This window comes from Peromyscus californicus, unplaced genomic scaffold, assembly GCF_007827085.1.
Source record: "Peromyscus californicus insignis strain IS unplaced genomic scaffold, ASM782708v3 Scaffold_19__1_contigs__length_69161282, whole genome shotgun sequence".
Classification (NCBI taxonomy): Eukaryota; Metazoa; Chordata; class Mammalia; order Rodentia; family Cricetidae; genus Peromyscus; species Peromyscus californicus.
In genome coordinates this window covers 47,479,247-47,551,335 of record NW_026294491.1, presented here as the reverse complement: position 1 = coordinate 47,551,335, position 72,089 = coordinate 47,479,247, and the positions used below count along the sequence as shown (strand labels likewise).

The following is a 72,089-nucleotide window of genomic DNA, read 5'->3' as shown; positions in this document are numbered from 1 at the left end:
ATATCCCTAGGAAAGGGAAATAGAATTAAGTAGTTATGGAATTTATGGGGATGCAATTGAAACAGGAGGATAAAGTAGATTAGAAGGAAAGAGGGGTGTGAGGAAGGCATAAGGGGAAAGACAGCTAGAAACAAGGGCCATATGAAGGGCTGTATGGAAATCTAGTACAGTAGAAGATTTCTACTATGTATACAAATAGGAAGCTTATCCAAATTGCCAAATAATGGGAGAAAGCCCCATCTGGATATCTCTTACCACCAATTGAAGTTTCTAGTAACAGGATGGCATTATTTCTAATTGACTTGTTGGCCTAAGGGGACCCATGGGATCTCCCCTCTAACAACCAAGGCAGTTGACAAATCTATATGTTTCTCTTGACAAACTGACCACAAGACACCATTGCTGAGGACAACACTTTCACAACTCATTAAACAGAAATCCAGCTGCTGCCTATATAAAGCTTACACTCCTATGTGCTAGCCTCTTTGGTACAGGTGTGTGCATACTACCAAAGGTGAAAAATAAACACCAACCAAACCATAAAACCTTGAATCTACAGTGGTCTCCTGCCTGTAAGATATGATAGTGCAATAGTGTCACAAGTATTGTAGGAGGAACCAATACCTGAATTGACTGGAGGCTCATTCTACTAGATTGAAGTCATAATGGACACCTCTTGGGTGACTAAGAACATGAGATCAGATAGTCAGGGACCTAAGGGGAAACTATATACAACTGTTCTACTAAGGGAAGATAGCAATAAAATGACTGCTAATGACATTCTTCTATACTCATAGATGAGGGACTTTTGCTCAGCCGTTATCAGAGACACTTCCTTCTGCAGCAGAGGGGAACAAATATAGAGACCCGCAGCCAGACATTATGCAGAGAGTAAGAGATCTTGGATCACTCAGTCTTAAATAGGCTGGCTTCATCAAATTCATCCCCTCATGGTTCAGGGAACCCCTTGGACATGGAGACAGAAATAATCTCAAAGAGGGTGGAGGACATCAAGAAACCAAGACATAAACTGGATCATTTCACACGTGAACTCAGAGTCAAGACAACCTGCACAGGACCTGCATGCGTTTGCATCATTTGGGGGCCTAGAGCTGAAAGGAGAAGTGAACACATGCCACCATCCTAACCCAAAATCAATCTCCAATTGGGACCACTTGCAAATGAAAATTTAGTTTCCTCCAAGGGAGTCTCACTGGGGAAATAAAATATTCTTAAAGGTAGGCTGCATGGCCACCAATAGATGTTGTCCAGCAGAAAATGAACTCAAGGGCATATTTGGGGGTCCATCTTCTCATAATGTAGTGTCAGGACTTTTTAAACTACCTTATTATCCACATATATGTATGCATATATTATGTGTGTATATATATATGCAAATATATTTATATGCATACATATATACACACATATATATTTCTCTCCTTTTATCCTATAGGTCTTTTACATATATATTATGGCATCCAGTTTAATGCTTTTATGGGATACTCAAGTGTGCGAATAGGTGAGTCTGTTTCTTGTGCCTTCTCTTAGACTCTTTTCCTTCTGTTTGTTTGTTTTTTCCAATTCTGTTATTTTAATTATTGTGTTATCTTGTTATATTTTACTTTATTATTATCCCATAGAAGCCTGTTTGTTTTCTAATGAGAGACAGAAAAGGGGTGGATCAGGATATGAAAGGAAGTAGGCAGGATCTGGGCAGAATAGAGGGAGGGGAAACAGTAATCAGGATGTATTATGTGAAAAAGAATTATTTTCAATAATAAGAAGAAGAGAGAATAGTTCTCCACCCAATATCTTACAATTATATGGATAAAATAATATGATTTCTTTGTCTTTGAATAAATACAAACCATTAATGTACCATTGTTTTAGAAATTATGACAGTAAGTGTTAACTTTTAATTAAAGTTTAATAAAATGTATTGTTGGGGCAAAATTTTTGTGCTTGTTTTTTCTTGCACACATACAATCTCAAGGTGCTTTGTTTATCATTATTTTTTAAGTTAATAAACAAAGAGTAGATTTCTTTACGTTCCTTTGTAAATGTTTATCACTGTTCTTTGCTCATATTTGCCCTCACTTATCTTTCTTTGTCCCTTTGACTCCTCCCTCTGGTCCACTTCCTTTTTCCAAAGAGTCTTTTGTTTTCATCAACTAGGTGCATATTTATGTATTTATGTATAGAAAAAAACATATGTATTCTCCTACCTTCACCAGTGCAGGGTTTTAATGCATAAATGATGGACAAATAACTTGAGACCAGCAAAGACTGAGTAATATAATTATATAATAATTATGAAATAATGTGCTAAAGGACAATATAATAGCGCAGTGAATTTATGGACATCTCTATGAAATCTTCACCTCTTACTTCTGTGTTGAATTACCAAGTCTCATTGTTCTCCAGTATCCAAAGATGCCTTTCTTTAACTTTATACCATTTGTTAAGCACTTATATTTGAGTATAATTTACTAAATATATTTAAATTAATTCTTATGCTTGATACCCATGATCATCTTTAATGTAAGCTAATCATGTCTTGTTATTTTTGTGCTGAGGTTAAAGTATAATAACATGCATTTATACATCTGAATATAATTTATTTACCTGTAAATTATTTAATTCTTCATTTTTTGGTTCTAAGTTTTCTTATCTAGTGTGATATTCCCTGGTCTCTGCCAAAGATTTGATGTCTTTGATTGATTGCTCCTCACCCCCAGCTACATGTTCATGGCCCGATTCTCCATGGATTTTCACATCTTGTTTTATTTCCTGAAGTACCTTTTTTTACCTGGAAAAATCTTACTCACCTAAAATTGATTTATATTGTTTCCTTCCAGCAGAATTTGTCACTCATTTATTCTGATGAGATTTGAAAACATGATTTATTTCCATGTATCAAAATTACTTACAAAATGTTTTGTGAACGCTGTTGTAATGAAAAATAAGATGGTTAGTACAATCAGTAAAAAAAAATGGTCCTGTGTCTTATATTGTAGTATTTGGTTAATCTCTCATTCTCCCTGAATGTATCAAGAGAGTGGGAGGTTGTCTGCTTTAGTCTTTTTCATTGTTGCTGTTTATTTGTTTGTTTAGTTTTTGATACAAGGTTTCTCTGTGTAGTCCTTTCTGTCCTGGAATTCATTTTGTAGACCAGACTGGCCTCCAGCTCACAGAAATCCATCTGCCTCTGCCTCCTGAGTGTTGGGATTAAAGGCCTGTGCTGCCACAGCCTGGACACTTTAGTTTTTATTGTCAATGTGGCATAACTAAGAGTAAGCTGAGAAGCCAGAGTCACAATTGAGTGATTGCCCAAATCAGATTAGCCTATATAACCTCTGTGTTGAATTGTCATGAGTGTTGATTGAGGGGGAAGGGCCCATCCCACTGGTACTATCTCTAGGAAGATAGTTTTGTCTTGTATAAAGCAGACTAGGGCCTGGGAGGAGAAGAGGGGTGGTGATATTTTAATTGTGCTGAAATGTGATTTTATTTGTATGTTAATAAATAAAATTTGACTGGAGTTCAGAGGTCACATAGCAAGGTCACATATCGAGCCATAAGCAGAGTCAGGCAGTGGTAGCCCATGCCCTTAATCCGATCACATGGCAGGCAGAGTCCCTGTGTGGTCAATGACACAGTCAAACATAGTAACACAAAGCCTTTAATCTCAGTACCAACCATAGAGATCTGGAGGTCTGTATAGACAGGCAGTGATGATGAAGTGATGTGACTGGGCTTAGAGCCAATGAGAAGGCAGAACAGAAAAGCAATAAAAGTGCAGGTCAGGCAGGAAGAAGCTCGCTCATGTGGGAAACTACAGCTTGGTGGTAAGCTAAAGGGTAGTCAGTGGCTAATTCTCGGATCTCTTCCCCATTACCCCTGTATTTGGCTCTGTGTTCCTTATTTACTAAGACTGTTTAGAATTTCTTCTACAAAAAGGGAGGGGAAACTTCAGTCAGGACATAAAACAAAACAAAACAAACAACAAATACGTAAATAGAAAAAAAAAGAAAGAAAGAAAAAGAAAATTGACCAAGCAACCCAATAAGCATGTCCACCCATGGTTTCTTCTTCAAGTTTCCTTCCTTGAGTTTCTGCCCTTACTTTCCTCAGTGACAGACTGATACCTGGAAGTGTGAGCTGAGATAAACCCTTTTCTCCTCAAGTTTCTTTGCTCATGGTATGTGTCACTGCAACTGAAAGCAAAGGAAGACACGGAGTGAGGGACCAGATTCCTTTTTCTTCTTTACATTTCTGGTGTTGAGGAGGGAGGATGGAACTCATCAGATAATGTATATTTAAGTTTTTGGAATGAATACTTAACACATTCTAAGTGATATCTAAAAAGCAATGGAGTAAAAAGCAATAGTTTGATATTTCTAAGTCCTGTACTTTCTACTGTACAGGATAGGCTCCTGCAGAAATTAGTTAGAAATTATAGTTATTACATTAATTTGTGGTATAGTGTTTTTAGAGTGCACTGGATGAAAATCACCAATTAATTTCAAACATCCTACGTAAGGCTAAATGTCAATAGGCTTATAAATAGAGTTGTTATTTAGTTCATTTGCTAATAAGTCTACGAATTGAGGTAGTGGTTAACTCATCTAGTTTATTACATGGTCCCAGAGGGACACCAGACTCTCCATTTTTAGCCTTAGGAAACTAGATATAAAAATATGGGTCAATAAGTACAAATCTTCAGTGTTTTCTAGGAAGAAAACCTTAAAAATAACCCTTATTGTTCCTAAAAATTAAGCATATGCATCTTCACATTTTAATATACCACAGATCAGGATGATGATGATGATGATGATGATGATGATGATGATGATGATGAAAATTAAAAAGGTTCTGAGTCAAGGTCTCATTGTCTAGCTTTGACTAGCCTGGAATTTGTTATGTAGTTGAGGACCTTGAAGTCATAGTTTTGCTACTTCAGTCTTCCAGGAGCTGTATTGTAGGTTATACCACCAGGCTTTGCTTCATGACGACTTTTTCTGTGTAAATCAAGAAAGCTTCAAACCTTTGCTTTATTTATTTATGTAATATGGCAACAACATGTACTTTTCTTTTTAATTTATATGTATATGTATACGTCTGGGTGTGGGTTTTTACATATCAATGCAGTGACAGCTGCGGCCAAACAGAAGACATCAGACCTTATAGGCAGGTGTGTCTGACATAGGTTTTGGGGACCAAACTTCCATCCTTTGAAAGAACAGCATGCACTCTTGATTGGTGAGAAATCTCTCTAGCCCTGCTAATCAACATTTTTGTAACTTTCAGACTAGGACAAAAAAAACTGTGCTAATCAATTATTAATGATATATACAATTCAGAAGGAGTTAAGGATAATAATTATCAACAACAAGAAATGAAAGTCTAATTGCAGAAGTGGTTAATATTTATGAAAGTTTAAGACAAAATGGATTACTTTAAAATTACAATTTCTTCTATTTTGACTTACTGAATTTATTATGTGAATATTAAAGCATTATTTATAGTTCACAGTTAGTTACGCTCACCCCTAGATAGCACCCACCTGTTTCATTGTGGGAGCTGAGCATGGTATGAAGGCACATTCCTAGAAATCCCCTCTCCTTTCAGTGAATCCCTAACATTTACCTTAACCTTAAGCTCTTCTGAACATTAACCATTTTACATAACTATTTCCTATTGATGTGCCATCAGTAAGTATCAAGGTGGTCATGAAAATGCCAGAGATAAGAGAGATGATAGAGAAAGCTGATCCATATAAAGAACCAGGGTCAGGAAAACAATATATGCACTCATGTTACATACAATATTTCAGCTCAGAGTTATGTCTTTGGTTTACACTAACTTCAGTTTGGCTTCCCAGCTACCATATTATCCAGTACAACCAACTTTTTGTCTTGATATATTTCTTTTTTTAAATTTTTATGCCTTTTGTTTTGTGATAATACTTTGTGTAATCCTATAATCTTTTTCACACTATTGATGCCATTTTCCAGAGCAAAGAAATTAAAAAAAAAAATTGCTTCTCCTCTGGTTAAATTTAAGCTTTTCCTTCTGTTTTTTTTTTTTTTTAAATTGAAAATAGATTCTTCTCTCATACAATAAATCCCAACTGCTGTGGGATAATGCTTTTGTACACTGGTTTAATAAAATGCTGATTGGCCAGTAGCCAGGCAGGAAATATAGGAGGGGCAAGCAGACTAGGAGAATTCTGGGAAGAGAAAGAACAGAGTCAGGGGTTGCCAGCCAGACACAGAGGAAGCAAGATGACATGGCAGAACTGAGAAAAGATACCAAGCCATGTGGCTAAACATAGATAAGAATTATGGGTTAATTTAAGTGTAAGAGCTAGTCAGTAATAAGCCTGAGCTAATGGCCAAGCAGTTATAATTAATATAAGCCTCTGTGTGTTTACTTGGGGGACGCGAGTGGGAGAGATTTATCCCAACCACTGTGACACAAGTAAACTTCTAACTACCCCCAACCACAGTTTCCTCTCCCTGCATTCCTCACAGCTGCACCACCCCCTTCTCCCCTCTCTCCTGGATCAACTTGCCCTTCTTCTTCCTTCAGAAAAGAGCAGGCCTTCAAGAGACAACAACCAAAGTACAAATACACAACAAAACAAAATATAGTAAGACAAAGCAAAAGCCCTCAGGTAAAAGTTAGACAAGGCAGCCCAATAGAGGAATAGAGTCCGAGGAACAGGCAAAAGAGTCAGAGATACATCGGCAAGCACTGTTAGGAATCTCACAAAACCACCAAGCTAACAGCGACAACACATGTGAAGAGGACTGGGTATAGATCCAATCAGGCCCCCTGCTTGCCACTTCAGTCTTTGTGAGTTCCAGTGTGTCTTGCTTAGTTGATTCAGTGGGCCATGTTTTCCTGGTGTCCTCCATTGTGGGAGCCCATTTTCAGGTTCCTTGAGGCTTTACCCAGCAGGTCTGCATAGAGGATGATTAGGGCCATGGGCCTGAGTGCAGGTGTCTGAAATGGTCTGCACTTGGCTGTGCTGGGGAGGGGAGGTCTTTTGCTCTACCCCTTGGCATCTCTATAAATAGCCTGGGGCAAAGACACTCAAGGTTCATTGGAATAGGTTCCAGGCCCTCTGGAGGCTATCCTGTATTTTCTATCTGTTTATCTCCACAATCTAAATCCTTCTGTCTAATATTTCCTGCTGCTTGCACTCAAGAAAACTCTGGGGAGCTGTGGGGTTGGTGGGTAAACGCCCCTCACTCCATCTCCTCTAACTCCTACAATCTGTCTTCACCCTCTTCCACAGGGTTCCTTGAGCTCTGAGGGGAGGTATTGTGACAGAGACCTCCAATTAATTAGTGTATAATAAAATGATGAGACAAGTCAGTTCTGTTTTGATTTTAGAACAAAGTCTATTTGAACTATTCCCTAATTAATCTATATGCATGTTTAAATAAGTTTTGATATGGATTTTTTACATCATCTTTCCTTTATTTTGTTTTGTTTTACTTTTTTTGAGGTAGAGTCTTGCTTTGTTGCTCAGGCTAGTCTGGAAATCTCAATCCTTGTCTAAGTGCTGGATTATAGGCACGAACCAGCATACAATGTTGCATGAATCCTAATTGGTCTATAATAAAAAACCAGGAGCCAGATATCATGGTGAAAGCTGAATGAACAGAGAAGCAGAGCAAGCCACAGCCATCACCTCTTACCCAACCAACTCCTCAGCCTAAAGGAGCCAGAATTTCTGTCTCCTTCCGCCTTATACTCCTTTCTCTGCCCAGCCATATCACTTCCTGTCTCAACTTTCCTAGTGCTGGGATTAAAGGTGTGTGATCCCAGGTGCTGGAGTTAAAGGTGTGTGCTACCACTGCCTGGCTCTGTTTCTCTTTCAGACTGGATTAATCTCGTGAAGCCCAGCGTGGCCTTGAACTCACAGAAATTCAAAGGGATCTCTGCCTCTGCCTCCCTTCTGGGATTAAAAGTATGTGCCACTACTGCCTGACCTCTATGGCTAACTCTGTGCCTAGCTCTGTCCTTTGATCTTCAGGAGAGCTTTATTTCCTAGATTACAAACAATATATCACCACAATACAATACTGTCATAGTCATCTTTGCAAGAATGAATTTTCTCTTTTATCCAATTTGCTGACCATTTTTGACTTCTTATAATAATGCACTAAGAAAGACGAACACCAAATTGAACTTGGTATTATTTTAACATTAAAAATATAATAAATATTAGAGAAATTTTGTTCATATTGTTTTATTTATTTTTTTACTTTTACTGTCTTTTAAAGATCAAGTAGGAAGTGTTTGTGTGTGTGTATGTGTGTGTGTGTGGGGGGGGGAGGATATGCATTTTAATGCCAGCAGAAATTATGACGGTACTTTAATATTTAATTCTTAGCTATAACTATAAAATATTCTACAGACATTGCAATGGGTAAAATCTGTCAAATAGCTAATAATTTTGAATAATCTAATTAAGGCCTGTCCAAAAAAAAAAAAAACCAAGAAAAATAAGAAAGCTCAGGAGATAGTTCAATGTATAAATTTCTGTATTGCAAGCATGAATCTTGGTGTGATAGAACATGCTTGTAATCTCAGCTGTGGGAGGCAGAGAGATAGAATCCCTAGGGCTCATTTGCCAGTCAATCTTGAGTCCCAGGCTGAGGAGAGAGAGACTGTCTCAAAAGAACAAGGTGGTACCTGAGATGACGTGACAGCTGAGATTGTTCTCTGGCCTTTACATGCATGTATACACATGTGCACATGCACCCCCAAAATAGCCATGCAAGACATGTACACATACATACATACATACAGAGAGAGAGAGAGAACAAAGAAACATGAGAACAATTCAGGTCGGCCTTCTGTGCTTGTCTTTGCCTAATTATGCTTTGAACCATTCTTTAACTCCAGAATTTGATCTTGATTAAAAAATTATTGAAAACTCTTCTATAAGTAAGTTTTAAGTTTCTTGTTTTGAAACTCTGCCATTTCTTCTCATGTGCATATTTATGTTGACAATTTTTCTTCATCAGGCGTAGTGGAGGAAAGGGCAATAGGGAAAATGGGCTGGCATTCCGGCCTGGTTTCCCACTGACATTGAGGTGAAAGCAATGTCTGTACAAAGGGTGTCTGTACTGTATCAGTACTGTCCTTATAAATGCTGTTGGGCTTACATACTTAAGGAAAAGCTAGTTTTTTAAAAATACCATGGTGACTGACTAGCGCGACACCACAGCATCTCTTCTATAAAACATCTCAGGAGGAAAAGTTGTGTCCATAGCTGTAGGGATCTGTTGTTACCTGTCTCACTTTCAGTAATTTCTGGGAATGACACGATCAAGCCAGGATAGATAAGGAGGTAAAAGCTCCTAAAGGGGGCCAAACAGAGATATAATCTCACTAAAGTGGAAGAATTTAAAAACTCACACAGTAGAATTCATACTGCCTTTGGCTATTAAAGATATTTCTAGAATACAGAATACATCTAGGAAAGTGGGTGTTGTGCCATTTCTTTCCTGTCTCTTTCCCTGCTTCCTTCTGCTTTCCCGATTGACTTTGCAACCATCTCACAGGAGAGGGAATTCTGATTCGAGGGTGAACAGGCTACAGTGTTATCACCACTGATTTAATTTCTATGAGGTTCAGTGCTTCAATATCAATATTTGAAATGGTCATACATAATATACTAATTATCAAATATGGTTAAAAATGTGGCCCTCAAGCATCACTCCAAATTAGATTTATGGAGTTGAGCACTTAATTTATTTCCTAGGGTATATTTTCGATGTTTTTTTATAGGTAAACTTGCAGACTGCATGTTTGAATATGGCTTTTATTATATTTTAATATATATCCTTGTTATACTTCAATGTAATTAATTATAAAATAATAATATATAGAAAAAAATCTAATTTCTATAATTTTAAATAATTAACTGTTTTAAAGAACAAACTGAGGCTTTAATTATTTTATAAAATTCAGTTTAGAGTCAAGGAATATTTTTATCATTCTTCTCCAAATTTTTATTGTATTTAAAATACCTTCAAGGTTAGCCTCTTTTTATTGGAAAAACAATAAGGGGGTCATCCCCAGAAATGACGAACTCTTCTTCTCCCAGCAGGTGTTAGTTCCCTGCAATTCTTTGTCTAGGGGTGGGATCTCCCTAAATTCCCCCTTTCTGCATTAGCATATCCATTGATTAGGCCATTGTTCTGGTCTTGTTTAGACAGCCATTTCTAGGAGAGATTGTTTTACAGAAGACTACCAGGTATTCTGATTCTTACAGTCTTTTCACCCTATCTTCCACAGTATTCCCCAAGCCTCCAATGCAGGACAAAATCAGTAGGTCATATTTATATATATGTTTGTGCATACACATGCATTCATACCTAAATATATACATAAATGTTTATAATAAAAACAATCAAAGAAAAGAAGGCTATCAACTTGAGGGGGCATGGGAGTGGTTAGAGAGAAAATAGCTGGGAAAGGCTGCAGGGAGATCAAAATATTTTAAAAAGGAAAAAGAAACTTCAGATATGTTTATTATTAGTATACAGAAACAACAGGCAATTGGAGTGGATTGTGAGTAATGGCAGCTACTCCATTTTAAAAATGGGCACAGAAATGAAAATAAATAAATAAATAAATGCATTTCAATATCAAAGTTGCCGATTAAATATTATTTTCCAAGTCTCCTTCCAGTAAGCTGGTTTTTCTTTTTGCCTTTTTTTTTTAAAAAAATTCATGGCAACTTCAATTATTGAACTTGTCTCAGAGAAAAAGCCTATTCCTTAAAGGTGTTTTGCATCTCGTAATCGTACTTCCAGATTTTCTTAGCTGAGTAAACACATCAATCAGAAAAGCAGCAAAACCAAAGTATTTTAAAATGTGTGACTTGTGTGTTCTCTGCCTGAAGGTGATACTTGCATTTGCTAGTAGCAGAGTCAGCATTCAACTGTGGTTTCTGCTGCAACCACAGGTAGGTCTGGATTTCATGATTAAATGCTTGCAAGCAGAGTGTTGTGGCCCTGTTAACAAGCCAGAGGAAAGAATTGGAAACACAGATTAAGTCCCTTCATAGCCAACCAAATATGCACCTTAAAGAGTGTACAGAAAGCTACTCTGATAGGTGATCATTTACAGTGAGTTCAGCAAACAGATCCCAACACTACTCCTAGAACCAAGCAAACGTACAACATGGTAGACTATACTCACGTCATCATTAGGAATTCATATTTTTCTTCCTTCGTAATAAAATGTCTTTTCAATTTTGAAGCGATACCTTTAAATTTTTAAATTTTTTTTACCTTTTTGTTTTTGAGATTGCAGTGCAGTTATATTCCTATCCCTGCCCCTTTTTTTACTCCAAACAGGCTCATAAATCCCTCCCTACTGGCCTTCAAATTCATGGCCTCAGAATTTCACGCATGACTACTGTATTTACATCATTTCCATCCTGTCCTTTAACTCTTCAGCTGTCCTCCAGTCCCTCTCAAATTCATGAACCCTTCTTTAATTATATATACACATCATATATATGTATACACACACACACACACAGACACACATACACATATGACATTTTCAATAGAAAGTTCTTTTCCATTAACAAGTTACTGGAAAAATAAAGACTGCTTTTAAAATAGATAATCTGTAAATCGAAAAATGTTTTTACATCTGTGGAACACTCCTTTCTCTCTTATTCAATTAGTTTATCAGTTTATATAACACTCTTATGCACTAAGTCTTTGTGTCTCTCCACAATTCTGATGTTGAAACTCAAATTTGCATGGTGAAGAACTTTGGCCATGATTAGGGTTGGATTGTCATGAGAGTGGGGAATTCATGCTATATGATGGAATTCATACCACTCTAAAAGTAGCAAGAGACATGAACTTTTTGTTTGTTTGTTTGTTTGTAGCAATGGGAAGATACAATGAGATGGCAGCTGTCTGGTAACTAGAAATTGAGTCCTTGCCAAAAGGCTGGCCATGCTGCTAGTCTGGTCTTAGATTTTTAACCTTCAGAGGTAGTCATCCATTTTTAATGTTGTCATTTAGCATCCAGAACTAAGACAAGCAGTAAGATAAAAGTTGGATTTAAATCAAAATTCAAAGCATTATCTATGGCCATAGGTCCCAAATGCCCTCACACCTGATTGCCTTCATGAGTTCATTTCATTTCTACCCATTGCCCTCACTAGCTGGCTGCCAACTTCATTTGCTTTGTGTTGCTTCTTCTACCCAGTGTTCACTCTTGCATATGAAAGCATCCATGCACCGTCTCTTTTAAGGAAAAGCGTACAGTTTTCCTGTACCTTGATGAGACCTCTCAAACTTCTTTCTGTCTTCATGAAAATGTCTATGACGTCTTCACTAGCTAGGTCTTATGGCTTCCTTGTACAATGCTTGTACAATGCTTCATTGTACTCATAGCAACTCCTGAAATGCACACTCATGGATTTTTTTTTAAATGAAAATATAATTCCCTTATTTACCCTTTCTCTTTCCTCCCTCCAAACCCTGTCATATACCCCGACCCCTTGCTTTCTCTCAAATTCATTGTTTTCAGTACAGTTTTCTTTAATTGTTGTTGTTGTGTGTGTTCCTAATATATAAATAAAATCCGCTCAGTCCATATAATGTGACTTGTATGTGTATAATTTCATGCTGATAACCAATTGGGGGCATCTTTCCTTGTTTTTGCATTGTCTTACTCTTCTATCTGAAAATGATGAGAAAAGAGGCTTCATTAGTTTTCTATATTAGAGCACTGTGAACTCAGGCTACAGATGGACACACTCCTGATTTCTCTAATTTACCTGACACTAAATTTAGTGTTCGTTCCCTAAGTCCAGGGTTTACAAATAGTTCTCTATACCTTATGTAGAATGTATATACAAATTCAATCAGATTTCATCAAAAATATTTGAGAGCTTAGAAGATGTTTTAGTGTTTTTTTTTTTTTTTAAAGAAAATTTAAATTAAACATTTCTACTTCGTATAGCCTGAATGGTATTGTGGAACACAAGCTTGTAAGACACAAAGCAAGCAGTTGAAATGAACCAAAATAATAAGAAAAATGTTCTATTTTAATATTTTGAACTATTTCCTTAAAAATATACACTGATCATTTGAGTTAATTATTTCTACTATTGTAGAAGACTGGTTTTAAAGTACATTAATAAGACTAACTTCAAATATATTGCTAGCAATCTCTCAGTGTACTTAGAATTACTAAGATATACTCCAAATTGATTTCTATATAAATCTTTACATTTTCAAATCACTCACCTTTACTTATATGAGTAAAACTGAGTGTATGAGGACACATTTGTGAAATATTCCATGAGTAGACTTTCATAGCTATAAAAAAAATACCAGAAATGAATTAAAGGGCACACTTTGACACGCAACTCCAGAGGTTTGAATCCATGCTTCAGATGTTCCAGCCCATAGTTGCTTCGGGTGCTATGGTAAGGTTGAATATTACAGCTTGGACTATTGAGGAACAAAGAAGCTCAGCACCTCGGGAGACAGGGAAACAGGGAGAGACAGGGAGGAAGGTAGAAGGGACACAATACCTCCTCAAAGGCCTGCCTCTTGGGGACTATTTCCTTCAGCTTCTTAGCAGTTCATTCTCGCCCTGATACAATCACTAAATTATAAATCACTCAATAGATGAATCCATTCATGAAGTCAGAGTCCTATTGTTTAGTCACTCTCTCAAAGCCCTCCTTATTTTAAAGATTTGTGTTATTGTCTAAATGTGCTTATGAGTGTGTGTCTGCGAGTGCGTACATGAATGTGAATCCAGGTGAAGCCATAAGAGGACATTAGACACCTTGGAACTGGAGTTGCAGACTGTTGAAAGCGACCCCACATTGGTGCTGGCGAATAAATTCAGGCCTGCTGCATGTTCAATATATACCATTAGCCACTGGATAATCTTTCCATCTCCTCTAAGTAGCCCCTCTACTTGTACATAGTACTTGAATATGGGAGGGCAGTGGGCATGTGCTAAGATTCAGCACATGAATAAACTTTTCAGGAAAACACTTCATATTTAAAGCCAAAGCAGGGTTTATTGGTATTGAGCACTAATCTCTAATGAATAAATGGTTTGGTATATTTTTAGACTACACGTTAGACCTACTTATTTATTAAATGGCTTTTTCATGAAGAAAAATGTATTCAAGTGTGTGCTAATTATCAGCTGCACACAAAATAAGAAGAAAGCACTTGTCAATGGTGAATCATTTCAAATTAATATGTGTAATATTAAATATTCTTTTGCACATGTTCAGAAGTTTACACATTTTTAAAAATTAATCTTGTATCATTTATCCTCTGATTAAAAAAATGGAAAATGCTATTCAGAAGACCATCCACTTGTTCTCCCAGAGAGCAAATCACGTCAAAAGACTGACTTCATTCTGCGACAGTAGTTGAGTATACAATTCGTTTGAATTTTGATGAGATTCAATTTTTCATGTAATGACACTGATGGACGTTTGTTATTTTTTAGCTCATTGTTGTAACAAGTCACTAGTATTAGAATTTCTCTGGCTAGCATGGTGGCAGTTATGGCTTTAATTGAGATTATCCCTGGCATAAGTCAGGCAGAGCAGTAGACTGGGTTATACTGTCCTGGCAGCTGACCTGTTTTTCACCCTTGTGACTTAATGAAATATGATGCTGTTCCGCCCATGCAGCCCTGTATTGGTAATCATTTCTAACAGAGTGTGGTTACAAGATGTTGTGGAAACATATACATCATTTCATCCCAGCAATATATCTTCTTTCCACAGAGCAAACAACGCCCTATTTAACAAGAATGGCTGCATCCATCTTGATTTGTGCCATGCTAAATTCTACGTGGTTGCTGTGCTGATTTCCAAAGCCAAACAACAGGCAACAAGAGTGTTCAAAAATGTTGAAAACTAACAATTTCTCTTTGCATAAAGACTGAATAACATAGCTCTATATGTACACAGATGTGTGCATCATTCAGACGAGAAATACTTTTGTTTATTCTTGATATTTTTAAAGAGGGTTAAGTACTAAATCCTATGGTTAGGTAAAAAAAATGCAATCAACACTATTAAAATTCTATCTTTAAAATTTAACTTTAAATAATTTCAGTTGAGATGCTAGATACATAGCACAGTTGGTAGAGTACATACACGCCTTGCATACATGAGACCCTATGTCCTATTCCCATCATTAACAACAACTAAGCATAGCAAGTGGTTCCTCTTATTCTAAATTAAAAGGAAGCAACAAAGTATATGGTAAATGGAGTCTACTTTGGTGACAAAGAAGATGAATGCCTATGTTGTTCCATTTTCTTCCCCCTCCTCAGTATCAACAACTGATGATGGCCAGGAGCAAGGTGTCAGCTGAAAGTAAAGTAAACAAGGCAAATGTATATTTCAGAACGATGTATATTTCTTACAACTATGAATGAATGAGATGCAAGTAAAATTCACTGGTTAATATTTCTGAGAATGCGTTTGGAACAGGTCTTAATCCTCTAGTGAATGCTTCATTTCCATTGTCTTATTCCTCAGTTCTACTTCTTTGACTCTCAAATAATGTTTGAGTCTTCAGTTGGTACCTTGTGACAATGAGGCGGTCATAAATACAAAAGATGGGTACTTGGAAGAGTGAAGCTTCAGGATGCAGCTTCCATAGAGTAAGTTCTTCTTCTTCCTTACTGAGAAAAACAGATAACATATACTAGTGATCTTAATCATTACCTTGCCATGAGAAACAGAAGAATTTTCCAAATATGTGAATGGAAAGCTTTTCATTCTTATATCTACTTCTGAAATATGGCTGCATGTTCTAGTTATCATTCGATTGCTCTAGAGAGTTGCCCAGACTCAGCATATCTGCAGGGGTTGTGTGGTCAGATGAATGAGTGTTTCTGATTCGATGCTTCAGTTAACTGTCTCTTCCCACATTTGCCTTGTACATAATTGCATATTAGCTACCTGTGTTTGCTCAGTCAGTAATTTCTGGTCTTTGATCAAATTTATACACTATAATTGAATTTCACTAAAGCTAGTGCTGTAAAATAATTTACAATATTTCTTCTGCACATGAAAAGATTGTATTGAGTGGACTTTTCCCATGTAAACCAAAGTGTCTACTTTTTTTTTTTTTTTTTTTTTTCGAGACAGGATTTCCCTGTGTAGCTTTGCGCCTTTCCTGGAACTCACTCTGTAGCCCAGGCTGGCCTCAAACTCACAAAGATCCTCCTGGCTCTGCCTCCCGAGTGCTGGGATTAAAGGCCTGTGCCACCAACACCCGGCATCTACTTTTTTTATATAGGGATATAAAACTTTCAAGTTCACCTATCAGAAGAGACACCTGGATAAAACTGGAATATTTGGGTCTATATCAGTTATCAAGCTTCCTCCAAATTTTATTTGTGTTGTTTGTAATAAATAGTAGTTGCTTTATGGCAGAGTTATGTATGTCATATTGCTTCTTTGACTACATGAGAGTCTTTGAAACTACTTTAAAGTACTTTTTGTTTATTTGTTAATGCATTTTTAATATCATGAAATAAAAGGCTTCTAAAAACGTTTAGCATGTAAAGAGATAGTCACATAAAATATAGTATGAGTGCTGCAGTGGTCTAGAGGGTGCCTGGACTGGTCTATTCTGGTCGCCGGTCTAGAGAATACCCTAACCGCCATCATATAGCCTTTGTCCAGTGACTGATGGAGGCAGATGCAGAGATCCACCGCCAGGTACCAGGCCGAGCTCCGGATCCTACCAAAGAGAGAGAGGAGGGATTCTGCAGGTGGGGGTGGGGGGATGTTGAGATCATGATGGGAAGACGAGCAGAGATGACGGGCTGGAAGCCCATGAACTGTAGACTAGTGGCTATGGAGTCCCCATGGAACTGGACTAGGTCCTCTGGATATGGAAGACAGTTGTTTGGCTTGAACTGCTTGGGGGGCACCAAGCAAGTGGATCGGGATCTGTCCCTGGTACATGGGCAGGCTTTTGGGAGCCCGGTGCCTGTGGTGTGATGCCTTTGGCAGCCTTGGTGCAGTGGGGAGGGGCTTGAACCTGCCTAGGCTCAGTGTGCCGGGCTCTGCCGACTCCCCCTGGGAGACCTTGATTTTGTGGGGTGTGGGGATGTGGGGTGGCTTGGGAGGGAGGGCTGGGTTAGGAGGTGGGAGGAGATGGGATCTGTGGGTGGTATGTAGAGTGAGTTGAAAATTTCTTAATAAAGAAAAATGAAAAAAAAAACCTAAAATAAGGAAATATTCCAGCCAAATTACAATAAAATCAAATAGAAGGCTAGGCCCATTGTAACATACATTATATAGGTAAGTTGCAATGTGATATTTGAGCTCACCAGGAAGCTGGCTAGGATGCTAACATATTTGTCTCAATATATTCTCCAAAACCCTTTGCCTTGGGGTGTGCTATATTCTTTAGGTTTGTGACAGGGTTTGGAAGATCAGCAAAACAACCCAATGAATAAAAACATTGTGTTTTTGAGAACGACTTGAAGGTAAGCTACTGTCAAAGAGGTACCATTGTTTTTCACATGATCTAGAAAATCTCTTCAGTGGGAACAGGAAGACCAAAGTTCAGCCATGGTAAGATTATTTAAGGAGAGAATGCTCAATTGGGAACTCCAGCTGGTGGCCTCACTTTCCCCAGCTGATTTATGTTGGATATTTGTAAACGTCTGATTTGTTGAAGATAACTTCATTTACTCTCTTAGTTAGCTACTATAGTTTTCTCTGATGGATGTTGTAAGTAGCCAGTGTTTCGCACTTATTTTATCCAGTGCATCCATCTACTACTTGTTATTTATTTATCTTTGCTTGTTATATGCTTATAAACTCATTTGTTCAGAACCAAAGCCACAGCTATCCTAAATCCTTCTTGGGATTCTACAGAATATGAATCCCCTAGTATATGTGTGCATGACCAAGTCAAAGGCAGCAACAGATCATAAGAGTATTGATGGCCAAAGCATAGTCATTTTTAGTTACTCATCTGGAGCATACAAAGAAATTGATTTCATTGTGACAGTTTTATACATAGGTATCATTCATTATATGTTCCTCCCATCCCCTCTACTCTCTCCATTCTCATTTCTGTTCCTCCTCCTTTCCAATCTTTATACCTCTCCCAGCCCTGTCATAGTCTTCCTTTTGCTTTTATGTTCTACAGTATACACTATATATTATATGACATATAATCTAGATTCCACGTATGTAGAAAATGTGAAATTTGTCTTTCTGAGTCTGGCTTACTTCTATTAACATAGTGACTCCTTCCATTTTCTGCTACAGTCAGAAGCTCACTCTTCTTTACAAATGGATGAAATTCTATGATGTGCATGTACCACCGTTTTATCTCTCTATCTGTGGATGTAAGTCTAGGATGATACCTTATATTGGACACTGTGAATAAAGCAGACATGAGCATGGATGTACAAACATCTCTGTGTTCTACTGACTTAGAATCCTTGAATTATATACCCAGGAGTGTCACAGCTGGATTGTACAGTAGTTACATATTTAGTTTTCAAAGAAATCCTCATATTGATTTCCAGTTACCTTCCCAATGGAGTGAATAAGGATAAGGACCTGATAGAGGCTTCCTATGTAGACTCTCTTTCTTCACAATGTCTGGTTGTGGGTCTCTGCACCCTCTCCTGTCTGCTGCCAGAGGAAGCCTCTCTGATGGTGACTGTAAAAGGCACTGAGTGTATGTGTCTCATGTATATCATGATGATCCACCTGGTTAGAGAAATGGTTCCTTCACAGAACTTTCCTAGAAATTTGTGTGTCTACTTTTGGCTTTTGCTGAGACAGCTGAATGGACTCCCGACTTGCTCTGTTAATCTTTTCAACAGTAGAAAATGTGTTCAGCTCAGCAATTGTTCCCCTCTAAGCACTACTGTTGGCATGTTTCTTAATTTACATATCTTTGTAAACACAACATCATTTTCTAAATCCAGTTGAAGTTTACTTAATAAGTCTTACCTCCATTTTTTCCATTTTCCTCTCATATATTTTTTAAATAAACTTAAGGAATAAACCAGGTTAAACCTTAACCTGTTTGGAAATTTCCTCATCTACATTCTGACTTATTGTATTAAACTGTGTGTGTATTTATGTAATATGCATATGTTTATGTGTGTATATATGTATATATGTGTATATAATAGGCTAATACAAAATAATATTTAAAATGTAGGAATAAATTCTACTCAGCTTGCTTGACATATTTTAACATATTTAATTTCCATATTTTTCTAAAAAATGTTTATAAACAAGATAATCTCTAAGATGATGTAATCATTCCTCATAACATTCCTTACTTCATCTTAAACCCTCATTGGCAGAATTTCCAGTTTCTGTCTTTCACTACCTTTATGTCCAGGGAAACTAGAATTTTTCTATTATCTTCTTTAAATTTCCTTCAGCCTGTGTCCCCTACCCAATTACAAAGCTATGTTGGCTTTTTTGGTATTTTGAGGAGTAAAACTATAATATGGTACCCCAAATTGTATTAGCTTTATTTGGCTCTAACAGCAGTCTTCTGCTAACACTGTGCTCTCTCTCTCTCTCTCTCTCTCTCTCTCTCTCTCTCTCTCTCTCTCTCTCTCTCTCTCTCTCACACACACACACACACACACATACACACAGGCATGCACGCTTGCACATTTATTCTCCTGAAGTTCTGGAGGTCAGAGGTCTGAAAACAGAATCACTGAGCAAAAACGATGCTGTTGAAAGAGGTACCCTTTCTCCTAATGCCTAGGGTAGAAATGGCTGCTGGAATTTTCCAGTTCATATAAGAACTTCTTCATTGTTGTCAGCCTTGTAAGTAAGTATATCCCTCTCTTTATACACCCAAACCTAAAACAAAGATAGTCAGAACATCTGAAAAAATGACAAGATTGTGGTTTTCAAGTATCAATTACTACATAAGAAAAAAGATCAGAAAAATATTCTTCATTCAAAAATTAGGATGGAAAGTATACTGTAGCTGTAACAGTCTTATTAAATAAGAAACACAGAGCCAAATGCAGAGTTAAAAGCCCAAGAGGTCAGAGCAGTAGCTAAGGGCTGATACTAAAAACCCTTTCTTACCCTTTGCTGCTGCTGCCGTCCTTCCCCTCAGAAAGAGACCTACTTCCTGTGTATCTGTCTTTTTATTGACTTTCTGTTCTGCCTTCTCATTGGTTGTAAACACTACCACATGACCTCCTTGTCACTGCCTGTCTATAGACCTCCAGGTCTTCTATGGTTGGTATTGAGATTAAAAGCGCATGTCTCCATGCTGGCTGTGTCCTTGAACACACAGAAATCTGCCTATCATGTGATCAGAATTAAAGGTGTGCGCCACCACTGCCCGACTTCTGCTATGGCCTGCTATTAGCTCTGAGCCCCCAGGCAACTTTATTTATTAACATACAAATAAAATCACATTTCAGTACAAATAAACATCACCATATTTTCCCTTTTCTATTTTAATAAAAAGAAAAAAGAAAAATGGTTATAACTAATATAAGAAAAACTATGTACAAAAGTACAACTATATAACTATTTACCACATATACAAGCAATAAATAGCTAAACAATGTCTAGTCCATTTGTATTTGACAAATTCAGAGAAAATAATTCCATTATCTACCCTATTTTGGTAAGTACAAAATGTACCTGATTCACTTTCTATCCTAACTTATATTACTAACAGAACTATCTTATAACATCTCTCAAATTTATACACTTATACCTCTTTAGTGAGTTTCTTTTCTGAGATTCTTAACAAAGAAAACTATAACTATCTAATCTTTAACTAACTATAACTATCTAATCTTCAACTCCCCCAGAGATCCAACAAGGAAATAATATTACCTAACAAAAATAAAAACAGAAAGTGCATGCAAGCAGCTTCCAAAAAAAAAGTGAGTTGACAGAAACTTAGTCAGCTGCCTGGACAGTCACCTGAGGTTTCTCCGCAGTGTTGGGGCATCCTCTTCAGCCTATAGGATTAGCATATCTGATGGACTCATTTGTGAAGTAGGATATACACAAGGTCAACAGTTCAACCTCACATTTGGTGAGAGTAATCCATGTACCAGAAACACCTGAATTCCACTAGTGTCATGTCATAATTCAGGATTTTAAATTGTGGAAATTGTTGATGTTTTTTGAATTCAGCTGTCCATTCTTCTTGGCTGTGTGTGTGTGACTTCACCTTGGCATATCATTTTTCTCCATATCCCTCTATTAAATGCCAGTCTACTATTAAGAGGTTAGACTCTGTCAGCTTAGTTACTCCTCAAGAACAACTGTTTCAGCTGCTGTTCCACTGCACATCAGAAGCCATCAGTCCACTGCCAGTTAAGCTGCCATCAAAGAAAAGGGCATGGTACCTTTTCCAGATTGCAAAGGCCACTTCAGGGATTGTTCCTTATTGTCCTGGCTTCAGAAGATGCCCTTTATATAAAGCCATAACCACACTTGTCTTGGCAAGAATCTGTAGTCCTTTGTTTCGTGTCCTGTCTGTCCATTTTGTCCTGTTTGTCAGCAGTTGATTCGAGGATGCTTTGTTGACCATTGGCTAACTTCTGCTACAATGAAAGTTAGCTCCATATGCAGTTTCTTCAATGCTTATATTTTCTCTGAAGTAGATTGGTACTTCCAGGAGCTGACATGTCTCATAGTCATAACAAAAAAGAAAAATTTTCTAAGTTATTAAAACATTTTAAAAACTAATATTTTTATTTAAAGCAGGTTGATTATAAATGCAATGTCTTTCTAAAGAAGAAAGGGGGATATAGATATGATAGGATGAAAGAGTAGTTTATTGAACCTACTTTTAAGGAGTGACTTGTTTAAAATATTTTATATTGCTATGGGTTTTAGTTTATTGATACAAGTTTAAACTTAATTTTGTTATACTGTATATATATATATTTCTATTCTTGTTTGAGGTATTATATTTATGTAACTCATTTAGATTGTAATGGATAATTAAGAAATACAGATTAATAATTAGTCTTCTATGATAGTCAAACTTACAGTCATGTTGTTATCTAGGTATACATAGATATATTTCAGAGAGATAGGTAATCTTCAAACACTTCAAAGACCTACAGAATATGACATTTAAAATGTTTTAAAAATTTAGACTTTCTGGGCAATGAGACATGTCTGTTCGTGGTAGCACCGGATTTACTTCATAGAGGAGGATGGGCATCAAAGACACTCCATATAGAGTTTATCTCCACCTTGGAATAGCTATCTGGGCAAGAAACTGTTCTTGCCTGGACTGCTTGATCAACTGGACATGCAGGACCCATAGGAAAGTGACCACTGAACTTTGCTTGGAAAAATGGTCCTTCAGGTTCCTGCTTTGCAGAGGAAACTGCCAGACATTCTACAGGACACAGAGAGAAGTGACTGAGAGACTCTAGGCCTGTGGGCTGAAGACAGGTGCCCCAACTTTACAGAAAAACATTAGGTGACTTTCCAGGCTGCCAGCTGTCTCTGTCTACTCTGCAAGATTCCTGAAAGTTACTTGTGTCCTTCTTCCATTTCTCAGATAATATTATATCCTTCTGGGGCCTTTGATGTAGTTGAAGACTAGATTGTTATAATTTCCTCAGTTATGATAAAAGATAAGTTAAATATGAAACCTTAGACTCACAAATATAAGATAGATAGGATATCTTCTTTTATTTTGCCAAATACAAATAGACTAGATGTTATAAATAGACTAGATACTGTAACTGTAATTCTTGCTAGATAACTGTTTTGTTATATATAATTTTACTATGTGAAAGTTAAAACCTTCCATTTTGAAAAAAAGAAAAGGGGAAGTGCTGTGGGATGTTCTGTATGTTAAATGTGTTGCTCTGATTGGTTAATAAATAAAACACTGATTGGCCAGTAGCCAGGCAGGAAGTATAGGCAGGACAAGGAGAGAGGAGAATTCTGGGAAGTGGAAGGCTGAGACAGAGAGACGCCACCAGTCACTGCCGTGACAAGAGAGATGTAAGGTACCGGTAAGCCACGAGCCACATGGCAACTTACAGACTAATAGAAATGGGTTAATTTAAGATAGAAGAACTAGGTAAGGAGAAGCCTGTCACAGCCATACAGTTTGTAAGCAAAGTAAGTCTCTGCATGTTTATTTGGTTGGGTCTGAGCGGTTGTGGGACTGGCGGGTGAGATAGATTTGTCCTGATTGTGGGCCAGGCAGGAAAACTCAAGCTACAGTATATAAAATATATTTGGGATATGTTTCATTGCCAAATTAAAATTGAAAGAGCCATCAGATTCTGGAATTCTTATCAGAAGAAATTTAGAACTAACTATAGGAATAATTCCACTATGCACTGAAACAGCTTCCATTGGCACAAAGCATTAACTCTGTTTGTATCAATCAGTCGATGATACTAGAAAACCTCATGACTAATTAATCACCCTTAATAGGCTATTGAGGAACCAAATAAATATGTGAGAGTTGCTTAATACAGGAAAACAAAAAATTATCTATCTTGGAAAAAAATGAAGCTGAAGAAATATTGAACAAAGTTACTGTTTACAAAATATGCCAGTTAACATGATGAAATATACCTAAATTAAATCCACAAACCTCATAAAATAAATATAAATATTATTTGACATAATACCAATGGCTATTCACACTATGCTTATACCCACAGTTCTCAATAAGAAAAGTATGAATATATATTACAAAGGGGATATATTAAATTGGCTTACATGATACAGAATAAGTAGTATAATAATGGCTGACTACATACTAGAAAGACTGATAACCCAGACACTGAATGGTCCATAAGGCTAAATGCTTCAGCAGTACCAGTCTGGTACTCAGAGTCTATAGGAATCCTTGTAAGTCATTAGAAACTGGGTTCTGATGTGAGTGAAAGATGCTGGCAGCATAAGTAGCAGATAAATTCATCAGCAAGGGTCAAGGGTGACCAGACAAAAAGACAGTGTTTTCCCCTCCAACTTCCTTATAGCTGGACAACTGCTGGAAAATGCTACCCACTCTGAGGGAGGGTCTTATGGCCTTAGTTAATCTTTCCAGACCAATAATCTATAAATAACTGTTACAGACCTATCCAGATTGATTTCTCTTATTTGATACCAATCAAGTTGATGACTAAAATTAACATCACAATGCTCATCCTAATGGGCTTGTGATACTGAGAAATAAATCTATTCCACATCCAATCAAGACTCTGTGTATAATATAACTCATAGAAATGTCAGGTGCTAGAGGAATGCAAGCAAGGTACTGAAAGAACCAAATTCAGACCACAGGACAATGATGCTGCATTTTTAATAAATGAAATATAAGGAAAGGCTATAAATTAAATGGAACTTTTAATCTATAGCCAAAGTATCAATTGATCAGTGCCAGTATTAAGAAAATGTAATTAATTATAATTGATAATTGGGCAAATTTTTAACACTAGTTATTTGATCTAAACTAAACAATACATATCAATGATTTATGAGTAAAATAAAAATGTGAGATCAGCTGCATCTTTATTCTGAAGAGGTGAAAATTGCATAGAACGTAGATAAATCTCACTTTACATATTCTTTCTTCTGGATTACATTTTCTTTTGAAGTGATTCAATGATTCTTTAAGCAGAGAGAATTGCTACTCAGTCTCTGTAACATACCTTTACTTGAAGCATCACCTTATATATTTGTTACTTTTTGATGGAAAGCTTCCTTAAATGCATTTTTTTTCTTCTAAAAGTCTCGAAAGATTTGGGACTCTTGTGGTTCCAGTGTCAGCTACAATTTATTAACTATGTGATCATGGGAAAGGCACTGAATTTACTTCATGTTCTGTCTCCTTACAAGATAGATACTACTATAATAAACCTGTAGAATTTACAATATGAATATTACATGAGATGAAATATGAAGCTAGGTAAATATAGGGCACTTCATAAGAAACTTTCAATAATAGTAGTAGTTACTACTATAAATATCTTTGTACTAAAATAGCCATTGAATGATAAACCGTATGGCAACTTTACGCTGTTATTTGAGGACCCAAAATTTTTAGAACATCATTTTTCACTTTAGAGAGTTTGGGACTTCAATACTGTTTCCCATGTCAGGTGTTACTTTCTCAGCCTCTGCTGTGAGCCAGAGGAAGGATTCTAGAGAGTCTTGTCACCAGATAAGAAGGGAGATAAAGGCTATGGTGTGACAGGGTGGATTTCACAAATATTCTAGTGTCTGGGGTGGATATTATGGTACTAGACGATCTGTTTTGGGGCAGCCTTGGCAGCAGTGGGTACTTCCTTGAAAAAATGTGAATTATTGTTAGACAGCTTCTATGTATGTGCACATGGTGAGTTCTCATTGTTTGTGGTTATTGTGTTCTATGACATCATACAAAGAAACAAAGAAGACTGGGCATTGTTTCTAGAAGAAATATTGTGTAAGAACCCTTAATGACTTGTTATATTTTCATTACAAAATAAACACATAGTTGGAAAGATGGTTCAGTTTTTAAGAACAGGTACTGCTCTTGTGGAGGACACACGTTTGGATAATTTTGTTTTGTTTTGTTTTAATTGAAATTAGATTTTTCACCATACAATATATTTTGGTTATTGTTTCTCTCCCTCCAATTTCTCTCAGATCTTCCCCATTTCTCCACCCCTCAAATCCACATTCACTTACTCTCTCTCATTAGCAAACTAACAGTCATTTAATAATGGTGATGCTGATAATGATAATAAGAGTAATAATGACAACAGATAAAATAAAAACAAACCTAAACTGACATTTGAATCCCAGCACCCTTGATGAGCAGCTCACAAGAGCCTGGATGCCTCTGCAAGTCCCTGTAACTATGTGGCATATATTCAAATTGACACAGACACACAAGTAAAAATAAATCTTCTTAAAATTAATATATAACTTTGTTTTCATGTATTTTTATATCCTATGTATTAGTAAATATACATGCCTGATACAATGAGCTCTTGCTCACATGTCTGAAAGGGCTAGCAGCACATGCTCACCACAATTGCAGCCTTCTTGTGCTTTGGAACAATGGAACACTTTTCAACACTGTGCATGGAAGAGCTAAAATAGCGAAACAGTCTATACACATACCCAGAAAGGCCACATGACAAAACGCATATGGCATTGAACATATTCCAAAAACATCACAGGTGTCAACATGTGGGACATGGCTGGTCCCATGTACTGCAGGGTATTCATGTGCCTCGTGTTCTGTGTATGACAGTCATGGTCACAGAAGTGCTGGAGTGTTGGTTCTGAAGGAGAAAATTAATCTTAACAAGGAGGTATCTTCACACCTATTAAATCTGTGGATAACAAGGTTTGGCTGTTCTTTAAACATGGTGTTCTAAGTCTCATGAAGTCTCTTTGTGTTATTTCATATGTAATTAATTTCATTACTTATCTGCCCCTTGCCCCAAACTTTATACCCTAAGTGCCATATGGAATCATCCTACTCAAGACTTGCATTTTTTTAATCATATTTGGATCTGATAATCATGCCTTCTATGGAGTACTTTTATTTTTAATTAAAATTTTACCTGTTGTTGTAGTTTGAATGTAATTGGCCCCCATAATCTCACAGAGAGTCACACTATTAGGAAGTGTGGCTTTGTTAGAGTGGGTATGGCCTTGTTGGAGGAAGTGTCACTGTGGGGTAGGCTTTGAAATTTCCTATGCTCAGGATACCACTCAGTGTCTCAGTTAATTTCCTGTTGCCTGCAAGACATAGGACTTTCAACTTCAGCACCGTGTCTACCTGCATGCTGCCATGCTCCCTGCCATGATGTTAGTGGATCAAACCTCTGAAACTGTAAGTGAGCCACCTCGAATAACTGTGTTACTTTACAAGAGTTTTCATGGTCATGGTGTCTCTTCACAGCCATAGAAACCCTAACTAAGACATCTGGGTTTTTTTTTTAAACTATTATTTGTTTTTCAAACAAGATTTCATATATCTGAGTCTGTCCTTAAACACACAGCACAGGATGATCTTGGATTCTGATCAGCACTCCCAAATGTTGTCATTACAAACCCAATTTATATACTTATAGAGCTCAAACCCATGACCACGCATGTTAAGCAAATACTCTACCATGTAAGTTATACCCCCATTTTAACTTGTGTGTGTGTGTGTGTGTGTGTGTGTGTGTGTGTGTGTGTGTGTGTGTGTGTTGATTATAAAATGTCCCACTTAGGCTCATGGCCTTGAATTCATGGTCTCCATCTGGTGGTACTGTTTTGTGTAGCCATGGGACTTCGTGAAGTGGATATTAGTTGAAGAAAGTGGGTTCCTGGGGGCATACATTGGGATATATATCCTTGTTCTAACTCCATTCTCTCTGCAGGCTATCTGCCAAGAGATGCAACTACCTGCTTCAAGCTCCCAACGCCATTGCTAGGAGCTATTTAGCTATTTATTTCTCACTGATGTGTATGTTTCCTGCCATTGTAGACTGTGTCCTCAGGCCAGAAACCAAACCAGCACCCCTCTCATTAATAAAGTGGATGGTCCTTCTGTCTTACTTTTGAGCATCACTTGATTGCTTTCAAGTTTGTTCAACATACCTGCTTAGCCCTCAATTTATGCCATTTGCACCAACTCTTTCCACCTAGACTCTTCCAGTGATTGAGCTCTTATGATTTAGACTTTATAACTTGGTAACATTCCCACCTCAGCAGGTCCCACCAACATCCATATACTACACTGTCCTGGCTAGTTTCATGTCAATTTGATACAAGCTAAAGTCATCTGAAAGGAAGGCACCTCAATTGAGAAAATGTCTCCATAAGGCCTGACTGTGAGGCATTTTCTTAAATAGTGATCAATGGGGAAGGACTCAACCCATCACGGGTAATGCCATTCCTGGGCTGGTGGCCCTGGGTCCTATAAGAGAGCAGGCTAAGAAATCCATGGGGAGCAAGCCAGTAAGCATCATTCCTCCATAGTCTCTACATCAGCTCTTGCCTCCAGGTTCCTGCTTTGTTTGAGTTCCTGTCCTAGCCTCCTTCAATGATGGACTACAATGTGGAAGTGTAAGACAAATAAAACATTTTCTCCCCATCCCCCCCCAAATACAGTGATGAATTTGTTCTAACACCCAATTAAGTGACTTAGAGTAAAATTTTTTTCTTGCTTACTATTAAAAATTTGATTTGAAATCATAAAAAGGCCATAATCAAACACAAACTTAGCCCTCCTTTTAAAGTAATAATCCTCTGCAGACTCGACTCAATATCTCACACCCATCCTGGACAGAACATGAGCTCTCTGAAGCCAAGTATAAATTCCTGAAATTTCACATTAAATTAATCTTAACTGTACACAAAATGTAAAACAGTACACACTGATAGAAGTACAGTATTTTATTACATCTATATACTATGGAATACTTCAATATATTGATCAACTTTACTCCCTATTTCCCATTCCCTAATCTCTCCAGCATCCAGCAACCTCTACCCTACTCTGAACTTCTCTCACCTCAGGGTTTTTCTAAGTTTTTATATGAGACTAAGTTTTCTAAGTTTTTATGTTACATTTTTTTTCTGTACCAGATTAATTTAGTTAGCACAATCATCTCCCATTACAATCCTTGTTGAGGTAAATCATAGAATTTCATCCTTTTATGGCTAAATAGTATTCCTTTGTAATATGAATGCTATTTTATTTATTTATTCACCAGTCATTTTCATGCCTCACTCTTGTGAATAGTGCTGACATAAACATGGAGCTGTAGGTGTCTCTTAAATAGGATTTTACTTCCTTTGGATGAACACACAGCATTGGTATTAGTGTAGTTCTGTATTTAGAGATGATCATTTAGATGTTCTTGATTTCATATTACCAGTATTCAAGAGAGATCCCTGTTTCCCACACCTTCTCCTGAGCTTTTCCTCATAATATTCATTGTATGTAAATTAGTAAATGTAAATTAGTATGTTAATATGCATGTAAATTAGTCACTCACCAACATTTTGCCTTGCAGTTCCCTGGTGATTAGTGATGTTGAGAACATTTTTATACCTGCTGGCACTTTGCATTCTTTAAAAAAAAATATTTATAAGTTTCCTCTGGCTCAAGTCATGTGTTGCTTGTTAGATTTGCTACTGAGTTGTGTGAATGTCTTCTAATTTGGGGAATAAACTCCTTATTCAATATATGCTTTTCTTAAGGTTTAGGTGTGAAGTGTCTTCTGAAAGGGCCCTTATATCAAATATTTGTCCTTAGTATAAGCAGTTTTCAGAGTTGAGTCTTTGGGAATATGGCTGGCTCTGAAGACTCAGCTCTCATCAGTGGGTATCTTGATGAGTTCATCATGTGGTGCAATATTGTGATGTAGAGAAGTAGAGAAATGGGTCTACCTCAAAAATACTCTAGAAGGATGTATCTTCTCCCTTGCCCATTTTCTTCTCTAATTTTTGCTTGTAGAAATATGGAGCCAGTATGCCATTGACTGAAATCTGAGAAGACATAATTCTTTCCTCTTTTAAGTTGTGGTGCTCAGGTATTTTGTCACAGAAATGAAAACGAGGTATCCTCTTCAATTACATAGGTATATGGCTGTGATGGCTAGTTTTATGTTAACTTGATACAGGCTAAAGTCATGTGAGAGGAGGGAACCTCAGTTAAGGAATTGCCTTCATAAGGTCTAGTTGTAGGCAAACCTGTAAGGTGTTTTCTTAATTAGTGATTGATGGAGGAGGGCCAAGCCCACTGTGGGTGGTGCCATCCTGTAGGCAGAAGTTTCTCTCCTGCTTGCCTATTCCTGAATACCCAGCAGCTGCTTTCCAAATAAGTGACTTGGAGGCTGAATATTACTTGTAAATGATCAGCCAATAGCTCAGGCTTATTACTAACTAGCTCTTACACTTAAATTAACCCATACTTCTTATTTATGTTTAGCCACGTGGCTTGGTACCTTTTCTCAGAGCAACATTCTCATCTTGCTTCCTCTGTGTCTATCTGGTGACTCCTGACTACCCTTCCTCCTCCCAGAATTCTCCTAGTCTGGTCATTCCACCTATACTTCCTGCCTGCCTACTGGCCAATTAACATTTTGTTAAACCAATTCGAGTGACAAATCTTTATAGTGTACAAGAGCATTAACCCACAGCACCATCCCTCAGCTGGTGGTCTTGGATTATATAGAAGAGCAGGTTGAGCAAGCCAGTAGGCAACACCCCTCCATGATCTCTGCATCAGCTCCTGCCTCCAGTTTCCTGCCCTGTTTGCGTTCTTGCTCTGGCTTCTTTCAATGATGTACTACAAGGAAGAAGTGTGAGCAAAATAAACCCTTTATCACTCAACTTGCTTTTTGGTCATGGTGTTTCATCAAAGCAATAGAAACCCCAATTAAGTCAATGGTCTGAGATCAGCACTTAGTCTCTCCTTTTTGCACGTGGGTATATAATTTTTGAAACTAATCGGTGAATGGAATTTCATTTTCAATTGCTTGCTTCTTTGTTGTGCTTCTTCAATACTAGTAGACTGTGTATGCTTAGGCTCATTTCTGAACTCTTATGTTTCTGATGTTTAAAAAAATTACATGGTTATTTTTATTTCAGTATGATGCCGTTTGACTATGGTAGCATCTGACACACTTTGAAATCAGGAAAGTTGTGAAATGTGATGGTTCCAAATTTGTTAGCCTTCTGGGTCCTTTGTGGTTCCAATGTAAATTTTAGGTTGTTTTGCTATTTCAATAGGGTATTGAACTGGGGTTTTGACACTGATTGCCTTGCCTTGTACATTACTTCATGTAGTGTGGAAATTTTAACTGTATTAATTATCTGTTTTGGGGATATGGATATCATTTTATTTATATGGATTTTATTTAATATGCTTTGTGAATTTCTTGAAAAAATTATTTTGTATACTAATGCATAATGAATTTATTTGTTTAATTGTTTTGGTTTTGTTCCTGTTTGGAATAATTGTGCCTTTCCTCATCAATTTGGACTTGCTACCTTTTGAACATGAAATGACTCTTCAGGCTCATGTCTTTGAGGCTTACTCCTTAATCGCTATCCTTATTTGGGGGAGTGGTGAACATTTATGTGATAGATCCTAGCTGGATGAAATAGTTACTGAGAGTAGCTCTGAAAGGCACATACTATCTTAGTACATCTCAGCATCATTCTTTTTCCTGGCTGCCAACAATTAACATTTTTTTCTCCACTGTTTCCTTCTGCTATGATACTCTGCTTCACTAGATCGAAACTAGCAGAGCCAGCTAAGCACCGGCTACCCTTTGGAGACATGCGCCTAAACAAGTCTTTCCTCCTTTAAATTGTCTGCTCAAGTGTTTTGTCGCTGTGCCAATACTCTTTCTTTTCTAATTTCTCTGGCTTGATCTTCCAGAACTATATTCAAATGAAATAGTAAAAGCAAGCTTCTTCCCTTATTCCAGACTTTACAAGTGGAAGGTTTTTAAGTTTCAGACAGAGGTTAAGTTAATTGTGTTACCTGGAAATATGGCCTTTATAATTTTGCAATAGGTTCCTTATTACCTTTTTGTTGAACTTTCAAATTATGAACATATGTTTAATTTCATCATGTGCTTTATCAGTGTCTATATACATAATCGGGATTTTCCCATTAATTTAATTACTACATTTCATCACATTGATTGAGTAGTATAAGTCACATAGGGCTTGCTTCCTGGATACAAATGTCATATAATCATGTTGAGCATCCTTTGACATGTATTGCTCAGTGTAGATTGGTGTTATTTTATTGAATATACTTTTATCTGTGTTCATCAAAATTGTTAAGCAATAGATTTATCTTCTTGTAGTGCGTTTACCTGGTTTTGGTGCCAAGGTGAGGGTGGCCTCTTACAATTAATTTGGAAGTTGCAATAGCATGTCTTTTGGGTTTGCCATAATAAAGTGAGTTGTGATATATAGTAATAGTGGAAATATGTGGGTGGCCAGATAAACTATGCTGCTAAATATGCCCACTTGTCTGCTTAAAAATATTTATTAGATTATAGAGAACACAGATAACCACTTTAAAGAGGACATTGACTTAAGAAAGCAATCAAATGGCTTAATACAATATCAGTGATTGTCCTCTACTTTCCTCTCTCTTTGTATTTTCATAACATAAAAGCTATCCAAGTATGATGGCACACACCTGTATTCCCAGCTTTTGGGGGGAGGAAGCAGGAGAGTCAGTACAAAGTTACCTTCAGCTACATAAGTTCAAGGCCAGCATAGGCTACATGAGATTCTCCCTGTCTTTGAAATATTAACTAACATCTCTACACGTAGGTGAGAAAGCCTATCTCATCTTGCTAGTGTCCAAAGTGCATGATATCTAGATCACTAGCCTTAGTAATTCTTTCACTGTCTACTAATTTGGAATTGCCTGTTTGTCTATTTGTCTCTACTTTATCTAAATTTGTCATTCACTTATGAAAGGTAGCTCTTTATTCCTTCAGTAACTTTCCTAAGAGGTGAGTAACTTTTTCTATCTATTATTTTTAGAAGAGTTTAAAAGTTGTCTTAGTGAGCTTTGTCTACTTGACAAAGACTAAGTTCATCTGAGTGGAAAACCTAAATTGAAGAATGGCCTATATCCAAATAGATTGTGCGGATTATCTTAATTGTTAATTGATGCAGGAGGGCCTAAACCAATTTGGACACAAACATCTTTTTGTAGGTGGTCCTGAGATGTATAGGAAAGACAGTTAAGTAGAAACCTATGGAGAATGAACCAGAGTCAGGAAACAATGTTCCTCCATGTTTTCTGCTTCAGGCTCCAGTATGAGTTCCTGCCCTGACTCCTGTCAATGATTAGCAGTGATGTGGAAAAGTAAAACGAAATATAATCACCCCTCCCAAGTTTCATTTGGTCAGTGCTTTAACACAGCAACAGAGACCAAATAACTCTGTGAGGGCAGGAAGCAGAGGGGTAGTCCTTTACTTATTAATCTGTTTGAATTTTGTATATCCCCAAGATTCCATTTTAGCTAGTTTCTTGGAAATCTTTCATTTCCTCTAAGTTATACAATTTATTAGCATAAATTGCCCATGGTAGTTTTTCACAATATCGTGTATTTGGTTGTATCAGTTTGAATGTTTCATATTGGATTTCTGATTTTATTTGAGTTTTCTTTCTTCTCAGTCTAGAAAAAAATGTTTCTTGATTTTGTTTAACTCTTTAAGGAAGCAACTCTTAGTTTTAAATCATTTTTATTGCTTTATTTTTCCTCAATTTTATGTATATCTGGTATAGCTGTCATAATTAGCTACTTTCCAGCATTAGGCTCATTTTGTTCATACTGTAGGTGTATATGTGTACTATTTAATTAAATTATTTCTTCTTTTTTACTTGGTTCTATAAGCTGCCCTTTTAGAACTGCTTTTGTGGTGTGTCTCAGTTATTAATGTGTTGAGTATTGTTGTAATTTGGGTTACAATAAAGTCTAAATTTCCTCAGTGCTATTGAAGTCAGGTACTTCTTTACTGGTTTTCTGTATTGTTCTATGCAGTGTTGCATGTATACTGAGTCCCTTGTGACTATTTTTTGGGTTTGTTAATATTTTCTCAATATATTTAAGAATTTTGATGTGTGAAAATATGTGTATAATCTTTCATTTGACTTAACTCTTTATTGTTCATGTACTGTTCATGACCTGACCATGTTCTCTAGAGATATTTTCAGAGTTGAAATCTAATTTTTATCATAACCACCTATGCTTTATTTTATCATTTTCATAAAATATCATGTCCATCTTATGGCATCTTATCTTAAGCCTGTGTGTCTTTAAAACCTATAATGAGTCTAATATGTAGCATACAATTACATATTATTTTATTCATTCAGGTCTCCTAAGATGAGGTTTGGAAACATAAGCAGTCATTGCTTCCTTTACTTTATGGTTCTTTCTTTCATCATCTCACACACTATATATACTGAGTTGTTTTGCTGTGTCCTGTGTATATTACAATTAATTTCCACACTCTCTTTCTAATTTTTTTCCTCTGGATAATTTCAAATTAGCTGTTTATGTTCACAGATACTTTCCTCATGAATCTAGTAGTGAAACTCTCTGTTTAGTTCATAATATTTGTTAAGCTGGATGGTTGCATGTAGAAGGGTGAAAATAGGTCCATACTTACCACTCTGCACAAACACACAGCTCCAAATTGATGAAAGACCTCAGCATAACACCAGATTCACCACAACTGATAGAAGAAAACAATCTTAAACTCATTGGCAAAGGAAAAGACTTTCTCATAGAACACCAATAGCACAGACAATAAGAACAACAACTAATAAATTGGACCTCGTGAAACTGCAAAGCCTCTCTATGGCAAAGGGCATCATTGTGGCAGGCTATAGAAGTGGGGATAATTTTAACAACTGCACATCCAGTAGAGGGCTAATATAAAAATATTTGAACAAAAAACTAGACATCAAGAAAACAAATAACACAATTACCATAGGGTACAGATCTAAACAGAGACTTTCCAAAAGAGGCAACTCAAATGGCTTAGAAGCACTTAAAGAAATGTTCAGCATCCTTAGTCATCAAATAAATGCAAGTCAAAATTACATTGCAGTTTCATCTTACACCAGTCAGAATAGCCAAGATCAATTATACAAATGACAGTCCGTTCTGTCAAGGATGTGGGTTAAGGGGAACAGTCATTCCTTGCTGCTGGGAGTACAATCTTGTACAGCCACTATGGAAACCAGAGTAGTAGTTCTTCATGACTATGAGAATTAATTTACCTCAAGATCCAGCCATACAACTCTTGAGCATATACCTAAAGGATGCTTCATCCCACCACAGAGACACTTGCTCAACCAAGTTCATTTTTGATCTATTCATAATAACCAGAAAATAGAAACAACCTAGATGACCCTCAACAGATGAATTTATAAAGAAAATGTGGTACATTTGCACAATGAAATATTATTCAACCATTAAAAAATGAAATCATGAAATTCACAGGTAAGTGGAAGGAGCTAGAAATGACAAATATGGTATGTATTCACTTATATGTGGATATTGGCATTAAGTGTTCAATAAACAAGAGAAAATCTATATAACCACAGACGTTAGGTATAGAGTAAGGGAATGGGGGTGGCTCCATCTAGGAAGAAAATACAGAATAGATAGTTATCAATGGACAACTGCAGTAGGGATAAGAACAAGAGGATTAAATGGAGATGGGGAGGGAAGAGAAGGCAAGAGAAGGGATGCATGGAGGGGCAGCTACAAATAAGGGCCACTGGAGGGCTTCCCAAAATACATACATGTGTAAAAGTGATCTCAATGAAATTAAAAAATAAGGGATAAGACCATTCCAACTGGACATCTCTTGTCACCAAATGTAGCTTCCAATGACAAGGAACATGTTACATCTAATTAAGTTGTTGGCCAAAGTGTACCCATTGGAACCCCCAAATAACTCAGACTATTGCCAAGGCTACAGTATTGTTCCCTACAAACTGATAGTAAGGCACTATTGCTGAAGACAACACCTACACAACTCATTGAAAATGGAGAAGTCAGGCTGGTGCCTACCTGGAGCCTTCACCCCTGCCGACTAGTGTTCATGTTACTGGAAGGTACTCTGCACACTACCCAAGGAGAATGTCACCAGTACAGCTAGAAACTCTTCAATCAACAACAGTTACCTGCCTGCAAGAAGCACTAGTGTGATAGTGGCATAGAGCTTGTGGGAGTAACCAATCAACATCTGATTGGATTTAAGGTCCAATCCAGGAGGTGTCGCTCATGCCTGACAATGCTCAGGGGGCCAAGAACCTGAAACTAGATAGGTCAGGGGCATAGGGGAAGTGCTAGAGAGGCCCACAGAAATCCACAAAGATACCCCCACAACAGATTGCTGGCAATGGTCGAGATACAGCCCGAACTGACCTACTCTGGTGATGGGATGGCCAAACACCCTAATTGTCGTGGTAGAAACCCCATCCAACTATTGAGGTATCTGGATGCAGAGATCCATGGCTAGGCCAGGGGTAGATCTCTGGGAGTCCAATTAGTGAGAATGAGGAGGGTTTATATGAGCGAGAATTGTTGAGACCAAGGTTGGATAAAGCACAGGGACAAATAGCCAAACAAATGGAAACACATGAACTATGAACCAATGGCTGAGGGCCCCCCAACTGGATCAGGCCCTCTGAATGGGTGAGACAGTTGATTGGCTTGATCTGTTTGGGAGGCATCCAGGCAGTGGGACCAGGTCCTGTGCTCATTGTATGAATTGGTTGTTTGAAACCTGGGGCCTATGCAGGATTGCTTGGCTTGGCCTAGGAGGAGGGGACTGGACCTGCCTGGACTGAGTCTACCAGGTTGATCTCAGTCCTCAGGGGAGGCTTTGCCCTGGAGGAGGTGGGAATGGGAGGTGGGCTGGGGGGAAGGTGAGGGGGGCCATAGGGGGGAGAACAAGGGAATCTGTGGCTGATATGTAGAACTGAATTGTATTGCAAAATAAAAATACAAATTAAAAAAAATCAATACAAAAGTTCAATAAAAAAAAGAACCCCCCCAAAAAAACCCAATAATACTGTTATGTTTAAGGAATGTGGCCATAAAATGACTCCTAATGACATTTGGCTACACTCATATATTAGTGCCTTGCTCAGTCATCAACAGAAAAGCTGTCTCCTGAAGACAGCTTCCAGGCCAGATGAGGGATGGTAGACCATTGCCCATTCCCCGGATATCTCTCTCATAGAACAGGGCAGGAGTGGGGCCACTCCCTGTTCAAATTAGGACTGGGTTCACTCAGTTCCAGAGAGACAAAGGACATGTCATGTTAGTGTCAGTTAAGCTTCTGTCTCCCCATCAGGAAACGGACTCCTCAGAAATCATGTGACTAGTAGTCTGCCAACTGATACACCTGCAAAGTGTCTACCTCTGCTCCTCCCTGGACTTCCTCCCACATGCATCTGTGTGTGAATTCATGGCTTATTAATGTTTGCCTGCCCTCAATCTGTCTACATATGCAAATCAGGTGTATTCCCTTGTTCTTTTGCCCTCCCTGACAACTGGAGCTTTATAAGCTAGTCTGTTACTTCAATAAATGAACCATCCTCTGACATAGTCTCCTGGGTTGTTGCCGCTAGTCGTGCTCACCAACAACAAATACAGAGACCCACAACTGGACAATATTCAGAGAGTGAAAGATCTTGAAGAGTCCTAAATAGTATGTCTCCATCAAATCTCTCCCTTTGGGGTTCACAGAACCCAGCAGAGTGGATTCAGAAAGACCGTAAGGGCCAGATAGGATGGAAGACACCAAGGCAGCAAGGCCTTCTAATGACAGCAGGACTGATGCACATATAAACCCATAGAGACTGTGGCAGTATGCACAAGGCCTGCAGGCCTCTTCCAGATAGTGTCCCAGTGCTAATAGGAGACACGGACAGAAGCTCCCATCCTTAACCTAGAAGCTATCACTAATTGATAGTTCCTTCCAATGGAGTTTCACTCTTAAAGGCAAGCCCCATGTCCAGCAATGGATGGCTACCACAAAACAAACTCAGTGGCATCTTTGAATGTTCTTTGTCTCATAAGAGGTTATCAGGGCCCTTTTCTGTTTTAAACTTGCAGGTTCTTTGCGTGTGTATCATGTCCTCCAGTTGTGTGTGTTTGTGGTGTTCCTGTCTGTGTAAACCTATGTCTCTGCATCTATGTGTGCTTCTTGAGATTTCCATCCCCCACCTTTGGCTGATTATCTTCTGTTTGCTTGTTTGTTATTTCATATTCCAGTACATTAAAAAAAAAGTATCTTATTTTACTGTTATTCCTTAGATGCCTGTTTATTTTCTAAGAAGAGACAGAAAGTATGTGGATTAAGGTTTGGGGGAAATGGGGAGGATCTCAGAGGAGTTGGGAGAAAGGAAACCTCAGAATATACTGTATGAAAAAAATCTATTTTCAATAAAAAAGTAATAGGGGAAAAAAGAAAGAAAAAATTCAATAAAAAGTCTAAAAATTAAGAATTGCTTTCTGTTTCTAAAGGGCTTCTCCCTCCTTTTTGAGACATTCATTTTATTCATGTGTTGTTTTCTTGATTTATTGAGTTTTCTATCTAAGGTCTCAGTTGACTGACCTTTATAGTAATTAATTTCAATTGTTTTTAAAACAATTCATGTTTCCATGCCACTTGGGTCAATTATTGGAAAATAGTACTCCTTTGGTGGTTTCATGTTTTCTCGTTTTGTGCAGTTCATAGATTTGTCTAGATAAGTAAATATTTGGAAGTTTACCTTTTTCATCTATACCTTACAACCAACTGGCTTCAGTGGAAGAAACCTCTCCCCCAATGCTACTGTCAAGTTTAAGCACTTGACTTTGTAGTTGGTAGAGGCCTGAGGGTGGGAAGTGGAAGAGACTGGCCTTCAGCATGAGCATTGTAAATATGTAGCACAGTCATCAGAAGTCTGTCTTGATAAAAAGCCAGTGGTCATTGTTAAAGGACAAAGAAAGTGCCTGTGGGAGGAACAAGGGGCACTAGACTCCTAGCTCAAGCAGTAATAGTCTCCCTAGTATCCTTTACCATAATAAGGCATGGTGCGGGTCAAGGGACCTCCCTCTGTACTACCTGTGGACATCCAGAATATCAGTTCCACGGGGCAGGCGTAAGTGGACCAACCTCATCTCTGATACCTAGAGTTCAGAGCCAGCAACCATGGAATGGCTATTATTTGTGGCTTTGTGTCTAGATAGGGGTGAGGGCACAGTAGCGTGGTCATCAAGCAGCTCCATCATCTTCAGTTACTGTTAGTAAAAACTGGAAAGTGTGAGCGCCTAATCCATAATTGATGGTGCAGTGGAACATTGCTGATCTTCAGTTTCTCCAGGTAAACCACATAGCTCCCTCTTGAAGCCACACTTTGCTGAACTCAACAGAGTGACACACAGATAGAGTGCTGCTTCCATTACATTTTGTAATGATATCTCCATTCTTTATTTTCATGCTATCTAGGGTTTTTTTGTACCTTGTTTTTGTTTTGAAGCTCTCCAAAAATTCCTTTAATTGGTAAGTTAGGCTACTTCTCTCTCTCTCTCTCTTTCTCTCTCTCTCTCTCTCTCTCTCTCTCTCTCTCTCTCTCTCTCTCTCTCTGTGTGTGTGTGTGTGTTGGGCATGTATGAAGATGATTAATGAGACCTTACAGCTCTTCTTAATTTTTCTTTTTCAATCTTCTTCTGGAAGCTTTTAACAAATATTTGATGTCCCGGCCCTAAGAGCCAGACACTCTGATTCTGAACTCTAATATTATCTCATACAGTGTAATTTTAGAAGCTCTTTAATGTATACAATTTAAAATAATGCCCTAGAATTATGATGATAAGAGAAAGATTAGTGAAACTATAAGTAGAGCGATGTCTGGCAATGCTGAGAGACTCACGGCCAACGGAGTTTAAAGCAGACATGAACCAATGCACACGGAAGAAAACAATCACTATAGTTAATATTTTCCCCAAAGACTATAAACATATGAATGATGTGACATATTTGTTTGAAATGCAGATATTTTACATCTGATAATTCTGCCAATTAAATGTGTATATGTTAAATAGCATATATCATCAGACAAAGATTTCTATATGATTCTGAATCAGAAAGCATGAAGATTACACTTTAAAACAAATTAATCATTTAGGAGATACCTAAAAGGTTGTGGCTAATATTTGAAGGCTATAGAAATCAAAGTCAAATTCTGCTGCATAACACAAAATACTCTGTTACATTCTGAATAATATGTCACTTATGTCACTTAAAATGAATGCTGGACTCTTTGCAACTGTTCAGAGTTTATATTGGGAAGAGGTCAGGTCTTGTGGCTAGGTTCTTTCTTAAGGACAGAAACTACTACTACTGCTGCTGCTGCTGCTGCCGCCACCACCACCACCACCACCACCACCACCACCACTACTACTACTACTACTACTACTACTACCTCTTTCTCTCTCTCTCTCTCTCTCTCTCTCTCTCTCTCTCTCTCTCTCTCTCTCTCTCTCTTTCTCTCTTTAAATTCAGTGGGAAATGACAACTTATTTTTCTTAGAAGAATATTAATTCCTCTACACAAGAGTATCATTTTATTTAATCAAAAGTTTAAGTGATTTATTATGTTATATCTGTTTTTCTTAGGTCATTATTTTGATTAATGTTTTACAAAATAGTTTTCACTACTTAAGATTTTCTTAATAGCAGATAGTTTTTTTCTGATCTGATTGTTAGAAAGATTGAAATTCTAATAAGATTTTAGACATTTTACTTTAGAATATTGGGAAATCAAAGACATATTCAGGTTGTAACCATGATTCTATGTGACATAGCATTGCTAGGTAAGAATATTATTGGTTTTAATAACAAATTCTAGTCTTATGGTAAAATTACACAGGCTATAATAAAAATGTTTGGTCACCAAGTCTGTAACAGTTCATTTTCACCTATGAAGGATCATTTAAAATGTCTTCTGTAGTTCATCTCTTCTTCATTTTAGAAGCTTCCTTACTTTTAAGAGGTATTGGAAGTTATTTTTAATTCACTCTTCTGTGTGGGAAAATGCCTTTCTAGTAAGATTTTCTTGAGAACAGATGTACTTTGAATTATTTCAATTAAGTACAAATTACTTCCTTCATTAAGGCTTAATCAACCATGTGAGCAAAATAAATTAAGTATGAAGGAAGGAGGGGTCTACCTTTGAGTCAAATTATAATAGAATGCTTAGTCTACCTACAGAAACATAGTTTACATCAGTGAAACGCTGGAATAAAATTATATATACCACTTTGTCAGCTAGCAGAACTAATTCGTATTTAAAATCTTAGACAGATGATTCACTGTCTATAAAGAACTTCAAAGAATTGAATATATCTTCTTGAGTTCTATAAAATATAACTAGTCTTTGTCTATTTGACTAGTCTGTTAACTTCTTAATTAAAAATATTTACATTGAAAAGAAACAGTGAAAGGAGAATAAATAGACACTAAATGGGATAAAAATATTGAAAAACTCACCAAAATACTAATTACAGAGACTACGAATGATAGACAATAAACGATAAGAAAGCCTTACGGACAAATATTACATTGTTAAAAATTAGAAGCTCAGATTCTATATAAGTGTGACTGTGGAAATAGACCAGTGCACAATCAAGCAGTATGCAAGTATCCATTTATCTAACATACATCTTTAGTATATATCATAGGTTCAAGAGGAGACACATACAGTCATGCTAATTTGTTATGCATTTTTATATAGTTTATGATTGCAAGAGGCTGTTAAGTATTTGTACCAGAGACAATATAGGTCACAAAGCCTTAATATTAAACCACAGCTTTTCAAGGACAATTTTGAGAAAATTATTGCAAATCAGCTAGCTTTTCTGCAATATTAAGCAGAACGAATACCTACCATGGAGGCAAAGCTATGCCTTTTAAATATGCCTTTTAAGGTCACTTTCTTCTGCGTCTTCTGTGTCGTGATGTTCAGGTCTTGCTGTTGCAGACCCTCTAGGTTCTGGTGGTGGCATATTGCTCTTTATGTTGTTGTATGTGTTTTTGCATGGGTGTCTACCCATCTCTTCCTCCAATAGGTGCAAGAGGTATCTGTGCTTGCCATGTCTGTGTCTTAGGGGGCCACTCTTGGTCCAATCAGAGTTCTTGGTCTAATTGGAGCTGGCGGATTCTGTGTCTCTAGGAGCCACTGAGGGGGATGGGCAGATTTGGGGTAGGGAGTGGGTCTTGTAGATTGCAGGGTCTGATGGGGGTGTTGGTGGGGAGGCCTGCCTGCAGGGGTCTTCCCTGATGTCCTGCAACTGAGGCAACCTAAATACTATTCTCACATTGAGTGGGCTTATGTGCATGTAGACAAATTGCTAAATGTTCTTATTAAATAAAAACCTGGAGCCAAATATAAGGGTGAAGACCTGAGAGATCAGAGGAATAGGAAAAGCCACAAGCTAATCTCACCTCACCCACACCTCAGTCTCCAAAGATACCTACTTCCAATATACCCACACCTATATGCCTTTCAATTTTGCTATGTCATTTTCTCTCTCATTACAGCTATGTCACTTCTTCTTCCTGCCCGTTTCTGTCACTTCCTGTCTGTCTGTACAGACCTCCAGACCTCTGTGGTTAGTGCTGGGATTAAAAGCATGTGTCTACCATGTTTGGCTCTGTTCCCAGTGTGGCTTTAAACTCACAGCAATCCAGACAGATCCCTGCCTCCCAAATGATAGTGTTAAAGGTGTGTGCTACCAATGCCTGACTTCTATGTTTAATATAGGGGCTGGCTTTTTCCTCTAATCCTCAGATAAACTTTATTGGATTGAACAAATAAAATACCACCACATGTGCATGTCTGTATGGGGCTGTCTTAATTAATATATTTATGTGACTACCTAGTCCAATATAGGTTGTACTATTCCCTAGAAAGAGAGTCCTGAACTGTATCAGTGTAGAAATAGAGCAGTGATCAATTAAGTAAGCAGCAAACAAGTTTTTATTTATCTCTGTTGCTGCTATGATATAACTAGCTGCTTCACATTCCTACCAGTGTGGCTTCTCAATGATTACAAATTATAACCAGGTGTCATGGGCTAAATTAAACTATTTACCACCCACCTCCAAGGCTATGGCATTAGTGATATGTCTGGACATACTTGTGAGAGCATTTCCTGTGAAGTTTAACTGGAGGGACAAGCCCCTTCTTGAATGTGAGCAACAGTAACCCATAGTTGGAAGTCATGGAATTAATAAAAAATAAATAAAAATGAAAGCCAACAAAATGCTGGCATACTTCAGTGTCTGCTTTCTTGCCCACTGAGATATGATCAAAATACTGTTGCATGGCTCCATTACTACATAGGTACCTAGCATCATGCCGTCTCCAATGATGGACTATATTCCTTAAGAAATATGAGCCAAAACAAAGCTTCCTTCCTGTAAGATGTTGTTGATCACAGAAATAAAAGAAGTAACTAGCAGAAAATTTAAGCAATTGCTCAACATCTTTAGTCATCAGATAAATGCAAATCAAAATGACTCTGAGATACAATCTTACACCTGTCAGACTGACTAAGATCAAAAACACTGATGTCAGCTTAAATTAGAGGGGATGTGGAACAAGGGGAACACTCCACTGTTGGTGGAAGTGCAAACTTGTACAGCTACTTTCGAAATCAGTATGGTGGTTTTTCAGAAAACTGGGAATTAGTCTACCTTAACACCCAAAGATATCACTCTTGAGCATATACCCAAGAAATGCTCAATCATATCACAAGGACACTTGCTCAACTATTTTCATAGCAGCATTATTCATAATAGCCAGAACCTGGAAACAACCTAGATGCCCCTCAACAGAAGCATGGATAAAGAAAATATGGTACATATTATACACAGTGGAGTACTACTCAGCAGTAAAAATGACATCATGAAATTTGCAGGCAAATGGATGGAACTAGAGAATATCATCCTGGGTAAGGTAACCCAGACTCAAAAGGACAAACATTGTACTTACTCACACACAAGTGGATACTAGATGTAAAGTAAAGGATAACTAGACTACAACCCACAACTCTAGAGAAGCTAGCTAACAAGGAGGACCCTAAGAGGGATGCATGGATCACCCTGGGAAGGGGAAATAGATGAGATCTCCATGAGTAAACTGGGAATGGGGGGGCAATGGAGGGTAGGGAATGGGGGATGAGAACATAAGTGAACAGGATAGTGGGGCTGGAATGGGGATGGAGTGGGAGAGCAATGAAAGAGATACCATGATAGAGGGAAACATCAAGGGGTTAGGGAGAAACTATATGCTAAGGAAGTTTCCAGGAATCCACCCCAGCTTAGACTACTAGCAATATTGGAGAGTATGCCTGAACTGGCTTATCCCAGTAATCAGATTGAAGAATGCCCTAACTGTCATCATGGAGCTTTTATCCAGTAACTTCTGGAAGCAGATGCAGAGATCCACCGCAAGACACGAGGCCAAGCTCCAGGAGTCAAGTCGAAGAAAGAGAAGAGGGATTCTATGAGCAAGGGGCATCCAGATTATGATGGGGGAACCTAAAGAGACAACCAAACCAAACTAGTGGGAAGTCATGAACTTTAGACTAGTAGCTATAGAGCCTCTACAGGACTGGACTAGGCCATCTGCATAAGCGAGACAGTTGTGTAGCTTGATCTACTTAAAGGGTACCCTTGCTATAGATCAGGGTCCATCCATAGTGCATGAGCTGGCTTTCTGGAGCCCACTACCTATGGTGGGACACCTTGTACAGCCTTGATGCAGGGGGAGTGTTTTGGAACTGCTTCAACTGAATGTACTAGGCTCTGTTGACTCCCAATGGGAGGCCTTACCATTTCAGATGAAAGAATGAGGGTTGGGTTGTGGTGTGAAGCCTGGGGAGCAGGAGGAGGGAAGAGATGGGGACCTATGGTTGGTATGCAAAATGAATAAAAAAAATTCTTAATAAAAATATGCTTTAAAAAGTAACTAGCAGAAAATTAGTGCTGAGAAGTACTGCTGCAAGAAAGCTAAACTTTTTTTTAAACCATATGGTCTCTAAAGTGCTTAGTTTATTGGAAGAATGTTGAGGATTTGGAAAATGTGGGCTAGAAAAGTTTTAGAATTCTGTAAGCAGACTGTAGTGTATGATTTAGAAGAAGTTCAGACTAACAGAGGGTCAGAAGAAATGCAGAAATTAGAGGACTGCTTCATAAAGTTTCAGAAGGGAACACGATTTCTACAAGGAATCAAACAAAACAACTTTTGTTATTTTCTGGAAAAAAGATATCTGTGTTTGGTCCAGTGAGAGACTATTTTGTTTGGTGGAGAAAGAGCATGGTTATTGCTCAAAACTATTATCAAGATTTACAATAAGAGAGCAGTAATCAGTGTGTGTGTGTGTATGTGTGTGTGTGTGTGTGTGTGTGTGTGTGTGTGTGTGAGACATGGTGGTTTGTACCAAAATACCAGGTAGTCCCAGAGGCTAATCAACATTTGGAAAGGTTGACTTCCTTGCAAAGAATTCTTGAGAAGACATTTCTTGTAACTGCGAAGGTAAATCTAACTTATAAGGCAACACTGTTGGGAATGTGGCAAGTTCACAAAAGGAAGTTTCAGAAATTCAGTGGAGACACCATAGGCAAAGAATTGGAGAGCTAGGGCTACCAATGTGCACTACCAGAGTGCAAACATTGTCGCCCAGAGTCCAGATATCAGATATGGAATTGCAGGATTTAGTGGTTTTGATAATGAGTCTTGGTTTTGGTTTTGGTTTGGTCCAATTTCCCTCTTGCTTTACTCTCATTCTTTCCCTGGGAAATGTAAATGTTAAGATGATGAAGAGATGGCTCAGCTAGTAAGAACACTTGACGCTCTTGCTCAAGAGTTAAGTTCAGTTCTCAGCATCCATGTAGAGTATCTTACAACAGCCAGTAACTCCAGTCCCAGTGGTCTGATGACCTCTTCTGGTCTCTGCAAACATGCATGCCAACGGTGCACAGACATATGCTCAGGCACATGTGCATATTAAAAAATCTGTGTCATTATATTATTGGAAGTATATATGTTTTTATTTTATAAAAGCTCAGAGTTTAAAAAACTTTTTGAATCTCAGTGGAAACTCTGGACTTCTACATAGTGGTAAAACTGTGAAGACTTTGGAGAGTCTTATAAATGAACTAAATATATCTTGTATTATGAAATAAACACAAGACTTTAGGGGTCAAGTGAGGAATACTAACATTTAAAGTGATATGTTTGGGTGTTTAGGTTGAAAACTGATGGATTTCTTGATGTTTAATCTTGGATTGTTAACTTAATGAGACTAAGAAAATTCTAGAGGAGATGGGAGATGATTCCACAACATTAGACCTGGGGTTTAAACCCCTAGCACCTACGTGAATAGGCTGGCATTGTCCTACACACCTATAATTCCAGTGTTTGGTGGGGGGGACTGGCAAAAGAAGTATGGTTGAGGCTGGCTCTAGGATCAATGAGAAAAAACTGTGTCAAACAATATGGAGACAGATCCCCAACTGGCTATCTCTTGTCACCAAATGAAGCTTCCAGTACTGGATTTGGGTTATATCTAATTGACTTGATGGTTCAAGAGGTCCCATGGGAACTCACAAACAATGCAGGCTGTTGCCAAGACTATATAGGTAGCTAGAAAAAAAATGACCACAAGGCCCCCTTGCTGAAGACAAAACTTAAACAATCCATTGAACATGGAGAAGTTGAGTTGGTGCCTACATATACCCTTTACCCTGTAGCTAGAGTTTTCCTGCCTGGCCCACAGTCAGGACAAATCTCTCACCTGCCAGTCCCACAGCCGCTCAAACCCGACCAAGTAAACACAGAGACTTATATTGGTTACAAACTGTATGACCATGGCAGCCTTCTTGCTAACTGTTCTTACAGCTTAAATAAATCTATTTCCATTAATCTATATCTTGCCACGTGGCATCTTCACATGCTATTTCTCATAATGGCGGCTGGCAGTGTCTCTCTGACTCAGCCTTCCACTTCCCAGCTTTATACTCCTCCTTGTCCCGCCTATACTTCCTGCCTAGCCAATGGCCAATCAGTGTTTTATTTATTGACCAATCAGCAACATATTTGACATACAGACCATCCCACAGCACTTCCCCTTTTCTTTTTTTTTTTAAAAGGAAGGTTTTAACCTTAACAAAGTAAAATTACATATAATTTGGGAATTTGGGCATAGCTTCTCTTACTACTTCCTGCTGGAGGGGGGTGCTGTAACTTATGGGGACACAAAGAAAATTTTGGATTATGGGTAGTCCCTGAGGGTGTATCATCTGAGCCAGTCGCCTTGAAATGGTTCTAGATGTTGAATCATCTGGGCCATAGTGTCACTGGAGTCCTTTCAGGGGGTCTTGGCTGGTCAAACCTGATGTATCTTAATCTGGAACAAATCCATAGCCTTTGACTTTCTGTGGGAACAAAAGCAGAGACTCTTTTGCAAAGCAACATATCCTTATATCCAAATTTTGAAGTCAAGGTATCTTTAAAATATACATTTTGGCATAACTCAACAGCTTTTACAATCAAATGTTTTTCTGCAGTTAAAAATCCCAAAGACAACACAATCCAGATTCTCTGTGTAATATTCATCTTCACATGGCTTATTTTTTATATTCATTTTACTGTCTCTTTAAAGACTTTATTTTTTTAAACTATGTATTTGTTTTTATAACTGTATATATCACCTTTTTTGTCTCTTTCAAGCCTATGTATATTTTATACACATTGTAAACTGTTACATCTGAATCTGTCTTATTGTGAATCTATTGCTTTAAACTGCAGCAGCTGTGGCTGCTGGCTCCACCCACCTCAGCTTCCCAACATGGCTATGTTTACCACCAGCTCTGGGAGCTATCTTGGGTCTATGCTTTTATCCAAGCAGCGTGCAGTCCAGAAACCTCTTTTCTTGTTTTGTACTAGCAAAGGCTAAATCCACCACACAGCTTAATGTGCCACTTGCAGAGGCCTCATTCCTACCAAACTGCAGGTCGAGCATGCACACCAGAAACCCACAAGTAGGTCAAACCGGCAGCTGCCGCTCATTTGAGAGAGACAATTAGGAACTGTTTTTAGCTCCATTTTAGAATCTTTTTTCTCAGTTTTTAGGTGGAAACTCTTGCCACCACGTTGGACACCTTTTGTAGCTAGAGTTTTCCTGCCTGGCCCACAGTCAGGACAAATCTCTCACCTGCCAGTCCCACAGCCATCAGACCCAACCAAGTAAACACAGAGACTTATATTGGTTACAAACTGTATGGCCATGGCAGGCTTCTTGCTAACTGGTTTTACAGCTTAAATTAATCCATTTCCATTAATCTATACCTTGCCACATGGCTCGTGGCTTACCGGCATCTTCACATGCTGTTTGTCATCCTGGTGGCTGGCAGTGTCTCTCTGACTCAGCCTTCCACTTCCCAGCTTTATTCTCCTCCTTGTCCCGCCTATACTTCCTGCCTAGCCAATGGCCAATCAGTGTTTTATTTATTGACCAATCTACAACACATTTGACATACAGAACATCCCACAGCATTACCCCTTCATGATAGCATCTTTGTTACAGGAAGGTAGTCTGTACATTACCAAAGGAAAAATATGTACACCAACCAAACCACAAATCCTAGAATCTACAATGGTGTACTTCTTATAGGATATACTAGTTCAATGTTGCACAAAACATGTGGGAGTAACCAATCAAAATCTGGTGTGACTGAAGGTCCACTCCAAGAAATGGAGAGCATACCCAACACTGCTTGGGTAATTGAGAACCTGAGACTAGGTAGCCTAGGAATCTAGGCTAAAACAAAATACTACTGTTCAAAAAAAAAAAAAAGCTGTAGCAATGATGAAATGACTCCTAAAGACATTCTTCTATGCTCATAGATCCGTGTCTTGTTAAGCCATCACCAGAGAAGCTTCATCCTGCTGCCGACGAGAATAAATATAGATACCCATAGCCAGATATTCTGCAAAGAATGAGAGACCTTGGAGTACTCTGCCCTAAATGGGATGCCTACATCAAATTCCTCCCCTTAGGGTTGGGAACCCCTCAGAAGTTGAGGCAGAATGAATGTAAGAGTTAGAGGGGGTGGCGGACACCAAGGAAGCAAGGCCTTCTAAACCAACATGATTAAAGCACATGTGAATCCACAGCAATAGAAGCAGCATGCACGGGGCCTGAACAATTCTGCACCAGTCGGGGGTCTTAGAACTGAAAGGAGAAGTGGTTATGTGGCCCCATCCCTATCCCAGAAGCAATCTCCAGTTGATAACTGCTTATGAATGAAAATTTACTTTCCTCCAAGAGAGTCTCACTGGTGAAACTAACTACTCTTTAGGCTAGGCTGCATGCCCAGAGTAGATGGCCAAGAGAAAATGAACTCAAACTTTGGAGGTTCCTTTTTTCATAAGGTCATGTCAGGGATCTTCTGTTTTATCTTTTTTAAAAAATGTTTATTTTATTACACATAAATATGTAGTATACTATATATAATTAATATTAATATATTATATATACTCTGACATATAGTTTTTTCTTCTCTCTTTTTACCCTGTATGTCCTTTGAGTATATATTATGTCTTCTACTTTATTGTTGTCATGGGATTCCTGAGTTTGTGAACTAATGGCTCTCTGTTTCTTCTGCTTTCTTTTCAGCTCTTTTCCTTGTTTGTTTGTTTGTTTTGTACAATTCTGTCATGCTAGTTTTTGTTTCATCATATTGTATATTTATTATATTATATTATATTATATTATATTATATTATATTATATTATATTATATTATATTATATTATATTATATTATATTATATTATATTATATTATTATATTATAATCACATAGAAACCTGTTTATATTCTAATGAGAAAGAAAGGGGTTGGAACTGGATAGGAGGGAGAAGAGGGAAACTGGGAGGAACAGAAGCAAAGGAAACTGTATTAGGATATATTATGTGGGAAAATGCATTATCAATTAAAAGGGGGAAAGGGCATGAGAAATGAGCAAAGAGTACAGTTGAGAGTGATAGATAGGAAACCCAACTCTCTCTCTTGCTTCAACATCCTCCTCTGGCCTTGAAATCTTCCTCTGGTCTCTATAAGTCCACAAGCTTTATCCATGTGTATCACACAGACACACTCACACACAGACACCCACACACAAACACATGCCTATGGCATTAGTGAGGTGTTTGTTTGTGTATGACTGTGAAAGCATTCCCAGAGAAGATTAACTGAATTAAAGATCCACCTGAAATGAATACAGTTCCATTATACAGTATTACATTCTCCTTTCTCTGCTTCTGGGACAAAGTAGATGTTAACATTTGTCATAGGCTCCCCCTGCCATGGAACCACCCACCACCATGACTTTCTCATTATGATAAACTCTTTCCCCCTAAACCATGAACAAAAATAAATATATCCTTCCTCAAATTGTTTAGTGAGGGATTTGCCTAGAGTAATAAGAAAAATAACCTTTTTAAAAAATAATTTATTTAAATTTACTTTATGTGCATTGGTGTGAAGGTGTCAGATGCCCTGGAACTGGAGTTACAGGCAGTTGTGAGCTGCCATGTGGGTGCTGGGAATTGAACCCGGGTCCTCTGGAAGAGCAACCAGTGCTCTTAACTGCTGAGCCATCTCTCCAGCCTGAAAAATAACTCTTATAGAGGCAGGTGAACATCATATTTTAAGATAATGGACATACAGTAAGGATTAATTTATATCTTTCCATTCATAATTTCATAATTGCTTTTAAAAAAATTCTCTTTATGTTTGAGGCTATAATATGATTATATCATTTCTTCCTTCCCGTTTCTTTCTCCAAACCTTCTCATATACCCATTCTTGCTTGCTTTCAAGTTTTGGCCTCTTTTTTCACTAATTGCTGTTATATACCTGTGGATATTTGTATGTGCATATTTGTTCTTCAATTAGACCTGCTCAGTATGTACAACGTTACCTGTGTGTATGTTTTCAGAGAATACAATTTGGTGCTTGGAAACCAATTGATGTGCTCTTTCCTGGACACAATTTTTTCCCCATCCTCAGCATTCTTTAGTTGTCTACAGTTCTTTGCACAGGGTTGAAGTCTGATGGCTTTTCTCTATCCACTTTGGTATGTCTATTATTTTTGTCTTTGTTCAGTTCATGTTTAGCCAGTCATGTGTCTGAGACTGTGCGGTTGTAGCTTCTATTACTAGAAAATATAATCTCACAGCAAGCTCCCTGATCCTCTGGTGCTTACATACTTTTACCCACTCTTCCTCAATGTTTCATGAGCCTTAGGTGTGGAAGTGTAGATGTTTCCATTGGGACTGGGGTCTACGACCTTGTATTTTTATTGATTGTAACTCTCTGTCTTTCTCAAAGAAAAGCTTCTTTGATGAGAAGTGAAGACAACACTTCTCTGTGAGTATAAGAACAAATGTTTAGATGGTAGGTTATGCTGGTTTAGTGAAGTGGTGGTAATAGATTATCCTCCAAGATCCAGGGCTTCACTATCACTGAGTAGTTGCCTAGGTGTTCCATACCAGATAGAGTTCTTTTCTTGTTGATCAGGTCTTAAGTCCACTTAGAGAGCTACTGGTTACTGCCACTACTACACTCTTGGGATTATCATGCCATGCTGGTTGTTTTTGAGGTTCATAGGTGCCATAGATTATAAGGACTGTGGGCTGCTTCTGTCTTTCAGGGAGGTGGCATTCTTCTGATTTACACGATAATGTCGGCTCTAAAGATTTCCGTTAACTCTGGGAGACAACCAAGAGCAATAGCAATAGGCTGTGTTGGGAGTCTTTGGGGTTAGTTTTCTTATGTAAATGATGTTGAATAAATGATGGATAAAAGAAAACTTAGTCAGCTTGGAGCCATGTGTTTTCCTTTCATTTTTTAACCCAGGAGCTGACTGCTTGTATTTTGCTGTCTCCCAGTATTTATTTCCTGAGATGTGCTTCCTGTGTTTTCAAGTAATTAGAAACTGTATTAGGGGAAGAGACATAGGATTGGATACATGCTTTCTTCTTTGCTTTCCCTAGACTCTCAAAGTAAACAGATATGAAGAGGTTAGGAGAGTTCAGCACTGTATTGATCTCTAGAATAAATTTGTAAGATATGAAGAAAAATAACTTTCTTAGTTTCTGTTCTCTGGTTCTGTTTTTCAATGACTATTGCCACAGTACTTCATCGATTTACAGCACTGAGTTTGGCTAGTCTGTCAAAAGTAAATTTTTCAAACCATTTGTGTTCTTGCAAAGGGTAGCACTGGAAGAAAAGTACTTCTCTGGATAAAATAGTAGAAATTAAGATATGAGAACACTATTATGGCACATAGGACTTGGTTGAAGGAAGGAAAGGAATATGGAAAGTTAACGTTATAGTTTTCCAAAGAAAAATATAATTCAAGCAAATGTGCTGTGGGATGTTCTGGATGTCAAATGTGTTGCTGATTAGTCAATAAATAAAACACTGATTGGCCATTGGCTAGGCAGGAACTATAGGCGGGACAAGGAGGAGAATAAAGCTGGGAAGTGGAAGGCTGAGTCAGAGAGACACTGCCAGCCAGCTGCCAGGATGACAAACAGCATGTGAAGATGCCGGTAAGCCACGAGCCATGTGGCAAGGTATAGATTAATGGAAATGGATTAATTTAAGCTGTAAGAACAGTTAGCAAGAAGCCTGCCATGGCCATACAGTTTGTAACCAATATAAGTCTCTGTGTTTACTTGGTCGGGTTTGAGCGGCTGTGGGACTGGCAGGTGAGAGAGATTTGTCCTGACTGTGGGCCAGGCAGGAAAACTCTAGCTACAAATGGTGTCCAAAGTGGTGGCAAGAGTTTCCACCTAAAAACTGAGAAAAAAAAAAGATTCTAAAATGGAGCTAAAAACAGTTCCTAATTGTCTCTCTCAAATGAGCGGCAGCTTCTGGTTTGAGCTACTGGTGGGTTCCTAGTGTGAGCGCTCGACCTGCAGTATGGCGGGAATGAGGCCTCTGCAAGTGGCACATTAAGCTGCGTGGTGGATATGGCCTTTGCTGATCCAAAAAAAAAGAGGTTTCTGGGCTACACACTGCTTGGATAAAAGCATAGACCCACGATAGCTCCCAGAGCTGGTGGAAAACCTCCCACCACCATGTTGGGAAGCTGAGGTGGGCGGAGCCAGCAGCCACAGCTGCTGCAGTTTAAAGCAATAGATTTACAATAAGACAGATTCAGATGTAATAGTTTACAATGTGTGTAAAATATACGTAGGCTTGAAAGAGACAAAAAAGGTGATATCTATGCAGTTATAAAAACAAATACATAGTTTAAAATGATAAAGTCTTTAAAGAGACAGTAAAATTAATATAAAAAATAAGCCACGTAAAGATGAATATTACACAGAGAATCTGGATTGTGTTGTCTTTGGGATTTTTAACTACAGAAAGACATTTGATTGTAAAAGCTGTTGAGTTATGCCAAAATGTATATTTTAAAGATACCTTGACTTCAAAATTTGGATGTAAGGATGTGTTGCTTTGGAAAAGAGACTCTGCTTTTGTTTCCACAGAAAGCCAAAGGCTATGGATTTGTTCCAGATTAAGATACATCAGGTTTGACCAGCCAAGACCCCCTGAAAGGTCTCCGATGACATCATGGCCCAGATGATCCAACATCCAGAATGGCTTGAAGGCAACTGGCTCAGACAATATAGCCTCATGGACTATTCCATAATCCTAAAATTTTCTTTGTGTCCCCATAAGATACAGCACCCCCCTCCAGCAGGAAGTAGTAAGAGAAGCTACGCCCAAATTCCCAATTATATGTAATTTCACTTTGTTAAGCTTAAAACCTTCCTTTTTGAAAAAAAAAAAAGAAAAGGGGAAGTGCTGTGGGATGGTCTGTATGTCAAATGTGTTGCTGATTGGTCAATAAATAAAACACTGATTGGCTAGGCAGGAAGTATAGGTGGGACAAGGAGGAGAATAAAGCTGGGAAGTGGAAGGCTGAGTCAGAGAGACACTGCCAGCTGCCATGATAAGAAACAGCATGTGAAGATGCCGGTAAGCCATGAGCCACATGGCAAGGTATAGATTTATAGAAATGGATTAATTTAAATTGTAAGAACAGTTAGCAAGAAGCCTGCCATGGCCATACAGTTTGTAACCAATATAAGTCTCTGTGTTTACTTGGTCGGGTTTGAGCGGCTGTGGGACTGGCAGGTGAGAGAGATTTGTCCTGACTGTGGGCAAGCAGGAAAACTCTAGCTACACAAATGTGTATGTAAATACATATTTTCTAAAGATCCAAGTTTGGAATAAAATAAATAACAGAAAATTATCATTTTCCCAGCATTAACCTTTCTGTGCTTTAGATGAATTTGAATCTAGTAAGTAACACTGAGTAGAATGTAAGTATATTTTCTCCATTGTTTCCTTAAGTTTTCAGCTTTGTTACAAAGGGCTGAATGAGATATGGAAGAAGCTACTGCACTTCCTGACATGCTTCCCAAAGGACAGAGGCATTATAAACCTTATGCCTGTAGGAATATAGGAAATGTTTTGACAGGGTTGTGAAGGAAGCACCTTTGGTTGTTGCAAAGTATATACAAGTGAGATGGTAAAAGGTCACCACTGCTCATCTGTTGATGAGTTCCTAGATGGAGTCATGTGACCTTGTAATAGTGTGTAGTGTTGCATTAAACATGGTATCACATGAGTTTGTTTTATATACTGATTTCCTTTCTTGAAATACCCAGCAGTGAATTTCAGGATCAAATGGAAATTATGTTTTTAACTTTTTGACCCACTTCCATTCTGTTTCCTATGATGACTGCAGGAGTTTTCATTCCTCTCAGTGGTGAACAAACGTTCAGTTTACTCCACATTTCTTACACTTTTTGTTTTCTTGGTTATCACCATTCTAACTCGAATCAGATGTGTATCAATGGGGTATTGATTTTCTTTTTCTTGCTGTTACTAATACTGTGTGTGTTTACATATACCTGTCAGCTGCTGCATGTCTTCTTTACATTATCTATTCAGAGCCTTTGTCCAATCTAAATAGGATTATTTGTTTTCTTACTATTGAGTCTTTTGAAACCTAATTTCATGTGTTTCCATAATTCACAGGTGTACAGTTTGCAGATATTTCCTCTCCTTTCTTAGCAGTCTCTTTATGTCATTTTTACAGCACTAGGTTGTATTGGCAGGGATAAGGGTTGGGGATATATATTTATAAATATAAATGGAAAATCCTCAGTTCCTTTAGTGTTGTTAGTATGTATGCTATATCAAAGCTAACCACCTGGTAGTGAATAATCCATTATGGGGCTCATCTCTGGCTAAGATCAGTTCTGCTGCTCTCAGCATTCCTTTGTTTCCTGTAGTTCATTGTCTAGGGGTGGGGCCCCATGAGATATCCCCCATCCATGTTAGCATATATGTTATGTATTTATTCAGGTCTTGCTAAGGCAGTCACGTTGTTGAGTCATCATGAGAATAGCTGTCACTTCTAGGATACATAATCTCACAGTATATAGCCTGGTTCTCTGGCTCTTATAATCTTTCCATACCTTCTTCTGGGCTGTTCCATGGGACTTAGGTGCAGGAGGTATGTTGTACATATATGCATTGGGGCTGGTGTTCCATTGTCCTCTTCATTTTTACTGGTTGTGATTTTCTGCAGTGATCTCCATCTGTTGCAAAGATAAATTTATTTGATAAAAGATGAGAACTACACATCTGAAGATCTTGAGCTAGTATTCACAAGTAAGAGAGAACAAGTGGCACTTCTCTTTCTGGGTCTGGGTCTCCCCTAGTATGATATTTTCTAATTTCATCTATTTGCCTGTTCATTTCATGATTTTAATATTCTTCAAAGCTGAGTAGAATTCCACTATGTAATTTTGCCACATATTTATTATCCATACATCAGTTGTAGGACATTTAGGTTCCTTCTTATTTCTAGCAGTGAGCATGGCCATTGTGGGATAGGATATTTGAGTACCTTGGGCAGATATCTGCGTCAAATGGTAGATTTATTACTAGTTTTCTGAGCATTCTCCACACTGAGTTGCAGAATGGATTTACCAGTTTGCATTCACATAATAAAGAATGAGTTTTCCTCTGTTTTTTATATCTTCCAGCATTTTTTTTTCCCGAGACAGGGTTTCTCTGTGTAGCTTTGCGCCTTTCCTGGAACTCACTTTGGAGACCAGGCTGGCCTCAAACTCACAGAGATCCACCTGCCTCTGCCTCCCAAGTGCTGGGATTAAAGGCGTGTGCCACCACCGCCCGGCTACATCTTCCAGCATTTTATGTCACTTCTTTTTATTGATCTTAGGCTTTCTGACAGGGGTAAGATGAAATCTCAAAGTTCTTTTGATTGGCATTTTCCTAATTGCTATGGATGGTGATTATATCTTGAGATATTTATTAGCCATTTTTATTTCTTCTTTTGAGGACTCTCTTCAGATCTCTACCTTTGTTTTTTGAACAGTTCATTTGTCTTTTGACTCTTTGTTTTTGAGCTCTTTATATATTCTGGATGTTAATTCTCTATCAGATATACAACTAGGAAAGATTCTCTTCCACTCTATAAGCTTCCTCCTTACTCAACTGATTATTTGCTGAAGATTTTTATAGCTAAAATATTCTACTAGAGAGAATAGGGCTCACCATGGCAGAATTACAGGACCACTAGAGAGGTCAAATTCAAACATGTATTTTCTAAATGGAAGATTCAAGTTTAGTGAAATAATTGGTGGTTGCTTAAGGAAAATGATTGGTGTGGGACTAGAAGCAACCTTTTTGACTTATATAAGGACATCTGACTATGCAGACTGGTTATATTTGCTTTCATCAAAAAATATTTCTTTGATCTAGTGAACATTGTTATTCTTATTTGAGTAAATTTCAAGAAAATTGGTGCCTATAGATCAAGAAATGTAATTTTATGAGGTGTTTATTTAATGCATATATCTTTGAAATAAACAGCCCTGTAAATAATCAATGAACTTATTGAGTTCTTGCTGACAGTAAAATCTCACTCTCCATGTGTCTGACTACTGAGATATCATTATAAACCATATGAAAAGTTACCCAACTACTTGGAAGTAAATTGATTCCTATGCCCCTCAAATAAGCAATCTTGAAACAAAATCAGAAATGTGGCAGGATGAAATTCTTAAATGAAAGACTCAAACAACACAATCTGAACTACAGACCTCCAAAGCTCTCTCCAGAGTTTTAATTAAGGATAATGCTCTTCTCTTCAGGAAAGAGACACTTTAAAACTTTATGGGGGAAAAAAAAAGCAATAGATCTTAAATCCATGTGAAGACTCAGAGAGAAACAGTACGTACTAATCCTGCTGCTATAATTGAAGCTATTTTGAAGATTTAATTCTCACTCCTCCTTTTTTGCCAAAGGCTAATGCTTTGCATGCAATGATAAGGTTCAATACCTACACAAGCTCAGTGATGTTTTCCTTGGGGCTTAGGAAACACTGCTGTTGATAAAGATAGAATTGCCTCTTTTTTAAGGGAAGGAATTATTTATGTAATATAAAGTGTTTTCTCCTTTTAATTATCCCCTTGCTTTATATTCAAAAGCCACTGAAGATTCCTCTCAAAGAATTACTATTCTACCTTAGACAACCCAGTTCATTTTCATACACTGTAATTCATTTACTATACTGCCAAATAAAAAAATTAACAGCTATCTTCCATAAGACGATATAGGTGACTGGACTCCACTCATAGTTATATAGCAGGGAATATGGAGTCTTAAGATACACAAGATTGATAATATCTTTTTAATTGACAGTGTTTGAAATGGGTGACATCACATTTAAAAAAGTCTAAATTTCCAATGTGTCTTATAAAAACATCTTGCCTGCTAAAATTAAGTCCACATTTTTTTATGGCTTGTATGGCAGAAGGTCCCACATTTGGCTGCCTTGTGATCATATTAACTCAAACACTTCAGACTGATGGGTGTGAGGTTCACCTTTCACATCTGCAATAAAACTGAAGCTTGTGATGCTCACCGTTTTGTCATCAGCAGGACACATCTGAAGTTGTGGTATGCAAAACAAAATGATGCTGTACTGAGAAAGAATCTGCCATCATGTCTGCCATAGAATACTTACCGCAGCACAAATCATGACCCTGAATGCAGCCCATTTCTATTTGCTTCATTTAGACATTTTCCTTTTACAATTCATTGTATGTAAGACAATCTAAACAACAACAAAAAATGAAAAACAAACAATAGTTAAAATAGTATCTTTACTTTTAAAAGTGATCTCAAGAACAAATCCAATTTACCTCTCATTGTAGAAGAGGAGAAATAAGGAACACATCTAGAAAGTGATGTGTTTTGATTATGACAACTTACCTTCATTACTGGGTTAGATATATGCCATAATAAAATCACGATGGACATTTCATAAAAAAATGTAAAATGTATTTTTATTATAAGTCTAATGAACATTATAACCAAAGAAAAGTGCTTCATCAAAAAAAAGAGAAAACTTACATGGAAATTTAAATTGTAGAATAAATTACTCTTAGAAATGTAGCTTAAAAGAATGTATCATAGACTGTAAAATACTCTATAAATAAATGAGACATAAATAGGTTTTTTTTTTTTTTTTTTGGTTTTTTTTTTTTGGTTTTTCGAGACAGGGTTTCTCTGTGTAGCTTTGCGCCTTTCCTGGAACTCGCTTTGGAGACCAGGCTGGCCTCGAACTCACAGAGATCCGCCTGGCTCTGCCTCCCGAGTGCTGGGATTAAAGGTGTGCGCCACCACCGCCCGGCCATAAATAGGTTTTTTAGAACTTTGTTTCAAATATAATTAGCTGCAAAATTTAAAAAAAACGTTTTCTTTGAATAATGCACTTGTGTGGTTCACAAATATTTATTGATGGCTGCTGGATGCTGAAAGTTTTTCTTTGTTTTCATGGTTCTTACAGTCTTATGTGTTAAGGAAGGGATTGACAGTAAATTATTAATCAGACAAATAATATCACTTGCACTGAAAATTGTTGGCTATTGGGAGATAGAAGAAGAAGATGATTATGGAACTACTGTTTTTATTTCGGGGACTCCTCTTAGATATCCTGTTGTTGCCCTGTGTGATGGAGATCCTGCAGCTTTGTATCTGTGGGTCCAGTCCCTTCACATTCTCCAGCAGTTCACAGATGAGGTGGATGTTGGGGTGTACCAACTCAGCTCTGATTCTGGGTCCGGGTGGTAGCTGGGTTGGTCAGCCTGCCAGGTTTCTCCCATCACCATCCCCTGGGCAAGCTCTCCATCCTTCCCTGGCCTACCTCATCCATTGCAACAGGCAGCAAGGAGTGGGACCAGTTATCCTGCTCTTGTATATAACTCGGGGCCAGCTCACACCCACACCACCAGGGCCAGCTCTACTTTTTTTCCCAGGAAAAGTGCAGGGCCTGCTCGCCCAAGTGCTTTAGTTGGTGAGATACAGTGCCGGCTCTCCGACTCTTGTGGCCCCCAGGCCAGCTCTCCTTTCTGCTGTGGGTGACAAAGGGCAATGGGGGAGGGCATCTTTTCCTCACCTCTGCTACTCCATGGCAGATGAGGGGAGGGAGGCAGGGTCAGCTCTCTCACTCTCAGCCCATCAGGACCAGCTCATCGGCACCCCAGCCAACAAATTAGTTCTACTGTGTTTCCGCAGGAAGGGGCAGGACCCACTCTCCTGACTGCTGCCGCGGGTGAGGGGCAGGGCCAGCTCTCCCAAGCTTCCTCTTTCTCCAGTTTTCCAAGAGCACAGCACTGTGTCTGGGACATGCCTGCATTCTATCTACTTTCATAGTTCAGCACTTCACATGAGTTCAGTGGAAGATAAATGAGTGAAATGAATATGGGAGGTATATAAAACATGCCAATGGTCCCAGTTCCATTTCCGTGGCTGGGATATAATACTACAATAAGAAAAAAAAAACTTAGGGAAGAAAAAGTTTATGTTTAGTTCACAAGTTCAGGTCACAACACATCATTTCAGGATGTTAAGACAGGGGTTTGAAGTAGTCACATCCACAGAGAGGAACAGTGAAGAATGAATTCATTCATGCCACTTAGTGAACAGTTAGCTCTCAACACTGCTGCAGATCAGGACCTCCTGCCTAGAGAATGCTGGCACCTAAAGTACCCACATCAGTTAATGTAATTGATACAGTCTTCCATAGATATGAGCATAGACCACTCAGAGATAGACCGTCCTTCGTGGAAACTCTCTTTCCAGGTATTTCTAGGTTGTGTAAGTTGACAGTAAAGGTAATCATCATATTCCCAAGCCTTAAGTCTTAGCATCGACTTCTATAAAATGAAACAAACAAACAAACAAAAACAACAAAACAAACAAACAAACAACAACAACCACTTTATGGTTCAAAACTAGCATGTGGAAATGCCTGAGATGTATTCTGCTTAACTATATTGGAAGACAGAGACAAAGCCAGCATTTTCAGAGATTAAGAACTTCATTACACTTTCATGGACACAATCACACCCACACAAAGCATGAGTAACTTCACCCTGTCCTGAAAGCATCTGTGCTTAAAATGCTAAGAAATGAAAGAATAATAAAAATGAAGTGAGACAGGTATAGTAAGAAGAAAGCATTCAGGGTTTAAAATACAAGATACTTTGGGATCTTAAAAGTGGGTATTGTGAGTGATTTCTTGAATTGCCTCACTTAATGTCACAAAAACCCCTGGAGTAATTGGAATACTTGTCCCACAGTACTAGCTAAGGGAGAAAAAAATTATTCAGCCTGCTGATTTATCCATAGAAATAATCTGCAGAAAGAAGGCTTGAGTGCTGAACCAATTTTATGCTGTCAACATCTGAAAAGAGTATTGCCCAAAGGAAAGCAGAAAAGCTCTGAGGATCTGGAAATTCTGCAAGTTTCCTTGCTTTTTATTAAAATGATAGCTTTGGTACTCTGCTACAATTTCTTCACAGGAACAAAGTTTTTAAAAATTATTTTAAAAACTCAATTTGCACTAAGGAGTATCAAGTAGATAAGTATGGAAGATATACTTGAAAGGGCTATCTGAAGTGCCCCATCATCTAGTCTGGATTTGTGATGAATGTCTAATGGCTTCATGGGCTTGCCTGCCCCAGGGGATATAGTACAGAGCAGAGCAAATTGATTTATGTCTTCTTGGATATTAAAGTGTTATGGTGAATATATGCATTAAACAAACTGGCAACACGTATAAATGTGAATATAGATTCACAAGTAATAAAGGTTAGGAGGAAACAATGTGTGGATCCCAGACAAAGAAAAATGCAAATAATACAAGTGAATTACATTTTGACAGATATGAGCACGGGTTTCTTTGAGTGAATGATTTGACCTACGATGTTTAGTAGGAAGACACATAAGAGGTATAGCATGTGCACTTTCCTAAGGGAAGGGCAGGAGAGTTGATCCTATTTTAAGAGATAGGGTAATTTGCTTGGGGAAAGGTCTGAAATGGGCATGGCTTTAACAGTGCTGATAGAGGAATAAGCAAATACAGCTTTCAAGGAATTTCATTGTTTTTTACTAATTGTATTACTGAAAGCTTTATAAACATTAAATTTAAAAGTTAATTAGGCTGAGAAGGGTTCTTGCATAGCATGCACAAGGCCCTGGGTTGAGTTCCAAGCAACCAAATAAACAAGTAAATACATAAACAAAAGACTATGTAAATTATGTATGAGAGAAATGAATCAGCAGTTAAGAGCACATACTGTTCTTGCAATAGACCAGAGTTTAGTTCCCAACACCCACATAGGCAGCTACAACCACCTGTAACTTTAACCCCAGGGGATCCTTTGCTCTCTTCTAGATGCCATTGGCAATGCCCTCATGCACACATGGAAACACACAGACACACACATATATACATAACTAAAAATAAAAAATAAACATAAGGAGATTGTGAATTACTTTTTTCAGAGTTTGTGTTTTGATTTATTCCTTCTTTCCTTCATTTCTTTTTCTTCCTTCCTTTCTTTTTTCTTCATGACATCAAAGATGTTTTCTAGCATACTAGGTTCAAAAGACACAAGGTTCCAAACTCAGGACTTTGTACATGTTAGGCACCCAGTCTACCAACCATGCTCCTGTGTTTTTCTTGAAATAATTATTTCTTCATCACAACCGCAGGTACCTAAACTTTAAACACTGCCATTGTCAAGCCCATCGACGTAAGCCTTATCTATAGTGCTAATTAATAATGTGCATTGTGAGATTCCAATCCCAGTTTTCTAATACTGTAAGAATGAACTTGAGCCTAGTATTCTAGATTTCTTTATAACCACACAGATATTACAGTAGCATAAATGATAGCAAGTCTGACAGAATTTCATTGTAAATGTGAGTGTGAGAAGTAAAGATTTACAGTTCTAAATACACTATATATGACCTTAAAAGTTACTTGTCCCTTGCTTGCTTAGGATATGATGTAGAGCTAGTCAGCCTCTAAAACATGTATCCCTTTATCCCCAATATTTTTCCCTTCTAATTAAAATATAATTGTATAATTTCTTCTCCTACTTTTCTTTCCTCCAATCACTTTCACACCCTCCTATTCCCTCTCAAACTGATGACCTTTTTTCCTTTGGGTTATTACTGCTTTACATATATATATATATATATATATATATATATATATATATATATACACATATATATATATATAAATTTGTAAATAAAACCAACTGAATACTTTTAGATTTGCTTATTGTTTTGCTGTATGGTTTCAGGGCTGACCACTTAATATTAAACAATTAGGGCCTCATCCCTGGGGAAAAAAAAAGAATTCTTTCCCTCTCAGAAATCTTAAGTTGCTTGTAGTTCTCTTTCGAGGGGCAGGCTCTCTGTGACATTTTCTACCTCAGTGTGAGGATGGCTATTGGTGTTGTCATTGTCGTCATTGTTCAAGTCATGCTTAGACAGCCGTATTGTTGAGATATCATATGTGGAGCCTTCCTGTCATTTCTAGAAGAAGTGTTCACACAACAGACTTACTGGTATTCTGATTCTGAAAATATTTCTGCCTCCTCTTTGTTGATGTTGTGGCCTCAGGTAAAGGATCTGTGTTATAGATGTATTTATTAGGGACAGGAACCCCACAACCACTTGTTTTCTGCATTTTTACCAATTGTGGTTTACTGTGATTGTGAAGTCTACTACAAAGAGAGGCTTATTTGATGAGGGATGAGAGATATATTTATCTCTGGGAATAAAGATTCATAAAGTTAGGAATTGTGCTGGTCTATTAAAGTTGCAGTAGCAGAGTCTCCTCTAAGATCCACCATCTCACTAACTCCAGGTATTCTAGGACCTAACATGATTTCTTTCCTATTGAACTAGGGTTAATTCCAATTAGACAGCTATTGGCTACCACCATATATGAATGCTACTATTGCATAAATATAGTGATATCTTACCATGATGGTTATTGTTGTGGTTCACAGCCATCATAGCTAGGTAGGACAATTGATTGCTTCCCTCACATGGCAATTTGAATAGCACCTTCTGCTACTACAAAAGCTAGACCTTGGGAAGAAGGCTTCCTGGCCTTATCCAGCTCAAAAGCTCCGAGTCCAGTGTATGAAATATATGGTATCTTCAGCACCAGGGGCTACTTTAAGCTCTAGGAGGCAACCAAGCACAGCAAAAATTGCTTTGGAAGTCTCTTGAGCTACGTTGACCAACATTAAGGAAGGAGATTTCTCATGCCTGGTATTAAAATAATGTGTTACATATCTATGGCTCTTGTGGGGAGCATTGTCCACCTAAGCAGCATAATTCCATTAAATATATATATATATATATATATATATATATATTTACATGTATTTTATTTAAATTTTAGAATCTAATATGAAGAAGTACATCAGTCAGCAAGCATCTGGGAAGCCATTAAGGCAGTGTAAGATTCAGCATTCAGCTTTGCTTTCATCAATTTTCCTAGAACTTATTTTACCTGTTGAGACAGAGCTAGTTTGAAAGCAATAAGAAGACAAGTGGGATCCCAGGACTGTGTTAGAAAGAATATCTTTCAAATAATCAATAGCTACATGAAGTAGATATGGAATATAAATTCCACCTTGTAATACTATTGTCAGCACATTCTTCTGCTTTAAAACTTGCCCTCAACCTCACACCCAGGGGCTCTCTTTCCTATAATTTGTGATAGAGTCTAGCACAATTGTAACATACACTCCTGTCAACAACTTCTCAGCTTGATGAAACTTTCCATTTATTTGACATATAGGTAATAAAAATGGTCACTGGTAATAATAAATGATGTATAAAGTGTTCCTGCTCTGGAAACTATAATCAATAACTTTCCAGAATATCGTGATTCAGATGACAAGCTCATTCTTAGCTTGTGCCATTCCATCACCTTAAATCCATGAATTCCACCCATTAATTTAATTACTAAGAACTCTTCCAGCACTGTATAAGAAGACAAAACAGGAAAGTTAAAATTTCAAAAGTATATAGCTGTTTATATCAACTTTTATCAACATCTAGACCCACTCACTGTTTTTACACAACTTTTCTTCTTTATATAGCACTTAAATGCTAAAATAATATCACAAAAAATGAGTTGAGATTACAGTTGTCATTTATGTACATATTACCATAACCTTTCATTTTCTTATTAAAAAGAAAAGATCAGGGGGGTTGCTGTGAGGTTCTGTCTCCTAGGAAGCTATACCTATGAAGTCTCACTAACATAACTGCCTAAACATGATCTGGAAAACAATAGTAGACACGCCAAAGTGAAGAGTGGAAAGACCATGAGACGTCAAGGCCTCAACACTACACAAAGAACTACAGGAACTAAGAACTGCTCAGAGCTGGAGAAATAGTGTTCCCTGGGGAAGGGAACACCGTCGTGTTGTGTTATCTAATACCAAATGATCGGTCATGAAAACATGCATACAAATAACATTATCAGAGTGAACATGCTGTATTTGTGAATATATGCATATATATAACATTATCAGAGTGAACATGCTGTATTTGTGAATATATATAGATATACGTATATGCATCTGACAAAAATTAGTGAAAAAAAGAGGCCATAATTTGAAAAAGAGCAAGGAGGGGTATATTGGAAGGTTGGAGGGATAAAAAGGAGGAGGAAAAGGATGTAATTATAATCTCAGAAGTAAAAAAAATACAATAAGTGAATAAAAGGAAAACATAGAAGTAGTATACAATGACTGGTAAAAATAAGCATTTAAGTATACATTTCAATACACTTATTTTCTTCAATAAATCATTATAAAAAGAAAACAAGATAGAATGGGGCACTACATTACTGGGATGTTTTAGCATCTTCTTAGAAAGACCAAAAGGGTCAAGACGGAGCTTAACTCTTTTAGGGAGTCACTAGAGTGTCAGGACACTGTCTATGAACTCAAATAACTGGACTGAGTTTCTTAGTATACTCTTCACTAGCAGGTTGTATCTGACTTAATGTATTTAACTACTTGGAATCTTAGTTTTCTTATCTTCATTACTGAGAAAACAGCATCCTTATTATCCTTATTTCAGAAAGGCATGTGAATTACTGAAAATGAATATCTCACAACAGAGCTTCATGCATAGCAGCGATGAGTAATTAGACAAGGAGCTTGACGGTCAGGTTATCAAGTGAAAGCTTTGTTCTTTGTTTACTGCATTCCAGACAATAGACAGGCTACATTAAACAGGTAGAACATTGTTTTCGTCATCAATAAAATGTGCTTAATGATAACACCAGTGACACAGGACATGACTTTGAGCTGATTATACGTGTAGAAAGACCTCGTTAAATGTTCTTAATTATAAGTACTGTGACAGCCAAGAAATTTCTTCCAGAGTGGTGGTGGTGGTGGTGGTGGTGGTGGTGGTGTGTGTGTGTGTGTGTGTGTGTGTGTGTGTGTGTGTGTGTAGCTGTGTGTGGTACGTGTCATAGTGCAGGTGTAGACCTAAAAGGACAACTTGTGGGAACCAGTTTCTTCACCTACAATGTGTCTGAGGGATTGAATTCAAGTCATCATGCTTACTGGTCAGCATGTTTACTTACTGTGCCATCTCAAAAACTCTTGTTGTTATGTGTTTAAAAAGGCAAATTTACGAATACCTTTCCATTTTATATGTGAATATTTTGTTTGTGTTTTTTCCAAAGGAAGTATTTTAATTTTAATTTAGTCTCTACTGACAAATAATTACAATCTAGACAAACTCACTGTCTCCCAAATGTCCACTTAAGGATTTGAAAAAAAGTGTTTAAGAAATTGTATTAAGAACAAAATGACCTGAGGCTTTCCAAGAATCATTTTTTGTTTTATTTAAAATATACTGTCATTCCCCCGTCTTTAGATTTGCCAAAAACTGTGAATACAATAGTCTCTCCTAATCTATAAGGTATACATTTCTAGGCCCTAAATGGATGTTTGAAATGCAGGATAAGATTAAATCCTATATATACTCTTCTTTATTCTATGTATATGTATGTACCTTTAGTAAAGTTTAATTTATAATTTAGCTATTGTCTTAGTCAATGTTCCATTGCTGTGAAGAAACACTATGGCCATGGCAACTCTTATAGAGGTCAACATTTAATTGGAGTTTGCTTACAGCTTTAGAGGGTTAGTTCATGATTGTCATGGTAGGAAGCATGGTTGCATGCAGGCAGACATGGTGCTGGAGAAGGAACTAGGATTTCTACATCCAGATTCACAGGCAGCAGGAAGAGATCAAGCCACTGAGCCTAGCCTGGGCTTTGGAAAACCCAGTCCAATCCCCAGTGACACATTTCCTCCATTCAAACATATGAGCCTATGGGGGCCATTTTTATTACACCACAGGCATATATATGTGTGTACACACACACACACACACACACACACACACACACACACACACACACGTGCAACTATTACTAATATATATATTGCTAATTATTTTTAGTAGTAGTATTACTATCATTAATAAAAGTATGCATAATGAAATAGCACAAGTAGAATAAGGTACTGTAATAAAATGCTAGATAAACGTGGAGTGACTATATTTACTCTTCTTTGTGTGATTATGCAATGCCTGTGCACTGGCTCATAGTCTTTTGAATTATGTAAGCACTGTGGAATAGTATGAGTCTACTATGTATGTTTAACTTAAATAAAAACAAGTACTGCAATACTAGAATAATAGAATTGAACATAACTACTAAGAAATAAGCAGGTATGCGTTTGTTCAGCCTAAACATACTGGAAAAAGCAAGATTGGCATTCCATGCAGGAGGGAAAATGATGATATAAGAATTTATCACATCTCTTATCGTGCCATAGTATTTAAAATTATGAAGTCTTTATTTCTGGGCTTTGTTATTTAACATTTCAAACTGAATTTGACTTTAGGTGAGTAAAACTGATTTACTTATACTTAGATATTTTGAAAGGGCTCTACAGTTAGTTTTCAATTATCAGGGAAGCCTTATAATATTCATTTATCAAAATGAGCAAGAGGATTACAGATCATAATGCCTATAATTCGCAGGTATGTTTCAAGATAGCTTTTCCTTCTTTTATGCGACTACTACTTGGAAGAAATATCTATTACTGATAATGTGGGTGCAAATAACATTTTAAACTGTTAGCAATCTCACTATCTGAAGCAATATAATTCTACTAAAAATAATGTGTACAGGATAAGTACATTATAAAAATATTAAGAAAGTTTCTATTAGTTATAAAGAAACACACTCAGAAATAATGCTACTGGCACAATTGTCTATGGAACAAGTCTGCATAAAATAAAGTTTGCCAGTCTTAGAGACTGCAAATGTTCCTGGGATATGAAGTATGCATTTATGGAAACTGACCTTTGACAGACAATGAATGACATTTTATTTAATAAAACTGACACTACAAGTATATCCTCATCCTTTATACAACTTGTCAATGTTTCAGGACAGCGATGGTTTCTAGCCATTGATGCTGTTCACTCTCCCACAGTTAAGAAAAGATGCAAAATATCTCAACCAATTTCAGTTTTAAGAAGGTTAAACTTGTAAAAACAGTTATTTTTGAGAGAAAAGGTCACTGGTTTTCTAAACACAAAGACTTAGTACTATCATAAAAGAGAATTTATTTTATTAAATGAGTGATGAGCCAAGAAGGTCACGGTAGCTTGAAGAGAACAATTGCAGGTCATGGGCATATAAATCTTGAAAGAGGTTCTTTCATTTAAGAGAGCAGGATTATTATACTATTTGGTAAAAGTGCAAGAAGCAATAAGCGGTTACTCATGCGATACAAGTACCAGTTCAGGCTTTAAAAAACTTTAGTGTGAATTTTTACTAAGTCTGGACCTGTTAACATGTATAAATAGGACAAGACTTTTACCATTTATATTGTTTTGGAAAGATAATACAGAACCAGAAATGAATGAATGTATAATTATTCAGTAATATACTTTGTTTTCTGATCAGAATAAAAATAATTTAACTTACATTTCACTTTATGTTGTCTCATTGTTTATATTATTTATTTGCTAGTTCTCTCATATAATTAGAATTTAAGCTACCCAGATTTCAATAAAAATAATGATAATCATTATGAATATTTCAAGGCATTTGTGATGTTTTTTCAAATTCTGGGGAGGTTGAGGAATATATATATCACAAAATATAAAGTTATGCCTCTGTAATAATTTATCAACAAGTCATCCACTATAAATTATAAAACAAAATTATAATAAAGCACAGGGCAGATATTTGGTATTACCTTATATAATGCCTATAGAATTAAATGCTGTGAACATATTATCTAGCACAAAGTCATTTGTAAACTAGTGAATAAGAATTTAATTTCCTAGCATGCTCAGTGCATAAAATGCTCCTCTTTGAATTTGCGTATTGTGACATAATTTTTCCTATTGCGTGTTTTAAAAAATATCTAATTTTATCTCTGACACAGATAGAATTTAAAATTCACTATCTTTTTTTATTTTAGAAAGACAAAGCAGGCTATGCATACTAAAATTTGACTTTTAAAACCAGGTAGAGAATTCATGTTTCAGGGCAAGTAAAAGCCCAGAATGTCACAAGATAGTTTAATTCAGATAAAAGTACACAGAAACAGACTTACTTGATCTAAGCTTCTGGAGTAAGATGTGGCAGAAACAATGATAGTTTGATTAATTCTTAGAAGTAAACCATCAGGCGTAAAAGTGAGAAACTGCCCCAGAGCTATTATGGGATTTAAGTCCAAATACTTTCAGCCTCACTAATGAGGATCTATAGCTGACCATTACCTGCTGTGGATATCTGTATGCTATGAATGTGGTGCTTTGATTGGTTAATAAATAAAGTGATGATTGGCCAGTAGCCAGGCAGGAAGTATAGGCAGGACAAAGAGAGAGGAGAATTCTGGGAACAGGAGGACTGAGTTAGGAGTCGCCAGCCAGACACAGAGGAAGAGAGATGTAAATGTACCAGTAAGCCACAAGCCACATGGCAACTTATAGATTAATAGAAATGGGTTAATTTAAGATATAAGAATAGATAACAAAAAGCTTGAGCCATTAGGCCAAACAGTTTAAATAATATAAGTGTCTGTATGTTTATTTGGATCTGAGTGGCTGCAGGCCCAGGCGGGACTTACCTATCTTCTACAGTAGGAGGAAAAAGATAATCACTGTAAAGTACTTGTAGAACATTTTCTATGAGTGAGATGGACACAAACATTGAAAATAGGAGATAGGAAATATATATTATATATGTATATAACCTTACATACATATATATTCAAATAAAATGTTCTAGTGGGTAAAAGTAGGCAACCTGAAGAAATGGTTGGGTGAGGTGACCACAGGGAGAAACTCGGAATCATAAGGGAATGCTTGAACTGAAAAACACTGGGACAGAAACACAGAATCCTAGGGACAGGAGTGAGAAAAGAGTGAGACAATTTGAATACGAAACAGAAGTGAAAACAGCAAAGAAAAATAAAAAGGAAAAAAAGAAAATGGAATATTAAAATATAGGAGAACACAGGGTCAATCGTAAAACAAACAACATGTGTAACCTGAAAGAGAAAAATGAGAACCAGAGGCAAAAACAGAGAAAGCATTTGAGAAAATAATTGTTGAGAGCATATACCATTCATTATAGACATAAAATCCCAGAAGATTGAAGAATACCGGAGTGTATTGTATTAAGAACATAAACATCAATACATATACTGATGCTGTAAAACCATCTACCAAACCACAAAGAATATCTAGAAATCATATAAAGAAAACAAATTTCCTGTCTTGTGGAAGAAAAATACTAAGCCAGATTCTTATCAGAAACCATGTAAATTGAATGATAATGGACTAATATACAAAAAAATGTTAAAGTACAAACCCTTGAGGTTTGAGCCTTCTGTGACTATGTATATCTGTAACTGCAACACTAGGAAGGATGAAACAGGAGGGCTATGAGTTTAAACCCACCCTGGGCTACATAGGGAAATCCTGTCTCAAAACCAAAACCAAAACAAGATTGACAAAACCATGATATTTTCCTATGTATTCTGTGAATATTAACTATTCATTTAAAGTTAACAAAGACAATCTAAAGGGAAAATATGGGTAATAATTGCCAGGAAATCTGTACTCATGTAAGATTCAAGTAAATTCTATGATGATAATGAAAATAATTGAAATTAGTTCTCCATCCACATAAAGGAGAAGTTGGAAATTATGTAAATAAAAATATATTATTTTTTCATGAATGCATCTAAATAAAAAATAGGTGAAATGAGTGAGCTATTTAGAGATCAAATAAATATTTTTAGTTTTATTTTATTTTTAATTATGTATATACATGTATAGCAGGGAAAGTATGTGCATGGGAATGTAAGTTCTGGCCGAGACCCAAAGAGAGTGTCATCATCTGGAGCTAGTGTGACAGGTAACTGTGAGTCATCTGACAGGTGTTTAGTGAATTTAGGCCCTCTGAAAGTATAAGGGGCACTCTTCTTTAAATTTTTTTTTCATATTACATACCAACTACAGTTCCCCCTCCCTCCCCTCCTCCATCTGCTTCACTCTCCCCCCACCCCCGCATCCATTCCTCCCATGGGGAGTCAACATAGCCTGGTATATCAAGTTGAGGCAAGACCAAGCCCCTTCCCCCCTGCATCAAGGCTGAGCAAAGCATCCCACCTTAGGGAATAGGCTCTAAAAAGCCAGTTCATGCACCAGGAATAAATCCTAGTCTTACTGCCAGGAGCCTCACAAACAGACCAAGCCACACAACTGTCATCCACATTCAGAGGGCCTAGTTGGGTCCATGCAGGCTCTCCAGCTCTAAGTCCAGAGTCTATAGCTAGCTTTCTCTCTGGGTTTCCCCATTATGATCTTGACACCTCCCCCCCTGCTCATATAATCCCTCTTCCCTCTCTTTGACTGGACTCCAAGAGCTCAGCCCAGTTCTTGGATGGCTGAACCACCTCCCTAGCCTCCAAATTATTCTAAATACGTGGTCCAATCACAAAAATCACTGAGATTTAAAATAACAAAAAACTAATAATCACACAATTTTTTTTTTTTTTTTTTTTTTTTTTTTTTTTTTTTTTTTTTTTTTTTTTTTTTTTTTTCCTGTATTGCTTCTTGCTACAGCATGGGCATGGGAATACATACAAAGACAGACAGGTCCTTGGACTGATAATAAGATGACCTCACTCAAAATCCACCTTGCTAAATAAGGGATTGCATTCACAAACACTACCCCAACCAAAGGCAGCATCTTTTGGAACAAGGTTCCATATGCTAGGCACATAGCAGAATAGTAAGCATGAGTCTTTGCTTTGGAATCGAGTGCTTATCTGGTTTAGTCTAACACAAGGTAGTCACAAAGTCTATTTTAAAAGTAGGCAGCAATATACCAACATGACCCTACCACAGTGCTATTCTGGTCTGAAACGTATGATATGATTCTGGCTAAGATATAATATGGCACTGTGGTGTTTGTGGTATGGTGTTTATAGACCCCATGGCTAGTCCATTCATAAAGATTCTGCCTCAAATCAGGCACCATTCCATGGTACTTGACAATAGCAATAAACTGTTCATGAGACATCTGGGCCTGCCCCAGGTTGTCAAGAGGAACTATCCTTTACATGTATTCTTCCAAATCATTCTGTACTATACACCAACCATGGATTTGGGACAATTCTGAGATTGGATTGCCCTCTAGTGTTGACACAGTGACAACACACCAAAAATGGAATTATACCATCCCTTGATTGAGAGCACCATCTAGTATTGAAATACATGAATTAACCATAGGCTCAGAGAAAAAGAGGAGCCTGCTCAGTGTGTTTGGAACATCAGGCCAATGTCAGATTGGGAAAACTGGGAGAA

The 72,089-nt window shown here is 37.5% G+C and overlaps 1 long non-coding RNA gene across 1 annotated transcript; it reads right to left on the bottom strand.

The window, feature by feature from the left end:
- Positions 1 to 34,240: 34,240 nt before the first annotated feature.
- Positions 34,241 to 57,885, bottom strand: LOC128114101 (uncharacterized). The gene is made up of 3 exons (XR_008219722.1): positions 57,799 to 57,885; positions 55,220 to 55,342; positions 34,241 to 34,306 (listed from the first exon to the last, which is right to left on the bottom strand). It is a non-coding gene; the product is annotated as an uncharacterized LOC128114101 (long non-coding RNA).
- Positions 57,886 to 72,089: the final 14,204 nt, after the last annotated feature.